At 41.6% G+C, this 64,314-nt stretch overlaps 2 protein-coding genes across 2 annotated transcripts; one reads left to right on the forward strand and one right to left on the reverse strand.

Annotated features, from left to right (window-relative positions):
* Positions 1–15,115: 15,115 nt before the first annotated feature.
* On the reverse strand, positions 15,116–36,427 carry NUFIP1 (nuclear FMR1 interacting protein 1). The gene is made up of 10 exons (XM_021528467.2): positions 35,992–36,427; positions 34,956–35,044; positions 33,742–33,846; positions 33,057–33,119; positions 32,651–32,727; positions 26,194–26,286; positions 22,340–22,602; positions 20,730–20,858; positions 19,595–19,827; positions 15,116–17,162 (listed from the first exon to the last, which is right to left on the reverse strand). The coding sequence occupies exons 1-10, from the start codon at positions 36,386–36,388 to the stop codon at positions 16,824–16,826; spliced, it is 1,788 nt and encodes a 595-aa protein (XP_021384142.2). The 5' UTR covers positions 36,389–36,427; the 3' UTR covers positions 15,116–16,823.
* A 133-nt stretch (positions 36,428–36,560) lies between these two features.
* GPALPP1 (GPALPP motifs containing 1) lies at positions 36,561–56,534 on the forward strand. Its single transcript, XM_021528466.3, has 8 exons — positions 36,561–36,704; positions 42,094–42,238; positions 43,246–43,347; positions 47,197–47,305; positions 49,776–49,910; positions 50,137–50,301; positions 50,708–50,806; positions 52,943–56,534. Exons 1-8 carry the CDS (start codon positions 36,620–36,622, stop codon positions 53,159–53,161), a joined length of 1,059 nt encoding a protein of 352 aa, XP_021384141.2. The 5' UTR covers positions 36,561–36,619; the 3' UTR covers positions 53,162–56,534.
* Positions 56,535–64,314: the final 7,780 nt, after the last annotated feature.

Raw genomic sequence — 64,314 nt, forward strand, 5'->3', positions numbered from 1 at the left:
CTCCTCTAAGCTGCTGGAAGGCAGAGCCCAGCAGCAGAGCCCTCCATGACAGCACCAGCACCCTGTGCATTCCACAGGTTCCAAGCACAGGGACAGGGACCCCTCATTGCCACAGTTACAATTGCACAGGTTAAATATTATCAGCCTCCCACATATGTTCTGAAGAGGAAAAGATCACATAAAAGTGCCAACCACAAGCTGCATCTGTGTGATTCCACTTGTTGCTCGGATGCCTTTTATTTTTGGTGCCTGTCCTAGCAAGCAATCTCCCCCTATCCTATTTCTACCCCAACCCTTCAGGCACAAACTGCAAGGACAGTGTCAGGCCATGAGTACAAACAAGCCTGTACTTAAAACATGAGCTGTGAGTGAGGCCAGGTCCCTGGAGCAGGCTACACTTTCCTGAAAAACGTAAAGATATTTCAGTGGTCCCTGGGACAATGTACAGTCCTGCAGGGCTGAGTCCACAGGTTTGCACCTCAGAGAAGGGCTGGGTGGGGAGACACGTGCCCTCGCTGCCCCTGGGCACACCTCACCCCCTCCTCGGGCAAGCCTGGGCCTCAGCAGGGGACAGACAACACTGCTCAGTGCCAAATTCAGGTCAGATCTCGAGTCTTTGCTGTTTTGTCTGTTTTGATTCTAGTGAAAACACCCCCATTTTGTTATACTGGTAAAATCATGTCAGACAACATTCATCATTGTTACTTCCACAGGATGAAAGCATGGGTACTTTTTGTTATTTAAGATTTTTCCCTGTATTACAATTTCTATAGTTTATCCATTTCTCTTCAGCAGTAAAGTAAAACACAGGCAGACATAGCAAGACATACCAGGAGCAAACTTACTCAGGAGCATTTCTGCAGGCAAAGCACCCAAGTGCCCTCTTTTTTTTAAGTAAATGTATCTTAGAGACATTTTAATGTGTGGGGGAAAAAATAATCTCTTAACATCTTAGGTTCCACAAGTTCTGTCCATTTCTCTCTTGAAGCCATAATCCTTTCCAGTGGCAACTAGTTGGGATGTTACAAATAAAGGATTATACCTTCAGGTGAGGCAGAGCTTCTTATGAGCTTACTGCTTAGCTATTATAGATCCTGTTCTGATGCAGAAATTACAGGCACATAAGGACGTGTGCATTATTTAAGATGGAGCAGCAAGACTGCAGATGGATGGGTCTTCTAGCTGAGGAAATTCTAATTATTGTTCCTCCCATGTAGCCATCCAGCACTGAGGTGGGGGAAATGATGCATGGGGCATCATTAGATGGTCTCACAGACACATTTCTAAAACACACTATTCAGCAGGGAAGCAGAAGTTGTTATCACAATATGTTTCTCATAGTCAAGTGACCAATGCTGGACTTAGGTTGATGTTTTCACAGGTTGCAGTTGTTAACCTCACAGTCAGGTTATTCCGTTTGGATATTTATGGCATGTTGCAAGATTTCAGGAAGAAAGTGCACTTACATTTTTAATGCTCATCCTGCTGACACACTACCTTTCCCTGTGGGAGAAGCAGTGCTTGAGGAAGGGAGACTAAGAAAGAAGATAAGCAATTCCTCTCACTTGGATAACTCATTGATTTAATGTGCACAAAGTTTAAAAAAATTGAAGTCATTGCTGTAATGTGTTTATTATTTCAGTGAGTAGCAAAATGTCATTCTAAAAATAGTATCAATTTATCATGGGAAGCCACATCATTTTTATCAGGATAATTGATAAATCAGACCTCTATCTAATGCTTCCCATCATAGAAAATTACAGCCTTGGAGAAGAACATTTATTGCAGAGAAAGAGAGCACACTGAGGAGCTGACAGCCCAGGCCGGAGACAGAGATCACTTTTCATGGACAAAACCATGTTTTACCAGTGCTAAACTGATTTGGACTGCATGAAAATCAAAGTAACAACATCTACAGAGCTCAGTCTGCCCTACAACCCGAAGAGTTACAAGAAAATTGCCCTTCCACCACGTTTATCATTGTAACATGTAATATATAAAACCCACAAATTTAGAGGAAGTCTCCAATGATCTGTTGTTTTCCAGCCTCTCTCCCCTGGATAAGAAGGACCTGTGACTCTGACACCCAATGAAGCCATTCCTGGCTCTTCTTTTCCTGCATCACCTGGGCAGAAAGCCCACTGCGGCTGGTCTGCAACCGCTTCTGACAGCTCAGTCATGGCTCCTGTTTTCCATTTCCTCTCTCCAAAAGGGAGGACAGGCAGCTGTTCAGGGAGCCTTGAAAAAAATCTTGTGCAAGAATTTAAAAGCAGAAGGAGACAGTATGAGAGTGTGTGTGTATCCAGGTGTTGGCCCATCTCCAGCTGGCTGAAGGCAAGGCGCTGGCTTTCTTCTTTGTTTCCAAGATGCAATAACCATAAAAACCCCAAAACCTAAATAATGCATTAATGGCTTGATTAATTTAAGTTTTGTTCATGTATCCCAGTATGTGTGCAGCCCTGGAAATGTTTCACTGTGTAACTCTAAATAAAGGGGATCTGTAACTGTGGAAAAGTACAGAAGCCCTGGTGTGAGTTCACAACAGCAAATAAAATAACACTCTGCTCTTCTACACCTACAGCTTGTAAAAAAAAAAAAATTACATAAAAAGACATTTCATTTTCATTTCAGGAAGAATTTATTGTTCTCTGAATTTTTTTCCTAAGTGCCTGAAAGCAAAATAAAATGCAAATAAGCATTTCTAGGAACACCTGGGAAAATGAGTATATGCTGCCTCAGATTCTCAAGCACACTCCTGTTTCTTCATGGCCCTGGATGCTACACAGTAGAAGAAAAGATGGGTTTGTATTGCTCCTGATGATCTTAGGATGGTCATTCTGAAGGCCAGGACAGCTTTTGAGAAACTTTTCTTTTAAAAAAGTCCCAAGGAAGGCAGTAAGGAATAGTTTTTGTTTTGCTCCATTGCTTAGCTGAATTCTGGTTAATATTTAAAAAGATCAATCCAGAATCACTCAAAATTAATGTTGCTGTTCAGCTCTTCGTCAGGCAGTTGAATCTTGAATCTTGTCTTTGACCTGCCACTTTGTAAATTCCCCATAAATTTACAAAACTAAACTAAATTTAATTCAGTTGAGGTCTTAGCTCTGCATCCAGCAGAACACATACAAGCATGCACACGGCATTTTTGGCGACACAAGAAGCTGCTACCACAACTGATAGGCACCACAGGCAAATATCTTTCAATGATGCTTTTATTTCCTCTGCTTGCAAATGATCATGTCTCATGGTGCATTACCCAAATCTTACTCTTATCCTGTCACCAAACTGCAAGAAGTCATCTGTCTTCTTTCAGAAGAAATTTGCAAAGAAAGACAGACAACCTAAATCCTGACTCTGATCCTCCTACAGAGAGTGGCTGTGTTAAAGAAGCATGGTGTGACATAGTTACCATCCAGCTGTATTTTGTGCTTTGCTGGCTTTATTGGTAGTTAAATGTCTGTGCAAAGCTCAAATATCCTCCCAAGCACTTTATTTGCTTTGCTGTAAGTTTTTTATTCTGCAGAAGACCAAATGTAGAGCAATGCTAGATAAGCCGCTCAGTCTTTCTCCAGACATCTTTCCAGCGCTTTCACTTTCAGAGGCCACAAGAGCAGCATGACGCCCTTGCCTTTTAATTAGTTTAAGCCAGAGGGAGCAGAGATCTGAGGTCTGGGGCTATACCAGGGAGAATGAGAGCTGAAGAGATGAGGCAGAGCTGCTGCCACCTGCCATAACCTCCCCTCACCATCAAGTCCCCCTCAGTGTAAAAAAGCAATGTGTTTACTTCCCATCAGTGTGTGAAATCAGAACCTTTGTGCAATTTTTATCAACGACTACTCGATCACCCCATTTTTGTGCTGGTCTGGTGATTGTAGTGCTGTCAGGGGACGGGTGAGAGGCTGGAAGGGAGAAACCTATTGCTTAAAAAGAGAGTGCCACAGCTAGAAGAACTGCATTTTTGCAGAGCTTTTTTATTCACAGACTGAAATTGCTTCACATTAAACAAGCTAGGCTAATAGATGTGGCAAATTAAATGCAAAGTCAAGCCTGCCTTGACCCGCCACTGCAGCTGTGAGTCTGATTTTTGCAGCCACCAGCTTGCTGGGCAGCATGAACACAGTTTGCTGGATGCTCTCATGGCTGGTGGTGCAATGTAAGCACAGCACTTGGAATACAATCCACCAGTGTCTCCACGCCAGATCCCAAAACCTACTTCCTAGGCCTGCTGCCAGTGTTGTGCTATGAGTCACGAAGAGAAACAAACACAAGGAATGTCAAATTAAATAGGACGCAATGCTTTCGCAGGATTTAAAAGCGGAGCAGTTGTGCTGTGGAGTACAAACCTCCCTGGACTCCTCTTGGACTGCTTCTCATCTTGGTAATAAGAAACATCCCTTTAATTAGTTCCACCTAATGAAATTCATAAGTCAGGGAGTGGGAGTTTTGCTCCTGGGTAGAAACCGAAAACTTCTCTTCACTTGATCTGCCCATTTTCTGTAGCAGTCATTAGCAAATTTTATCAAACCTCTGCATTAAACAGTAACAACTATTGTTCACTCAGAACACAAGTCCATTTATGAGCTGCAATATGACACATCTTGGAAACCCCAGACTGAAAGGCACTTAAAAAAAAAAAAAAAAGATTAGGACTGGCAAGAAAAAATAGTTTCAAGTTGTCAAGAAGAAACAATAGAGAAACTTCTACCTGATCTTTTTGACTGCTGAGATCAGAGAAGTTCCTTTACCTTTCTGGGTTTGGGTAAAATGATTTACAGAATTTATATGTCTTTCCTTACAATTAAGGAGTACCCATTACCTCTCCAGCTGAACCTCTGGGTTCTTCATTCTCCTTGCATCAGGGACAAGTAAAATAATACAAGGAAGCCTCAAGCTGTGCATTTGCTCCTCTGGAAATATTGACCCACAAACATCTGTTTAAATTCATTTTGGTTATGTGTCTCTCAAGACAAAGCAATATCCATGGCAACAAACAATTTCACTGCAGGAGAGGGAGCACATCCAGAAGGAGCATGTAATCACTCTGTTTATTGATGACTAAAAGCCTAAAAACACAAAGTTTGGGATCTCAGGCACAACACCAGTACTCTGCATCAGACCAGGGCCTTAATCAGGACAGTTCTGCAAATGTCTGTGATAGAGGACAGAGAGGAAAACTGAAGCCTTGCCTGCTGTTTTATTTTCCTATCTTTTTTGTAAAGAGACATGTCTCACTGTGCAGTTGTTGTTGCAATTGCCTTTTGAGAACTTTTACAGAGGAGACAGAGGGAGATGATGCTCTCCTACATCTGGAGACAGCAAAAGCACAAATCACCACTAAGACAAACTGTCAGGATAGTCAGGATTTTAGTACAAACTGTTTTCAGCACCTATGGGGCCCCCTTGGTGTATCTGTACAGCTTCCCTCAAAGTGGCTGCTGACCAAAACATTCATCCTGTTACTCCACACTGGGCCCCATAATTACAGAGCTGATTTGCAGGGCTGGTTATAGCTGGTATTATGGGAAGGTACAATGTTGGACACAACTGCAGTGCTGATGGGGGAAGGAAGGAGGAAGGTGGCACGTGGCAGCTCTTGCATGAATGCTTGCTGCACTGGAAAGTGTCAGCAGAGGAAAAGGAGGAGGAAGCCACAGCCCTCCTAGGGCCTTCCTAAGAATCCTTCCCACTTATAAAGCTGTCTTTGATTTGGGCTGCATGGAGTAATTTTCTAGTCTAACACTCAGGCACAAGAGTTTGAACTGCTTCTGCTCTCAGGGTCTCCTAGAGAAAGGTGCTGGTGCAGAGTGCACCTTGCTATGGCCCTGCAGGAGCTGATGGACTGCTTTGCAGGTTCAGTGCATTCTAAGCCAGGAGTGTCTTTCATTGCCCTGAATCCCTTCCCCTCCAAACCTGGCTGCCTGGTAGCATTTGCTCTGTTCTCCAGTCTCCACTACCTTGAGACAAAAAACTCCCACCAGCATTGATCAAGGCCTTCAAGACAATTTCCTGAGTTTTTGGGATCCTGCTACCTGCAAACTAGACCCAGCACTCAGTTGTAGCCTTAAACATCTGTGGAGGGCAACATGAGCTTTCCTGACAGACACTGCTTGAAGACACCCAGAAAGAGACCCAAGGATACATTTTTCAAGCAATGTCTCAGTGCCATAACCCATGCAAACACTACACAGCCACTTGCAAATGATGTGATTGATTACAAATTACATCAACACCATCCCATCAGACCTTCTTGACTACAATGGTGCTGACAGAGCAATCACCAGCTTAATTTCTGAGAACCCATAAATGCAAGAGCTCTAAGGTCATAACACTCACAAGCAAAAGAAGGAACCCTTGTTTAGAGAGCCAAAGCAGCTCTGTTAGGAGTTCAAGGTCAAGGTCCTCAAAGGAACACACACTGTCCCCTGAAGGTGTATGCGAGTTGAGCATACCTCCTACATACAAAACACAAAGTGTGACACTTGCTTTGTTAGGGAGAAAGGACCAGGCTAATGGCTTCTTTCAGGGAGTTGGTTTCTTACACTGAGGTTTTCTGTCCCAAAGAGAAACAGGTCCTACTTTCTGGAAGCCAAACCTCATCCACTGAGGGCAGCAAATTATTTGAAGATCAATACTGAATTTAGTGTCTCTAGCTGAGATCAGGAGGAAATTTTAGGGATTAGCTTCACCTGAGTGAAAAAATTGCAGAGGCACTGCCTCCTCCATCCATCCACTTGCAAGTACCTACAGCTGACCCTCCCATATCTACCTCCCCCTCCACCTCCATCCCTGGGACAAACTCTGTTACTGCAGGGGTTTCCATTTCAGCTGCAGTAGAGGGTGGCTTCTCTCTCTGCAGCAGCAGTGATGTATTACCCACCCAGGTACTGAGCAGGCTCCATGCATCAGATTATCTGCCAAGGTCTGCTTCCATGACCCTTTGTCCCTGTTCGCCTGCTGAATTTATGCCCCTCCTCTGATGTACTGCTACATGTAGCTGAAGCAATAATGAAGGGTGTGCAGCTAAAACCATGGAGAAAGAGAAAACTGTCTCACTTTACCAGGATTAGGTGGGATGCAACCTTACTCTCTTTTTTGGAAAGCAGCTAATATCAGTTGAGCAAAATGGCTTCAGGTACAGCACTTTTTAATGCTAATTTGAAAAAGCTATAAGAAAACATCCACACTGTCTTGGGAGGATGCTGGTCTGAATTTAGAAAGACCTCCAAGTGAAATGAACTCAACTACATGGGCCAGAGTGAAACTCTCTCCTTCAGTGACTTTCAGTGGAAAGATACACTGCCAAGCTACGGTTTTATAATAGTTAACCCTTTTGATGCTTACTGCTGGAGTTTAGGGATTCAGATGCATATTTAGATAATGCTGCTGTCAACAGCATCTTCTTGAGTCCAGAAGCTGATGGCTGGTTGTACAACTGTCTCTTGTGTCTTTTCTTCCAAGATGTAGTGGGTATTTATAAGTGATTGCTCTCTCATTCACTTGCCCTTAATAGGGCAACACATTCCCAAAGCCATCTATCAGAGCTGGTCTTGCCCTGGAGGCTGTGCCATCTTCTTGTTTTCCCTCCCCTCCTCTTCCACATCATACCCTATAATGCTTCTCTTAGTCGTGGCCAAGATGCTGCTGCAGGTGACAGAATTTCAGACTACTCAGCAATCCCAGTTCCCAGAGGAGCATGAGATGCAGGCTGGAGAAGCCTTTTCTGTCATTACTCCCTGGAGCTGTTAATAGCTAAGAGTGTTTTTGCTGGATCTCAGCTCCTCTCCAGTTACATCCCCACCACCTGTGACCCTAAGCAGAAATCCCAGGCTTATAAAATTAAACAGGCCTTTCCCATGAGTCATGCTGGGACTCCATGCTTGGATGGGATCAGGGAAAAGAGCAGAGACATATCTGCTCTGGGAGCAGTGCAGAAAAAGCAGTGTACAAATACAGGCTCCAAGACTCCCTAGTCCCAGTTTTTCTCATAGCTGTGAGTCAAACTGGACACAGATATAGCACAGTAACCTATTGAACCAGATCTTGTTAGCTAACTACAGAGAAGTCTAGCAGACCATTAAAATTAAACTAAATATAGGCACACATCAAAAACAGTGACTCTAAAGCTCTGTGCCTAATTCATCAGGGAGCAGAAAATCCCAGCACATGGGATGTTCTTCAGACGCTGCAACTGCAGCTCTAGTGAGACAGGAAGCTTTAAGCACATCTCCCCAGAACCACAGGGAGGATGCTGTGTCTCTGCTTTGTTGCCAAGAAGACCCAGCTTCCTTCATGCCTGGTTATTTTCCACGCTCAGACATGTGCAAGTTCACACAGCATCCTAGGGATGTGTTACCCTTTCCAAACTCTGAAGACTCATTCCTGCTTTCATTGCTGCTCCTGTTTGGTAGCCCAAAGGACAGAACAATTCATTTCCCTCAAGACCAGGAGTGTTGGTGGCAGTCAGTGATGAGCAGGACGAGCAGCTTTTTGGACAGCTTTTGAACAGCTGATGTCACCAGGGCAACCTCTTGTGAAGCCACTGATGTCACTCCTGCTTTTGTCTCTCACTGAGGCAGTAAGGACACTCGACTAACAGTGTAAAGAAGGCATCTTTTAACTGAGAGCGTCTTGTGCAGCAGTCTAAGCACAGGGCTCGGCAGCAAGAACTGTCCCCACCAACAGCCTTTGGCTTTTATCAGGCTCTCATGGGGGCAGAGGGAAGGAAGGAGACCAAGGAGAGACTGTACCAGAAATAAAACAGGACCTTCACAGTGGTCCCACAAGGTTAAATTTGTTTGTGTGAAGACTTTGGAATCACACATAATCTCCTGGTTCAAATCCCCAACATTATGTGAGACGTGGTGCTTTGACGAGGGCTGAATTACTCCAGGAAACTTCAAAGCCATCAAAGAACTTGTGCTCATTGGTGATGTTTGTGTGCAGTGCTTTGAGTGAGTTTTCTCTGCTTTCCCCAGTCACTGTGCAACAGTCAATTAAAAGTGTTGCTCTCTTTGTAGCCTTCACTGCAGCACCAGGTTTATTGTCCTATTTATTACCATTGACTGCCTTGGGCTGAATTATTTATAGCACTGGAGAAGATGAATTAAGTGGTAAATTCAAAGTGGGTCAGAGGGATGTTGACTTGGCCTTGAGACACAGATGGGTCAGTGGGCTGATGGCTTGCTTTGCTTAATGGGATGGAGCATAATCACCTGCACTTCCACCAAAACCTTGAGCTGCTTGCATGCAGCCAGTGCTCTTGTCCCCTTGAACCAGAGTGGCAGGAGGTAGGTACTAGTAGCCTGCATTTTCCTCCACAGGTGACTTACCCTCACTTTTTTTATCTGTGCATTCTGTGGTACTTCAATTAAGAACACCATTGCAGCACCCTCATCAAGAATCTCCAATATAGAGCTGTATTTTTAGAACTTGATGTGGCACTATTGATGTGATGCAGGGTAAGCCAAAACACCCCAAAAATTCACAAAGTGGCCCACTAGCCTAAGGATTTTAGTTTTTAGTGTAGCAACAAAACAACTACTCAAGTACATGGCTTTTTAAAGGAAATCCTGCATGTATTTCCATTTCTAAATCCCAACAGAATCTTGTAATCCTCCACCCAGAACAGTCTGTGCTCTATGTTGCCTCTAACTTTAATGATGACAATGAATCAGTCATTTCCCAAAGAGGAGACTCACTTTTCACATTACTGCTGCTTTTATGCCACACCTGACTGCATAGCAGAGGCGCCAGCAAGATGCTTATGCCAGGGTTCCCCCAGTATTTTCCATGATGGAAAGTGAGGAGCACTCCTGCAGGCAAAGAGTATGGGGGTTCCTGCCTGGCATGATCCTGGAACCACCAACATGAGGATATGAATCTCATAAATATTGGAAATCTACTTTATTTTACCAATATATATGTTCAACTACAATACCCAAATACTGTTTATGTCCACTTTAAAAAATAAATACATGCAGGAAGCTAAATGTTGCTCCCTCCACACACCTTTGTTCTTGGAGAGCACCAGACTTTGATTCTGGTCACCTTGGGGTTTTCTCAGGTGTCACAGAAGCTCAGACACCAGCTCTGAAAGGGTCATCTGAAACTGAGATGGAAATTGTGCTCCTGGCCATGAAACCAGATGACAATAAAAGAAGATTCTTTTTCCCATATTGTTATTTTCTCTCCATGGTGCAAGGGCAGACAAATTTCATTCTCTCTTGTGAGAAAATATCTATCAACAGTATCACCTAAAAACACAAAAGACCAGACAGGCACCAAAATTCAGAATGAATTTTAGAAGGGTGGGGAGAACAGCTCTACTTTTGGAAATCTGCAATAACATTTGGCCACTATATGATGCAATCAGCTTCCCTCCAGTGTTGCCTGGTACAATACTGACATCTTGCCCTTGAAAGTCAAAATCTCTTTGCTAAGGGCCCAAAAGAAAATAAAGAGGGTTTAAATTTAAGCACAGCAGAATTAAGAGTTTTACAAACCATGAACTTGCTGAGAAATGTGGTTTTAAGTAATCCCACTGCTATTTTCCTATTCAGGTTGGGTTTACTTAGTAGCTCCAGCAAATGAGAGAGAGCATGGACTAAACTTTCTATCCCCAGCAGAGGAGGAGCAGGAGAAGGAGGAGGAGGAGGAGGAGGAGGAAGAGGAGGAGGAGGAGGTGAGGAAGCAGACAGCTTTGATTAACAAGAAAATTAATAAAAGTACTTGCTCAGAAGATGGGCATCACAAAGACATGAAGCCTCCATGGGTCCCTGACCAAGAATACTCCAACCAGCACCTTGCCTCTCTTCAGCATCCTCTGGCTTTGTTTTTTTAAAGTCCATTTTGCAGAGGTCTAGCCTCCCAGCCGAGAGATGCAGCCCCTCAGCAAAGCATCCTGGTTCTCTCTCCACCAGGAGACACATTCTGGCCAAGTGGAGCCACAGAGAGGCAGGAGATGGGATCAGCCAGTCCTGCATGCTCCAAGAGGGCCACTAAAGCAGGCCTCTCTTGGGAGCCTGGGAGTGGGGAGTTACCTTCTCCCACACTGAGGAAGATCTGCTCTGGTTTCATAATTTCTATTTATTTAACAGAAACAGAATGCTTTTGTCCCAAGTGAAATCACAGTTTTCACCAACCTAAAACCAGTGTTTCACAAATGTTATACTCTGGACAAAAATAAGAAAGAAATGTCTTCTGAAATTATCATAAACAGGTGTACTTTGGCATGTTTCAGTAATTTCTGGAACTGAAAAAATATCCTTTTTGCCCAGATCCATCCATGAGTCAATCCAGTGGGAAATCTAGTTATTTCACCCCACCTGTTTGCCAAGGAAATAGAGTTCAAAAGGCACCTAGCTCTGAACAGATATCCACTAGTCAAGAGAGTGTGGATCAGTATAGACAAACATTGGTGCAATTTTCTTTCATCTTCCCCAATGCCAATGGTATACTTACATCATTCAAGCACATCAGCCTATGTTTAGAAAGCAAGATGGTGAGACTGAAGAGGGAAGTAGGTTTAACAACTCACTTGCTGTGACAAATAGAAAACAAACTTGTTGTTTCCCTCCAATTACAAATTGCACTGCTTCCAATTTCTTGTTTCTCTTTCCCCAACAAGTACCCATACCAGTGTTTTCATTAAGACTTTTAGTCAACCTGAAATAAAATTAAATCTACCCTGGATTTCCCCTCACCCAAAACAACTGCTCCTATGACAACTTAGGGGTTTCAATATGTCAGATACTCCTCAGCACACAAAGTTTTATTTTACTGAGTTGGTATTGCTTTCATACAAGAGCCCATGCTCATGCATAGTCTATACAGCTTCCTTTATGTATACAAAAAAGATGGAAAAATTATGCCCTGCCAAGAAAGCTGCCTTGCCAAACAGGAGCCACCCCCTGAAGGGTATATTTAGAAATCAGAGGACAATTTAGGAAGAGAGTCACACAACATAAGCCAGAAGAGTAATGAAAGTAGGGAGAGTGGGAGTTTCTTTCAGGTATTGAGCACTCCCAGACTACGCCAGTGAATACCCAGACCAACACGACTCTTTTTCACCTCACCAAGTAACAGCAAAACCCAACACTTACACAGCATTTTTCATTCATCCATCTCAAATTGCACTGCAGGGAGAGTTAAAGTGTTGGATTTAGCATCCCTCTCTGCAAATTGATGCACAGAGCTGCAGTTCAAGGTTGCACAAGGGCAAACACTAGGGACAAATGTAGGCAATGGAGTCGTGTCAGCTGTCGTGGGTGCTGAGCTTGGACCTTCTCTTCAATACTTGATGCAGTCCATCAGCCTTGTGCAGGCAGGGCAGCCCATAGAATCTGTCTGCTCTGTCATTTCATTAGGGACAGTGCCTTCACAGCAAGTGTTTTGCACCAACAAGCAAATCTGAGCAGCACATCCACTTCAGCCTGCACAGTCCCAGCACAGCTGAGGCTGGTGAGCACCTCTGGAGATCATCCCTCCCAACTCTCACCCACAGCAGCCTGCTCAAGGCTGCATCCTGTCAGGTTCTGAATATATCCCCAAGGATGGACATGCCACAACATCTCTGAGCAATCTGTGACGGTGTTTGACCCCTCTCACAGTAAAAACATTTCTTCAGATATTTAAAATAAATTTCCTGTATTTCCTTCCATTAGGGGTGCTTTTGTCAAGTCTTGTCTTGGGCACTTACAGAGGAAATCCTGACTACACCTTTGCTACCCCCATCAGGTGTCTATCCACATGGATAAAAGCCCCCTGAACTTTCTCCAGACACTCTCAGCTTCTCCCCATAACGAAGATGCTCCAATCCCTTCATCATCTTTGTGGCCCTGCACTAGATTTGCACTATGTCCATGTCTCTACCACACTGGGCAGCCAAGCACAGGACCCAGCACTCCAGATGGATCTCACCAGTGCTGAACAGAGAGAAAGGATCACTTCTTTCAACCTGCTGGTGACTGATCACAGCCCTTTCAGCCTGGCACTTCAGCAAGTGTTCAATCTACCTCATCATCCACCTACCCAGTCTGTACCTCACCAATAAGTATTCCATAGGACACAGCATCTAAAACCTTGTCAATCTACAATGAGCAATATCCCTCTCCTCAGCCAATCTAGCAAGTAATCTCTCTGTAAAAGACTAGCCAATCCATAAAGCATTCCTCCTTCATAAAACTGCTGGCTAAACCCAAACACCTTCTTGTATGATAGATACTAGGAAGAAATTCTTGACTGTGTGGGTGGTGTGCATTAGAATAGTTTGCACAGAAGAGCTGTGAATGCTCCATCCCTGGAAATGATCAAGTCCGGCTTAGATGGTGCTTTGAGCAACATGGTCTAGTGGAAGGCCTCTCTGCCATGGCAGAGGGTTGGAACCAGATGATTGTTAAGGCCCCCTCCAACCCTCTACCACTCTATTGTTCTGTAACTTCTTTATTACGTCTGGAAATAGTTTCTAGGCTTATTTGTTCCACCTTCTCTGGGGTAAAGGTGAAGCTGATGAGCCTGTGTAGGGCCTGAGATCCTCCTGAACTCATACTTGTTTTCTTTCTAGTCCTCATGAACTTTCTCCAATTGTTTTTTGCTTTTACAGATAGTCAGAACAATGCAGTATGCTGGATAGACAGCTTGGGGAATGTAGCATTCCAGTGCAGACTTCTGCCTTTGACAGAACAACCAGCACAAAGAGCCTGTATTTATTCCTCAGCATTTTTCAAACATCTAAGATCTGCTAGGACTGCATGACTGTCATTCTGAATAACGACTGCACCACATGACTTGGATTAGCAGTCACAGGAACAAGGGGAAACCCGAGGGACACCAAGTTGTTACACAGAGGACCAGAGTGTTGGCAGCAGGGACAGCACCTCCCTTTGGTGCAGGGCTAATCAAATCACCCCCTCTCCCGTGCTTTCAGTGCAAGGATTGCAACATCAACACGTAAAATCAGTTGCAAAAGCCCTCACTGACCAAGGAATCACACAGATTAGAAAAGCACACATCACTTGTTTTCCTTACCCTCACCGAACCAGCTGTGCTGTATCACAAAGGATTTTGTTCACAGGCAAGCCTAAATTGCCTAAGCTGCACCTCCACAAATGAGTAGTCTTGATTTTTTTTTCCCTCTCTCCACTCTTCTAGCTCAGTAGGTGAGATGGGTTTAAAACAAACAAAAACCAGCAAAGCCCAAGGGAACTGAATTTAAACTAGACGCCTACAACTACATTTTCAGTAGCTAAGTTATAAAAGAAGAAAGATAAAAAATAAAATTTCCTAAGTGTGAAGGTTGTCACTGGAATATTTTTATCTAAAGTGAGTCACAAAGACTGAGCAGTAGGACTTTTTTTCTTAATAACACTGTAAAAAAACCAAAAACTTTCAGTAACTACCACCCCAAATCAAGACAATGAGAAAGCTAAAAGCTACACAAAACACTGGCTCCAGCAGCATGCCAGAAACAACAAGCTCTTCTTACAGACAAAGAGAGGTATTCTATTCAAGTGAACAAAACCCACCTCTGCTAACCCAGAGCAGATAAAACTGCAGGGACCAGAAAAGCCTGCAGGCATTTGAGAGTACCAGAGAAGGTCATTATGGCACCTTTCCTGTACAAAGGCTGAATCCAAAGTACTAAGAAAGCACATCCTTCATGGGCAGGAAGGGGTATGTGAAGTCTGAATGTGATCTGGAAGAACACAAAAAGAAAAGTGGGGGAAAAGAAAGGGACAGAGACCTCCTACCATTGACCAAGACTGCAATTCAGTGTTTGACATCACTGCAGTATCTGTCTCCACATGGCTGCTACATGAGTTGGCAGAAATGGCTTGTTACGAGAAAAATAGCAGTTCTTAATGTATGCAACAAGTCCCAGGTTAAAACTTCTGGTTTATGCCATGTACAGATCTCTTTATAAAGAAACCTATTTCTTTCCATCTATATGAAACAGACTTTTAAAAAGATTTTTCTTCTGACAGTTTTTGGTTTTGTGTGAAAGTTTAATAGTCTTAAGTCATAAAGACAACAGTATAAAGAATTCTTGGTAAAGGTTCTATCTTTTTAAACACAAAGTCTAGGGGTACAGTCAAAGAAAGCTCTGCCGTCACCTTGATAGGACACAGGGTTGTTTAAAGTGCAATTTAATAGCAAATTTAAGACATCCATTTCTTTTCCCGCAGCTGTCACTTATGCTTTCAACAGCACTGGTACCACTCCACTCCGAGACCAGGTTCTGCTCAAGTGCCAGATCTCCGTGGCTGAGTGTTCTTCGTTGGTATTTTCATTGCAGTAAAGCTGTAAGAGCCAGAGGCAAGTCAGTGAGATTGAGATGGCTCGTGAGATCATCATGGGAAGAATGAATCATCTGCCTTGGAAATATAAATGTTTATGATCACTGCTTCTATTCTGCACATATATCCTTGAGACACACAACTTTTACAAGGGTGTTGGTATTTATATAATTCCATAAATTTAGACAGTGCATTACAAACACAATATGCAGTTGTAGTTATAAATAGCAGAGCAGCAGGATAGAATTTTCAACTACTTCTTGTTTCCTATACTCCACAAATGAGATGTGTGGCACAAGTTAAGGAACTACAGAAAAGAAAATATAGCTATTAGGCAATAAAAAAGCCCCATGTGAGTATCCTTCTTTCAGGTGGTGGAATGGAAGGCTAGACTTCTAGCAAAGAAAAAGAAAATAAAGCCAGTCCCTGAGAGTTAACTGCAACATTTAACCATGACTAAAAGACAAAGTGCAGATTCTAAAGTGGAGGTTTCGAGAATAGATTATTTTTGTGGAGTGTTTTCAGTGTCAATGGGACAAACTAATACCTGCCCTTGATAAGAAGCATTCTGACAAACAAACGCACAATATAATCAAAAGACTAAATTTAGTTTCTAAACCTTGGCTGATGCTTCTTTTTTAGTGCTCACAACACTACGGATGTATGCACAAACCTATGAAGAAAATCAATTGCTGGGTGCTGTAGGAGCATCGTAACAACATACCAAGGCATTCTTCCAGAAGGCCAACTAATAAATTCCCAATGTATATGCAAAAGGTAACCAGTAACTCTTGGTAAAGCTTTCTAAACTTTGATAATTATATTGAGGGTTTGCTTCAGGAGTTAACTTGTCAGGCAATAACTGTAACAGAAGTTAAAGCTCAGTATTGGACACCTGAGCTCAACCAGCAACCCAGCACTGATGCAAGTTGTTGTTTGGGTTTTTTTTAATAAATAAATAAAACCTGCACCCTCATTTAAATTCCTCTGCTCAATTAGCAACTTAATTCAGGGACAAGCAGTACTTTTTCAGCTAGGTCAATTATATCTTCCATATTTTACACTAGCTATTTTAGATTTATATTAGATGTATCTTATGACAGCTGAAGTGAAACAATGTGTGCACTGAATTACTATTTTCAAACTACACTGAAATACTTCTGGACACTCAATATACTCTACACACACCAGTCCATAACTTCACATGAAGAAAATCCATCCTACTTGGCTCTGGGGCTGGACTCACACACATTTCATAAGAAGACACTTGGAACTCTGAAGCTCTAGAGCAGGGATCTGCATCTGCTCTAGGGAAGGTCATACTTTGTGCCACTGATGCCTTTGTGCCATGTGGAAATGGAATTACTTGACATGTTTTCCAAAGAAATGGCCACCTAGGGCAGAACAGATCAGTAAAGTGGTTTTAACAGTTCTCAGTATGTACTTTAATGACTTTGTTACACTGATGACTTTCAAAAAGCATCAGTTGGGTAGAAAATGTGAGCCTTTACTGTCCATAACAGACATCCTCTATGGTGCTCCTTCACACTGAATTGATGGGGTTTCCCACGTGTCCTCATCTGCCAGCTGAGCCATCTGTGAAGTCTGATCCACAGGTTCTTTCTCACCCTGGGCTATTAATAATGCATCTTCTTGTCCTCCTTCTAACTGAAGGTCAGAGCTACAAGAACAATTAGATTCATCAGGTTTTTCCATAGAAGGCTCTGCTTTAGCTGTAGAAGACTGTTCTGTTTCTGCTTCAGCCTGTGGTTCTGTTTTAAAATGAAGTCCAAACATGTTATTTCTGATGAGGTATCGAACACACTGCAAAATCACATTCCTTTCATGTCGGATGTCCTGGGCCAGTAACTGGAAATTAAAAAAAAGAGAAGATGATGCACATTTCCCTCCATTGCTCTGTAGCTGATACAAGCACAGCAACATATATTGATCTACTCAGTAATTTCCAACATCTTTCAAGTTAAACAGGTGGCTCTCTCACACAGGTCCTGGACACAAGGGGCTGGAGACTGCCATACCAGAGGCAATGATGTTCTCATATCATGGACTGTAATACTGGGCCATGCATTCCAGTACATCAGGGTAGTAGGTCTATTATCATTTTTTACACTTTCTGAGTTATACTGTATCTACAATTTAATAACCCATGCATTTTTAATTTAAACCCCAAATGAGTAAAAGATAAATAGAAGGAAAGGGCATCTTTCATCAGGTACCAGACCATGGATTTAAACAGCAGTAACTGGTCTGGGCTATAATACATACACCAACCTAATTCTAGTAGCTTAATCAATGTGCTAGAGGCCTTCCTTATTGACTTTAACTTAATTGAGGTTCACTTTGGTAGTAGGAAAAAGAAACCTATCAGCCAGAGGAGCTGCATGAACCTTTTTCATTGCAAGTGTCAGCAGAACTGGTAGCATGAGCAAACACAATCTGACCCAAGAGGCTAAACCTGTAACTACCTGATCATTTACAGGAGAGCTGTATTACACACTGCAGGAGATCTGGCTACGTTTTGCTTGTAATGTCACCAGGAAGTTTTTTTGTTGTTATAAGTTTCAACAGTAGTTTAACCAGCCACTTTTAAGTCTGAATATTTCTACTTAGATCAGTTGCTAAGATATGTTACAAGCAGCTGACACCTAAAATGAGCCTTAAGGAACTTTCTATGTGGACTAGAAGATGTACTTCAGGGCAGACAAGGGACAGCATAGTAATGTTCTCTTTGTTTGACTGGGAGAAGCTGGTGAATTCCCAAATGGCCAAATTAAGGCCCAGCTGGGCTGCAGAGATCACCCTATCAAAAACTGTATCTTTGTATTTCATCTTTTAATGCAGGGATGGGTATCAGTGGAGTGACAGCACACAAGCTTTTGATTTTGTCAGCACAGAGAATGACTAAATACACATTAATGTTTACATGTCTATGATAAGCGTGTTTTAGTAGCGCCCAAGCTCATTGCTTAATGACTGCCAGGAGATACCTGCAGCTATTCTCCTAACTCCTTTTGTTTTTTTTTTAAAGCATCATTTCATTGATACAACAACCTTTTTTAGCATTCTAATGCACTTTCTGGATTTATTCTGTAAAATTTCAATCTTGCTCTCTCTCAAGGTTTTTGTACACTAACGGTTTCTGATGACAGTGGAAGCCTACCTGCAAACCTCAGGCCCTCCTCTGTGATGCACAGCCACAGTACACATTCTTTAAAAACAACTCTGAGCAATTTGAAAAGGCAAAAAAACCTCACTAAAATGCAATTTTAAAAATGGACTACACTGGCAAGCTTCAACTTAGGTTTCCTATGTACTGCCAGCTTCTCTCAGCATGTGGGACTTGATCTGACTTTCTTCCAGAGTCATCACTGCTTTGATCACCAAAAACTTTGAAGAGCAAGTGATAAAGGCAACTGCATGCTTAGGGAGCTACACAAAGGACAAATATTTCCTTTTCAGTCACTAGAACTTTAATTCTTGGCAACAATGGTGCTATGTGTTAAAAAGACTACTGAGGGATTTCTCCCATCATCAGCAGCTCGGGACATACCTTATCAGGTATCTCTTGCTGAAACATCCTGTGCTATTTCAGAGCTCTGATGTCAGTGGCACCCTGCTTTCTCCTGTGTTTTGCCACTGCAAGTTTTCCCTTGATGGAGGAGCTTTATGTCATTTATAGACTCACAAGAGTAGTACTGCTTTTGAGTAATAAATACAATAAAAGCTCCAAGGTTTTGTTAGAGCTTTCTAAAGAAAGACACCAAGCTTTGCTCTTCAAAGTGCTGTCCCTTCCTCAGATTGATCTAAATATGCCTAGAGAAGAAACTCCTTCTGCAAGCAGGCTGCGGCTAAACACCACTCTGTATTTTAAGTCACCAACACACTTCTCAACAAGATCTCTTTGCATGTGCAAAAAGATCTGTGTGCTCCTCCAGCAGAGGAAGGTGTGAAGAGCAAAGCTGGGAACAAAAGGATCAGATCATGGCTGCTGCAATTATTCATTATCAAAACCTATAAATACTGCCACAGGGAAGGTAAGAGACAGGAACAAAGGGCTTGTTCCTTGTGCAGCTCATTTCAGACAAAAGTCAGTTGTTACCTGAATGCATGCCAGGGTATTTCTATTTGTCTATTAAAGCATCTTCAGCTTCTCTAAGTTAAACGCCCACTTTTAAGCCAGGCCCTGTGCTAACAGACTGCTCTAACTTCCTACAGGGAAGAAGAGAAACATTCACAAATAGTTCTACTCTTGCACAGGAGGCATTATTTTAGCCTCTTACCATTTCCAGCAGAGTTGGACGGCGCTTGGGAAGGCGAGGTAATGTTTTCCTGCCCCGCTTATCAGGCCTTCTGGGGGGACGTGCATTTGAATTCGAGCTCCTTAACGTTGTGCCTGAGCATTCTGGGCGATTTTGATTTGGTTTCCGACTCTGAGGAGCAGGAGTAGTTTGAGGTGTATTCCTGAGCACAGCCTGGTTTTTCTCAGCTTTTGTTGCAGTCTTGACAGGGATTTCTTAAAGAAAAAGAACACACTTTCATCTCAAACTTAAAAGCCTCTTCAACATGCTCATATCCCTATGCACTGGCAGTTCATTAGTACTATTCTTGCTCACACAACCTGACATGAAGATGTTCAGTGTTTACTTGGAGGAAGGGAGGGTTTTGTTTAGCTTGGGTTTTCTTTTTGAATACAAAGAATAATCTATAAACATTCACAGAAAGGAAAACAAGGTATTTTTGTGCTGTAGAAAACAATTCTACAGCACAAAAACAAAAATAAAAGTAATTGAGAATTTCAAACCTCTGCCTTCTTATTGCTTAAGAAGTACATTGCTTCACATTATAGTTTGCTGCAAATTTGGCTGCTCAGAAAATCATGATAAAGTTAGGGCAGAGGATACGCAGGCTCAATTCACTGTCTGCTAGATGCTCTCTAACTTTGGGTAGGCCACCCACGGCAAGTAAGACATAGTAAATATTCAGAAAAACAAGCAGCAGCAGCAATTCCTCACCACACACTGATGCATACACTTGAGAGAAGCACAAAATCCAAGTAACAGAGACTTCAAGTCCTACTGCAACACCCAGCAGCCATCTATGGAAAAATCCCTTAAGGATGTCGAAATTAGTTCATGGATTGACAATAACAGCTTTTTCCTGGTACTATTCAAACATGATTTGAAGTAAGACTGAAAACAGGTTCCTTATTTTCCCCCAACTAGGAGAGAAAAGGCTTGGGAAATCTGATGACACACAACTTAATCAAAGACATTTTATGCCTCCTTTCTCAACCCAGGACATGCTGCTGAGAAAAGGACAGCAAAAACAGCCACAGTCCTGCTAGTAGTCCCTGTCACTGCAGTGTGACACAGGGAAGAAGGGGAGAGGAGAAGGGCAGAAGTTGTTTCTACACACCTTCGGGCTCGCTGTCGGATGCGCTGCCATAGTTGACCGACAGTGCACTAAGGGCAGAGGTCACCTGCCTGGGGACAACCATCGTTCCCAGTCTGCCATCTTCCTCAGCTGCCTCATCCTTGTCAGATTCTGCAGGCAAAGAAAAGGCAAGAGGGATTTTTCCCATCAATCCTGCCAACAAGCCAGCCTTGCCACCATATCCCCAGCTCAGCACCACACACACCTGATGTTGGGCACCATTGCTCAATGCTGGACTGATGGAAAACCCCCCCACTTGTCTACCCTCTACAGATAAGTGGTGACAAACTGGTGCCTCCACTGTTTATAGTCCTGCCAGCAAAGCCACTGAAACAAAAAGTTTCCTGAACACAAGCTTGAGCTTTCTGCTTCCTTCTTTGCATACAATATATATACAAATATAATTAAAAGTTTTGTTATCAAGTGTAGGTAAAGAGAAAGAGGATTTCATAATATGTTTTGAAGTCTTGCTGGATTTAGTTCTGAGATGGAGGAGAAGAATTTAGAAGCCAATCAGGGGGAATTAAAAAAAAAAAAGAGAATTAAAAAGATGCATCTATACAGCAAAATCATTGATTTGGGCGGTATTTTTTTATTCTACTTAGTTATATTGTGTTTGTCATTATTTGTTCTGGCTATATTTCTCAATTGTATAAAAAGTTGCAACTAGCTTTAATATTGTGTAATAAGAGAGTACCACATTCCTTTTCTACCTACTATAACAGAGGTCACTAGCTGTACTTTGGCATAATTAGACCTTTTATCATTAAGTAAAACAGATGCTACAGGGAAATATAGATATATTTAAGCATACTTAAGTTTCCCAACACTCAAAGATAATTGGAATAAATAAATTGCATAGGTATGTTGAGTTCTTCTCACTAATTGAAGATTATGTTTTCAAGAGGAAAAATGCAGCATGAGACTATCTTTCCAGGGAATCTATTCTACCCTTGTTACTAAAAATAACCAGAGTGTAAACCAGCTTACATGTCATATTCTAGGAGTACTGCATCACTGCTGACTATATTATAAATAGTTAGATCTGAAGGATTTATATTGCTGCCAGCATGAGGAAACAAGACATGCTCATGAAAAAAAAAAAACAAAAACAAAACCAAAAAAAAAACCCAAACCAAACCCCAAAAAAACAAGCAGGAATACTTCAGAGAACACACACATATGGAAAATATCAAGGGTAATAATACAGCAAAGAACAGAATTAAAATACCAACATTTTAAGTAATTTCACTTAACTCGTACAAGGAAATCCATTTGTTTTCACTTTCTAAATACTGTTTGTTTCAAAACCACAAATGGATATTTAACAGACTTTTAAAATAATTTCGCTGTTGAAATACTTCAGTCTTTGGTATCATAAATATTTTCTTATCTCACATTTTAATTTAGCAACCTAAGTTGGTTCTGCAATGGCCTTTAGACTATTGTACAATATTTACATCAGAACATGTAACGCTGCACACAAATTTCATGTCATACTTCCAAAATGATGACTAGCAAGCACGAAGTCTCAGCATCTAAACTTAAAACAACTGTTTAAAATACAACTTCTTCAAGTTCCTTCATCTTACCGACATCTCCATTTGCCAGGAGACCAAGAGGGTCCATGTCTTTCTCATATGCTTGGTCTGCCAAAGCATTTTGCTTTTCCTGTTCCTTTTCACATGTGCTGTTTTCTGGTCCATTGGCTTCATTTTGAGGTCTAGGTCCATGATAATCACCACCATTTTTCTTAAATTTCTTCCAGAATGGGCGCCATTGTCTTCTCCTGTGTCTTCGTTGATGCCCAAGAGCCTCTCCATTTTCTGGAGGTTTCCACATCCCCTTCATTTTGCTGGAGAATAGAAACAGAAAGCTCATACAGATGATAAGCCATGACAATAAAAACAACTGATGTAACCAAAAAGCTCAGGCCCTTGTTTAAGGTTCAGCAACACAGAATGATGCCAGAACTTACACCAGTTCAGATACACACAAGGTGACAGACCATAAAATCAGTCACACCTCATCTCAGGCAGGGCAATGGGTCAAAGCAAGAACTGAATGAACAGTTTGAAGCTCATGACTTTTAGTTTTTAGTTTTCAACAAGGCCAAGGGTACAAGGGTAAGAAAGTTCCTCAATAACCTGCAGTGTGAGGATGTGGCATTTTAATTTCAGATAAAGTCAACAAATACTCTCTTAACTTAAGCATTAAAGTCATTCAAACCAGTGGCAACATGAAGTTAAAAGGAAAGCATCTACTAGAAACATTCTTTCACTGCTGAAGTCTTTTTTTCTTAGTTAAGAGTTCTGAGAAGTATCTTGCTGCACCAAATCCATTCAGCCATCTGACACCATCAGCTGCAATGACTACCTACTCCCGCCTCCAACCAACATGCCATTCATCTTTTCCATTCCAAGGAAAAGAAATAAAAGAAATGTCCATTAAAATAATGCATTTTTCAAAACTTGAAACAAAACAAGTCCTGAAGTACAGGAAGAGCACAGCATGCTGGTTCCACTTATCTTTCACAGCTCTGTTATCTTCCAGGTTATCCTATAAACACATGTTGATAGGAATATACCTGGAAAGCTTAACAAACTCTGGTTGAATTCTATAGATACAAGAATAAATGTGACCCAGAGAGAAAAGCAAATATGGAAGGGACAGTTGAAGCTTCCTGGAAATATTTATTTCCAAGGAACAGAAACTTAATTCAGCAAAACAGGACTGTAACTAATCATCAGTACATTACAACAGCAAAAACTATACAAGATCTCCTGTTCTGAATGAGCCCCATGGTTGGTTCTGATCAGTCCTCCCTGTCTCAGCCTCACAGAATGGCTGAGATCCTATCATCTCTCATGTGGGATGCTATGTTTATGTCTCGCATTGCTAAAATCTCACAGCAAGGAGCTAATATTTCATGACAAAGGACTTCTATTTGTTTGTCTTAATTCTGAGGTCTAAACAAGTCATTTAGTACCCCATCCTTCTTGAGTTACAAGAAACAGCATATAATTAATTACACTTTATTCACCTCTTCCACCTATGCAATCTTTCTAGGCCTCCATCACACAGTCATTTCAAGCCACCCACTACTTTGTTTGTTCAGAAATTTTTCCATTACCAGCATTCCTCTCTTCCATGTTTTTCTGGCTTCATCAAGTCCTTTAGAAGAGAACAGGGCCTGTCATAGCACTCAGGATGACTTTATATCACAACAAAACATTTTTAATTTCATTCTCAATTTCATTTTTCGACAGTGTCTAACACTGATTGCTCATCCCTGACGGCATCACCCACGACAGTGTTCCTGTGGCACAAGTGGCAAACCACTGCCTTCCTGTGCATCAGTCCCTCACCCACAAAAGAAGGCTAATATTATCTCCTATGATTCAACTCCAAGAAGAAAGAAAACTGCATTTCTCAATTTGTACAACCATGCTCTAAATTCAACATGTTGTACAACCTAGAAGATATTGAGCAAATACAGGCTTAATTAAAGCTGTTGTCCTTGACCAAGAGTTAAAAACTACTTTCTAAATTCTTTGAGACCTCAAACATCCAGAAAGCAACCCCAAGGTCAAAAACAGGTGCCAACAGACATCAGCCTGGTATCTGCCTTCTGCCATTCCCTTGGAAGACATCCTGCTCTTCACTCTCCATTCAGAGGGCATGGAGAGCTGTGCATTATTATTCAAGTGTTGTGAGACAGACAGGCTTCCAAAGCGCTCCTTCTGCATCTCTCATCAGGGATGCTGAGACAGAGGAGTTGCAAAGCACTTTCAACAACCACAAATGGAAAGCACAATGGAAGTGTTAAGCATCTAATCCTTTCTAAATCTTACTTAGCTATTTGTTTTAATAGTACAGCTTGCAGGGAACAGGCTGTATTCTATTTTTTCCTCACACATCAGTAAATTTGCCAGATAAGTACCAATTCCAGAATCTTTACTGCTGATATACAAAGCAGAAACAACAGATTATGGACAGTTCACCCAGTCTAGAGTGCTAAGGGGAGGGAGGGAAGAAGAAGAGGTTTCTAGAATGAACTAGAATAAAAAGTTGCTATGCAGAAGTAAAGAACCTGCAATTTTGAGGGCTTTTTTTTCCAAACAGTTTTCCAGATATAAACCTACTAATAAATGTAACAGCATGGAATTGCTGATGGAAATTTAAGGCTTACTTGATGCATCTGCCTCACAGTCACAAAAGTTAGCAAATAAAACCTGTAGTTTGTTACTGTGACAAAGAAATGTCATAATATATATACACATATATATACAATATATATGTTTGCAACTTTAGTTTCAATGCCTAGGTTTGGTTCCTTGGGTGCAAAGCACTCCTGCAACTTTATATCCTTTAAAGGGAGTTTTACTTCAGTCTTCTATAAACCTTTCCTTTCAGTCATGAAAGGCAACTGGTTGAGTGGGGGCAGGCAAGCGCTGGATGTTCTAAAGAACATGCTGCAACAAGGTAATTTGCACTGTCCACATTTAATAAATTACACTAACTTATTCTGCACTCACTCAACCATTTTACTATGGTGCAAGTTTTGTTTTGTTTGCTCTCATCCCCTACACAAAAGCTAGGCAAACCCCAGCTGCACTTCCATGCATCAGAAAACGGCATTTAGCAAAAGCCCCTTAGGACCAAGCCTGTTCCTGCCTTCCAGCTCAGTCATACTAGTTTAAACAAATGATATTTTAAGAGTGTAGCTCATTATAACATCTTTTTTAAAAAAAACAATCTTCCCACAGATCCTAAAGCAGAGCTAATGAAGTTAGCTGGTTCCACCTAACTATGAAAGTGAGAGAGAAGAACGAAACCATGCTGGAAAATAATTTATAAGGCAATGAACAGATAGAAATCCAAGATGAGTAAACACTAGCTCAGTACAATAGTAGCAGATAGATTAAACTTTATTTTCATATAGTTTTCGTTATAACTTATGTAGTGCTGCTTCTTTTTTCTACCCTCCATCATTTTTATCTTTTTCCCCTCTTAACTTGACTACTGATTTAAAAACAGAAAGGAGAAAAGGTAAGAATAAAACCTCTGTTGGCCATTTTCAGTTAATAAAGTATTAAATCATTTGGAATCATTATGTTGCATGACTTTTGTCCCCATTACTACTTCAGAGACCAATGTTATGCTGATCTAATGAATGGCCACCAGAAAAGTGGTTTTCTCAAACAAGCCAGGATACCAGATTTTTAATGTAGTTATTGTTTCATTTAACTAAAGTGGACTTTGGAGCACCATGAAGTAAACAAAAGAATATTACATCAGCAGTTTGCCAAATGGCCAATCCTCTCTTAAAGGGCAGCCAGATTCTGAATATAGTGGAAGCAGCAACTTCTGGGAGACCACAGTAAGAGAGCATACTTTTGAACTCAGTGGGAGGAAAGCAACAGGCTTGGTTCAAAACACTTACCCAAACTGCTGGGTAGTCAGCACTTCTCCCCTTTCCTCCTTCTGTGTCTGCATTTCCTTCTTCCTTTCAATGTTTGCCAAAGTAGGAAAATTTCTAGAAGAAAAAAATAGTTTCAACTGGCACTTAAAGGATTCACTGTAGTTTCTCAATTCCCCCTTTACCAAATCAGCTTCCTCTATAAACATTACAGATTTTAAGAAAGTTTCAAGGAAGTTCAACTGACTGCTTCTTTCTTAAAAAGGCATTAGTGAGGAAAAGAAACATGAGTACATTTAGACTTACATATCCAGATGCAATGAATAAAACAAAAACAAAATTCAAAAACTAAAAATCTATCACATTAGCATTCTTAGATTTACCATACCACCAAACAACATGGTACAGACACAGTTTGTTTATAGTCATGGACACTCCTTTTTCCCTAGCACGTAACAGCATGATTTAGTCCTCCTATATTATTTTATGGAGCTTCAATTGGATTATTTGAATGACATGTTTTTAGCAAACTAACTGATCAGTTCTTGTAAACTTAAAAAAATTAAAGGTTATATGAAGAGCTTCTGGGTGCACAAGATTCCTTAATGTAACAGAGAAAAGCACAGAAATTCCTTCTTGAGTCATATTTAGCATTGTGCTTGCACACTGACCAAGTTCACCAGAATTACTGCCCCTTTTTAATTCCAGGTTCAAGAAAAATTGCCAAATCATGCAGATGAAAAGAAATCTACTGTTACAATCATCTCCCAAACCATCGCATCTCTTCAATTCCCCACCTCCCTTAACATACTTCCATCCAGACAAATGCCTCGCTGGTTCTAACACGCAGAGCCTGGGCAGCACGCTTTTTACCATCAAAGCCCAGAAATGGCTACACTCCTTGCTCTGTAAACATCAGTTAACTCAATGTCAATGCTTTGAGATAAAGGTAGTAAATGAGAAACCCATGCACATGCTCCCCCATCTTCTGGATAGAAACATGAAGAATAAATACTTTATGCCTATTAAAATGGAGTAAAGAGAAACATAGAACAGCTTCTCACTAAAAATAGCTATCAAAAAAGACATGTATCTTTCTTTAAATATTTAATCTTATCACATGCATTTTCCCCATATTACAGAATGAATGCTAAGTGTCACATTGATTCAAGACAGCTTCAACCACATACCAAGGGAAAAAGAGAAACATTTTCTACAAGACAAATCTAAACATACTACAGAACTTGTCTCCTTTAAGAGGATTTGAACATGAGCTGTCAACATCTATTTTCTTTGGATTTCTCCCAGAAATCTGCCATACAGCTCAAGTGAGCACAGGGATGTGATGTTTTACCTCTGCTCCTCCCTGTTAGTTAGATTTATTCATCCATGTTACAACACTCTCAGCACCTAGCAAATGTGCAATGAACTCTTTAATCTCAAAAGCTTTGCACTGACAAAGACCCCTATGCCCTGCAGTTTTAGGAGAAGGTGCTTTCCTTCAAACACAAAGGCTCCCAGGAGGACAGCAAGCCATAAAACAAGTAGTTATGCTGAAAACATCCCCAGGCTTATTGTAGAGATTGCAGGGGGGGAGGGTGTTTTGAATATACAGGAAGACCCTAAATACTAGAGCAAAGGACTCTTCAAATGCTCCAGCACTTATGCTGATTAAGGACATATTCAGACATGCTCTCTCAACATGATTTGAGACATGAATGCCTCCCACTTTCATTCCTGTGCGTTACCACTCCCTCCATGAGCCACCGTAATGGACTGCACCAAGGCTCTCAGTTCCATTTAACTTCCAAGACTGACAGATTTCTCCTAAACCACCCTTCCAGCTGACACAGGCAGTAACTGACAGCTGGCAAGAGCTCAAGTCACAAGTCCCAGTATGCCTGCAGAAGCACATCTGAAGGCATCTGTAGTAGCTGTGTTTATTTTCTCCAGCTCTTCTCAAATGTTAAATGGCATTTTACTCACTGCCTTTACCTCATGTCTTTCCTGACTGAGCCACTCCACATAAAAGGTGATACGCTTAAATCCCAAGAGCTGACTTGGGTTTGCACCCTTCTAAGATGGCAAGCCTTCCACCTCTCCTAAGAAAATGATGTTCCTAAAATGTTACCTACAAACACTACTGAAGCAGAAGTACCCCAGCACTTACGCCTTCCAAACAACTTGTCATAGCTTGAATAGAAACAGCTTCATCAGTCCCCACAGGGCTTTATAAACCTAAGCAACATACTGCAAAAGGGAGAGTTAAACTAGGATGTGATAGTCTGGCACAGCAGACTTCATGAAGCCAGTACAGCCTGAGAAGGCAGCCCTCTTTCATAGCAGTTGCAGCTCCCAACAGTACAAACTTCTACAGTCCAAAGTTTTTCAAAATAAATCGATACTATCAGACAATTGCTTTTCAGGCTAAAATGAGTATATTAAATATATCCCAACAAAATGAGACATGAAGGGAAAGGATACCCTAAAGCTTCTAGAGACAGGGAACAGTGACACTGAGCATAATCAATAACACATGTGTCTTAGTGAATAGATTTTTTTTTTTAATAAATGAGCACACTAGCCACAGCCATGCATTTTTTTACAGGCTAGCATACTTCATCTTGCTCTCATAAACATTGAAGTAAAGTAGCTCTTAGTGAGTGAAGAAACAGAGCTTTGCAAACTTCTAACAGAAAAGAGACCTGTTTCTATAGCAGTTTATACAATGAATTCCTGAGTCAAGAGTTATACAAGTTCATCATTTTAATAGGAACAGCACTATGAGCAAAATGCCTCAAAAATTTCTTGAGCTGGTCTTAATTGCATATACACAGCCAACAGCAAAGGAGACATGATAGCCCAAAGGGAACAAAAATGACCCAACAGAGCTGATAAAATCTTGGCTTAACTTTCCTACATCTGATTTAACCATATGTTAGCTGAGGTAGTTTCATTGCTAATCTATCCCAAAAGATCAGAGTAAACTTTATTGTATCTATGTTTACCTTGACCTGCTGGCACATCCCTTCTACTTTGCTTTGTCTTCTCTCCTTTACCAAGTCACAAGAATTATTTTCCATCTGCTATTCTTCACTACTATTAACACAACACCAGGGAGGATTCCCATCTACTCTAGGATTATCATTATGCAACTAGAAAACCACAAATTAATTAAAAGTGGTGTGCTTAACAGTACTGGACTTCAAGCACCTAGCACATGCTCAGCCTGTGAGATGTATTGCAAGGAAATAAAACGGACAATTCCTATCTGAACAAACCAATGCCAAGAAAATAAAGAAAGCGGGCCAGAAAGGGGATAATTTACAACACACAACCTCAAGAAAACCCCCCAATGTTATATTAGAAGCTAAGCAAAAATAAATTTAATGATTCCCTTTAAGGCTAAAGCAGCCTTGCCACATTCTTACTAATAAGCATTGCTCAAGAAATGTTGGTGAGAAACAGATGGGCTGGCAGGACCCAGATCTCACTTGTGGAGTAGGGAAGACAGCAATACCTCATTCTGACACATTAAGAAAATGCATTGCAGATAATTCTCTTTAAGCTCATGTTAAAGAAAAAATATGCTGAAGACAGCACATTTCTCAACACTTGGAAGGGACAGGACAAATCAAAACAAGAAAAGCTGATGTCAGACTTCACAACCATCTGTCTGCAAAACATAGGGAAACCCTGAGATCCCATGGAACTTCAACTTAATTAGATTTCTTGGCTCAGCAGGTTCAACAGGAAAACAGCATTCCAATCCAGCATGCTTCATCCAGACATACTCTTTACCAGCTCTCCTCCTCCTCTTTCCTCTGTGAGAGTAAGGCTACATTTTAAACACAAGCTCTTTCTTGAAGATTTTAAGCAGGATACACAACTGAGCAACACAGCAGCTAATTAAAAAGAAAAATCTCAACTCTGCAAGTAATTATTTATAATGGCTGAAAGAACAATCAAGACAGGATGCAGCATGGAAACACATATTAAATCACTGCAACCTAATTAGGAACAAACTATTAATGACCTAAAAAGATTCATTCTTAGCTCTGATTGGAACTTCTAGAAAGAAAAAGGTTTTTTCCTGTCACCATAAACCAAAACTGCTTAATAACTAAGACTCCCTCTGGTGTCCCTTTTTTCTGTACAATGCAGTGTTTACTGTGAATCAACAGCAGATCTTCAGTACTAAACTGACGCTTTGCTGGTGACCCAATTAATGCTGCACAAAAGTTCCAGCTGGCTTTCTCTCTCTGCCTGCCTCCCACCCCCTTTTTTTTAATTAAAAAAAGAAGGATGCTCATAGAGCTTCTTCACTGTACAAAGAGTAACAAAAGCCACCCAGGTAGTCATTCTACACCCATCCATCACAGCTAAATACGATGCCCACAGAAGGCCTGAAGTACCAAGATAAGGCACTACTCCATCTAGTGGCCTTGGCTCAGACACTCCTAATCCCATTCCCTCTTTTCTGGTTGGTGGCTGTGACCAGGAGACTTCATGTCCTTTGATTTTACGGTGCCGCAGAGAGCAAAGTCTTTCAGCAATGCTGTATCACAGCCTAATCATATTCACCTATAGAACCAACACGAGATCCTTCAGCACCTCAGCATCACCCTTACAATTAATTGCAGATAAAGGCTGATGTGATTTGCAGCACCCACTCCACACAAAAATTATCTATAATTTTAAGTTCCATTCCCACTTCCCTAATGTTCCAGTAGAGCACATACTGACATATACACCTTAAACACCATTTCAACACTTAAAACCTCAGCATCAGTTGCTAGACAGGAACTCTCCTCAGTACTTCCCAAAGCAGAGAAGTGTATAAATAGTTGAAAATGAGTAGCAAAGACTCTCTCAGAGACTGGCTATGAATATGGATCGTCTTCCTTGAGGTCACCATTAGAAAATCAGGTCATAAAAAAAAAAAAAAACACATCACAACAGGAATATATAAATAAAAACCAAGCATCTTTTGAATAAAAGGAAACCATGGAAGGAAAACTAATCTAGCACCAAAACTTGCCTAATCTAACACCAAACTTATATTTGCACAGATCACAACCAATTTTTGTCCAGTTAATGAAGGCATTTCAAAACTGTTTCTGTATCAAAAAAAGTTTTGTTTTTTTTAAAGAACATATGGATTATTTAGATTTGTAAAAAATGAAAAGCAGGTGCAACAGTTGACTGCTATGATGTGCTGACACAGTGGTAAGATTTCCTTTTGCCTTTTGGAGATTTGATGAAATTTGAGAAAAAGCTGAAACCATGACCAAAGAAAAATTGAAACCTCCAAGAATGAAATTATATGGGGAGAAATTTTGCTTCTCCACACAGGAAAAAATGGGTGGGAGGCAGTTAAAAAATTCTGCAATAAATTCCATTCATTTTTCTTTTTCAACAAAACAGTGTAAAAACGTATTAAGGGAAGTGAAGTTCAAATCAAGAACACATTAGCAATGCCTTCTGACGTGGATGCAAGGTGGATACATCAGTAGGATTCCATCAGACCACTGGGGTTTATTTTCACTAAAAAAAATCCACGTGACTAGTACACTGCCCTAGCTCATCACCACTGATCTCAAAACTAAATTTATATCATTTCCCATTCCGCACATAGGACTCTTGCTCGTGGAAACAGAACACACGCCCTGATCACTTCCAGAACTATATTCTAAATTATCAATATATGTAAGGAAAGCCTGCAGCATCTTTCTCCTGCAGGGAAAATGTGGATTTTAATCCATTGAACTCTGAAGGAAAAAGAAACAAATCTGAGAGATAAATACTTGAATCCCAGTCAAGACAAAAGTTACACTCTGTTACATCACAGGATAAGAAATAGCAAGAAATACTGCTTATAGGAGAATTTTACCTTGCATCCTGCATACAATGCAAGATAGACTGCCTGAGAATGTATCATTCATGGTTTCTGCTCTCTTTCACTAGAAAAGCATCAAGCAACACAGAAAGCCCTTAAAAAATTAGGAAAACTCCCTGGTGTGGTCTACTGGGACAACTTAAGCTGGGGAAATCTGCACACAGTATTACAGTTATAATCAGTACAACAGTTCCAGATTTTTAAACTATTAAAAACCACAGTTCCAGATTTTTAAACTATTAAAAACCACCACACAAACACTCCTGAGCTAAAATGTGATCTGTGATGAGGCTAAAAGGAATGAGACATTCACCTAACCTGGGATACCACATCAAACATCTTGGAAAGCTGCTTCCTTCTCAGCTGATACCTTGCCTTCTATTATAATCTTCTAAATTATTATAATCTCTGAAGCTCACACTCTTCTGGCTCAAGCATTCTGATACAGATCACTGCTGCAGGAGTTTTGCAGGGTCAATGGAACAGCAGAAACAGCAAGTTATGTGCTGCTCCTGACCTTCAGTTGTCATCTCATGCTCCCACAGGGAAAATACAGTAAAATCCACAGGCCACAAGTCTTACCTTTTTCTTTCTTCTCTCCATCTAGCAATCTCTTCTGGACTATCTAATTTTATTCTTTTAGCACCAGGTGCATGTGCCTAAGGAAAAAGTATTTCAGAGGTATTTAAAAGGGGAAGGAAAAACCACAAGTTAAAAAAGAAAACATCATTATGTCAGGTATAGTGGTATCAACACTGCTTTCATCTCCAAAACTGGTGAGACTCTACACAGAGATGATAAAGTGAATCCATTAAGAAAACCCCACAGTATTTAACACATTTTCATTCACAAAATTGCCTTGAAACAAATTTTCCTCAGAGGTGATACATTTTCTTTCCAGATGAGAAAAGAAACCACTGAAGAATAAGAAAAGGGGCTATGGTAAAGATGGCACAGTCTCATATTTCGGGGCCAGAGGGTTACCTACATTCTTCCAGTGTATCTGAACGATCTTCTCATGGGCACTGAAATTGCAACCTTCTTCTGAGCACTGCAAGATAAGAGGGTGAACATAAAACATACAACAGTTTACATAAGTTATAAACAGGCTTTTGAGCACACTTCAAATAAATTCAGTGCCAGTTGCCTGTACAGTTTTTGCACAGGCTGTGTAAGTTACCCTGTTTGCTAACAAAAGTGATTGTAAAAACAGCAAGCAGGAATAAAGTACTTTTAAATTTTATCTGGTTTTAGAATAACCAGTGTAGGCAACATATATGACAACTGAAAAGAAAGCAAAGTTTATCTAAAATAAAGATTTGCAAGACTCCTCAATTTTGATACTTGCAAATTTTCATACTTTTCAATACAGGAAATTTTCAAAATGTTTCTGCACAAAACCTGTACATGCTATAGTGGTGTCAATTAATTAATTCCTATGACTTAGTAATACTTTGCAAGAAAAACAGTTTAAAATGCTCCAGTAATAAAACCAAAAACACAACTTAAGCCTGCCCTATGTATAGCATTCAGAAAAAAATCCCCCACTAACACTTGACTAGCTCTGGAATCTCTTTTCTGTGTCTTCTGTTCAAAGAGTAACTACAGCTAACTGCTTGTCAGGCCGAAATTTAAAAATCCAAGTGTGAATAAAAGAAGCCAAACTTCTTAACCTGTTTATGCTGTGAAATGTGTTCATCATACTTCTCCTGGTTTTTATAGCCACGGTCACAGGTATCACAGTAATGAGAGAAAACTGGCTCTTTTTTTTTTCTGGTCTGAAAAAAAAAAAAAAAGAAATAATCTCAGGATTGCAGTTACAAGATATTCCTGTATTTAGTTATGAAACACTATTTGTATTTTTGTTAATAAAGCAGTTACATGTTTCAAAAGTTTCAAAGACAAGCTAACATAATATGTAAGTTAAGTTTCAATTACTTATCTTCTAAACAGTGCCCTGCACACAGCTCTTCCCACTACCACCTTTCAATCAATTACTGCTTCTGCAAACACACGAGTCTGCTGGCACAGACTTCACAAGGGCTGTGAGATTTAGGCTGAAGCCCTGTGTCTCTCCCCTACCAAGCCAGACCATGACCATTCTACCATGACAGGTACAAGTTCAGAGGGCAGCACAGACCCTGCCTTCTCTCACTACACACATCAGTGTCATCTGGGCTGATCTTGACCATCTAACAGAGCACTAGTGTAATTTAGGCAGTTGGGCATCACCACACTAAATGACATAAACTTGTGTAGGAATTGGTTTACACATATCTTTCAAGAGTTACAGACTGTTACTATTTGCTCTCTTCTAAGGGCAAGCAAGTCCAACAGGATTATGGGATCTCTATAGTGCCTTGGGACAAGTCCCGTAAGACTGACACCATCACAGAATGGTTTTGAGTGGGAAGGGACCTTCCAAGATCATCTGGTTACAATCCCCCCACCAGGGACAATCTCTGACTAGACCAGGCTATTCAAAGCCCCATTCAATATGGCCTTCAGCACTTCCAGGGACAGGCCAGTCACAGCTTCTCTGGGCAATGTGTGCCAGTATCTCATCCTCTTTGTAATAAAAAAAGTCTTCCTTATGTCAAATCTAAATCTACTCTGCTTTAGTTTAAAACCATTACTCCTTGTTCTATCACTGCAGGCTGTACTATGAAGTCTGTCCCTTTCTCCTAAGTTCCCTCCTAAGTTCCCTCAAAGTACTGAAATGATGATGCAGGGTTCTGCTTGAAGCCTTCTCTTCTCCAGGCTGAACAACCCCAGCTCTCAGCTTTCACAGGAGAGGTGCTCCACCCCCTAATCACTTTCGTGGCCTTTTCCCGGATCCATGCCAACACATACATGGCCCTCTTGCACTAGGGACCCCAATCCATACCTTTGGCTTGTTATTTTCTTCCGGACAATGTTTACTAAATGTAGGCACTTGCTTGCCCTGGCGTTTCTGGGAGAAATTACCATTCCCGCCTTAAGAACAGAGAAAAAAAAAAAAAAAAAAAAAGAATGAGCCATTCACAGTTAAAACCCTCCCCACTCCTACCTCGCTGGGCAACAGAGAAGGATCTAGGGAAGAGGTAAGAGAGGGCTGCATGGCCAATATGCTTGGAGGAGAGTCCTGCAGCCCCAAGGGCTCAGGATGGCCCCAAGGGCTCAGGACTGCCCCAGGGGCTCAGGACAGCCCCAAGGGTTCAGGACTGCCCCAGGGGCTCAGGACTGCCCCAAGGGCTCAGGACTGCCCCAAGGGCTCAGGACTGCCCCAAGGGCTCAGGACGGCCCCAAGGGCTCAGGATGGCCCCAAGGGCTCAGGACTGCCCCAGGGGCTCAGGACTGCCCCAGGGGCTCGGGACTGCCCCAGGGGCTCGGGACTGCCCCAAGGGTTCAGGACTGCCCCAGGGGCTCAGGACTGCCCCAAGGGCTCAGGACTGCCCCAAGGGTTCAGGACTGCCCCAAGGGTTCAGGACTGCCCCAGGGGCTCAGGACTGCCCCAGGGGCTCAGGACGGCCCCAGGGGCTCAGGACGGCCCCAAGGGCTCAGGACGGCCCCAAGGGCTCAGGACGGCCCCAAGGGCTCAGGACGGCCCCAGGGGCTCAGGACGGCCCCAGGGGTTCAGGACTGCCCCAAGGGCTCAGGACTGCCCCAAGGGCTCAGGACGGCCCCAAGGGCTCAGGACTGCCCCAGGGGCTCAGGACTGCCCCAAGGGCTCAGGACTGCCCCAAGGGCTCAGGACTGCCCCAAGGGCTCAGGACTGCCCCAGGGACTCAGGACGGCCCCAGGGGCTCAGGACTGCCCCAAGGGCTCAGGACGGCCCCAGGGGCTCAGGACGGCCCCAGGGGCTCAGGACAGCCCCGGAGCCCCTGCCTGCATGGGATGGGAAGGAGCGCACGGACCGAGAGGGTTTCTGCCCTGCCCCTCACCGTGGTGCGGGCCCTGCGGGCGCGCTCCGTAGGCCGGCGGGAACCAGGCGGCGGGCGCGGTGTAGCCGGGAGGGGGAAGGAAGCTCTCGGGCTGCGGGTAGCTCTGAGCCGCCGCGTAGCCCTCGGCGGGCTGGGAGTAGCTGTCGGCGGGAGGGATGCTCTGGGCGGGATCCGAGTAGCTGTCGGCGGGCTGCGAGTAGGACTCGGCGGGCTGGGAGTAGCTCTTGGGCTGCGAGTAGGTGTCGGCGGACGCGTAGGCGCCGTCGGGCGGCGGGTAGGGCACGGGGGCAGCCCAGAAGCTCGTGTCCCAGGAGGGCGGCGGGCAGAAGAAGGGCGGGGGGATGCCCGGCGGAGGCAGCCCCGGCGGGGGCGGCGGGTACCAGGCGAAGGGGTTCATGTCGGGCCCGGAGAGGCCGGCCGGGTGTGCAGACCCCGCTCCGCGACGCTCCCGCACCACCACGTGGGGCCGGCCGGCGGCGGCCGCGGAACGCGTCACGTCCGGGCTGAGGAAGGCGAACCCGCCCTCGCTCCCTCCTTCCCGGCGGCCGTGGCGTCAGCCGGGAGCGCCGCGGGGGCGGGGCAGGGGAGCGGAGCGGAGCGGGCCGGGCTGCCCGCGGACGGCCCCGCCATGGCCCGCCAGCTGATCGGCCCCGCGCTGCCGCCCGGCTTCCCGCGCCGCGCCGAGGCCGAGCCGGGCGAGGACTTCAGCCAGGGTGAGAGCACGGGGCCGGGCGAGCGCGGCTCTGCGGGCTTGTGCCGCAGCACGGCCGCTCCGTGCGGCTGAGCGGGGCCTGTGGCCGCTGTGCCATGGCGTGAGATGCTCTGTGAGTGGGATGGAGCGGCTCTGCAGCCGTGTTCCACAGCGCGGGATGCTCCGTGGGTGGGATGGCGGAGCTCCGCAGCCCAGTGTGTCACAGCGCGGGGTTGTGCCCAGTGCGGCACCGGGATGGAGCTGAATTCCCCGGGAGAGTCACTACAGTCACTTTTTCAGGAAAAAGAAAAAAAAAACAACAAGTGCCATGTGCGACGGAATGCTACAGACTAAACGCTCTAAAACTCGTTTCAGAAAACACTGCTTTCAGTCACTTAGTTTTATCCTGCTCAAGTCTTGCGTGCGCTTTGAAGCCTGTGCTCTCCAGCAGCTCCAAGTGTGAAATTAGCGGGTAGAAAGGGAGGAGGCTGGGCCTGTGCAGCGTGCTTTCCTTTGCCAAGCCGAGGCGCTTCATCGGCTGTGGTTTTCCAGGCAGTGTAGCTCAGGATGGGGAGCAGGCAGGTCAGTGGAGCTGTGGTGCCTTGCCTGCCAAGGTCTCTCTTGGCGAGAGCTGTCACATCAGAAGTGGGATCCCACCGAGACCAGCTGACTGCCAGGCTGGCTCTTCTGCAGTGGAGCTCAGTTTCCCCACTAAAATTCTTGCATGTTCTCTGTCAGTAGTATCTCTGGAAGCAGCATTTTGAGCGTTTGCACTCCTTGCCTTTAATCCAGGTTCAAGGCACTAGTTTGTATATTCCGTTTCTAGCAGAATGTCACTGACTGTTCAGTTACTCCAGAGAAAGCAGCTCTGGTGGGAAAGGTTTGTTGTGCTTGCCTGCTCTCTAAATTTTTAATCCAGAAGAGGGAGCAAAAGCAAGCGGGACAAAGCTGCTGCATTAGCTGACACCATGGCAACATCAAGCTCTGTGTCTGGGTCTCGGCTTTGCAGGAGCCCTGACTGCACGAGCTGGTGCTGCCTTTCCTGGCTGTATCTGTGTTAATGGCTTATTCACTTTCCATCAACATACTGATGCATGCTGCAATTATCTGTATCGTGTATGAAAAAAACAAGTTAAACTTATCCTTAGGCCATTGGTTTGTGACATTGGGTTTTTCAGAAGTGTATAGTCTAGGTTACTCAACTGTCCCAGTGTAAATCAGTTCCATGGTATTACAGTTGCACTGGCAACTGATCCAAGATCTGTTTGGAAATTTCTGTGTGAAGTGGGTGAAGGAATTTATTTGCCTTTGAAAACAAACAAAAACTCCAAACACTGGCAGATTGTTTTTATAATTTTCACAAACTTTTTCTGACTTTGACTTACAGCAGCTTAGTGTCCCTGCTCACCCCATGAGGCAAACTGCTGCAGTGCAGAGGAAGAAAGGAGAGCAAGTATTTTGGCATAACACACTTTGCTGTACAGAACTACAGCTCCATCTGGAGCCCTGCACCTGGAGTGACAAAAACCACACAGTGTGGCTGCCACCAGCGCCTTCTGTGCTGCAACACTTGCTGGGTCTTGAGTCAAATGGGCCTAGAATTTGTTCTGTAACAATTTCCCTTGTGTTTTCTAACTATTCTAAGAAATGCTTCACCTTTTAAAGCTGAACAGCTTTTCCAATATTTTTCATGTCAAATATCAGTAGTTGCACTGATATTTGAGCTGCTTATTGCTTTTCTTGAAGAGCACTTGCTTTTTTAGTCTACTTTCATAGTTTCTGTCTCCCAACAGCAAGAAAGTAGGACTTTGAGCAGGCAGTGGCAGAGAAGACTCTCAGGCACAAGAGAAGGCAGTCAGACAGACACAAGAAATAGGATAGTGACTGTTTATGATTATGATTAGACTTATTGCTAATACATTCCTTCTGGAAAAAATCCACCTGCGAGCTGTCTGCAGCCTTGGGAGACTAGTTGGCCCAGTTTCCAGCAGTATTTTGCAGGCTGATGTGCACCACAGTCAATAGCAAATATCTCAGCCCCTTTGAGCCCCACTCCCACCGCCCCTCTGGATACAAACATCCAGACACTTTGTCTCACAATACCCACTGGTGTTCTTACCAGGAGATAAACCACGTTGCCTATGGTGTCAGAGAAGTGATGCTAATAATACTTCTGTGACCCTCAGTTGGGAAGGGGATGGAAGCAAATGGTAGCTGGACAGACCCAAAATCCCTAGTAAATCCTTTATGTTCTTCAGCTTGTCCAGCCCATGGGATGTGCTCATTTCCTGATTCTTCACTTCATGATGCTGCTTTGAAGCTGGACTAACTGTGCTCCTGCTGGGAGAATTCTACTTCCTTTGGCCCATTTGTCCCTGCCTCTGGGCTGTCCTTGTGCCAGCAGGAAAGAAGTGCTAGGGAATGGCTAAAAATAACCAGAGAAGGGCTTTTTGTCTGTTTCAGCATTGAGGCCACATACAGATGTACTGATATGTCTTGATCTACCACTGTGCTGGAGCTGAAAGGCCTTGCCTGTCCTTGAGAGCTTCCCAGTACATGTGTGATGGCGTGGTAGTTTGCTTAAAATCCCCAAACACAGCAGAAATAACCATAACAAAACAAAAAGTAGCTTTTAATTTGGTTTCTGAGTTGACTTAAGTTTCAGGCAGATATTCTCCAGAGCCACTTCATTAGTAGGATGATCACTTCTAGTAGCGGTGAAACATTCACTTCAGTCTCACTTGGTCCTGTTTCTCTCCTCGCTATCCCCAGCATTTTCTTCTCATACATTTTTATCCCATTGTTCTGAGCTCTGGTTACTTTGTCATTTTTCTGTTGCTCTGCCGTTGCTACATCCATTTATCCTCCTCACCTCATTAGGTTTAGTTTCCTGACTCTGAGCTCTCCTCTGTTCCTCCTTTCATCTGTATTTTTCCACTTTTCTGTGGCTTTTGGGGAATTTCACAGACTTCTGATTAGATCTTGGACTCCCTCCTTACCCTTTTCTTTCTTTGCTCCCAGAATTTACACTTTACAATTTCCATTCCTACCTTTCTGCTCTTTCTTGTGGCTCCCCAAACCATCCTAATCCACGCTGTATATTTGCCTGTGCTGATTGTTAGCCTCAGTCAGTACCATGATCATATTAATTTTTAATCCCAAGTCTCCCCTACATTTCTTTTCACTGTGTCCAATGACTTTTTCTTCCTTAGGCTTTAAATGCCATTTTCCCTTCATTAGTCAGTCTCAGTCTCTGTTTAGTTTCTGTTTGTCCTGGTTAGGATGCAGTTCCACTAACAAACAGTTCTTTCAGGGGAGTGCTGTGGTTTGCAGTGTTAATTTTATGCCTTTTAAGTTCCCTGATCCAGCTTATTGCATAGCCCATGCAAGCAGTTTTGCCAACATAATGGAGAGGAATTGGAATAAAAGTATCTGTGTTAGCCCTGGTGTTGAACTACATACCAGTGGGACCAGTCTCCTTCCTTAAGTAGTTTTGGTTTTACTAGTTCTGTGCAGCTCACAAAACTTCCCCTAATTTCTCCCTCCCTCTCTAGTATCAGACTCATCAAATTATCTCTGAGTTTGTTCCTTCCACTCCTTTTCTTTTGCATTTAGAGCAAATGAAGTCTGCTTGCATGATGTCAGGGTGCCAGGTGGCTGAAGAAAGCAGTTGTGCAGGTTTTGTCTGGGTTTTAAGTGCTTTTATTCAAGTGGTGCTTTTTGTACCGGAAGAGGAGACTTCTTGATAGCAGTTTTTATCCCTATTTATCATTCATCTGTTTGTTTCCTTTCATCTTGAACTTATTTTACCTTTATAGGCTAGGGCGTTGTGTTTGGGTTTTTTCGGTGTGAGAGAAGTGGTTTGTTGGTTGTTTTTTTTCCTTCCTAGTGCTGAAATGGATTTGTATGTCCCGGTTAAAGTCTTTTCCATTAAAACAGGAAACAAAGAAGTGGCAGATCTATCTGGATGCTTTGTAACTAGTGGACTGTTTTGTGTTAAAGATGATTAAAAGCTTTGTGATGCTCAATTGAAGGATTTGAGTTCTGCCTAGCCTTTGTCAGCTAACAATGGAACCATTAAATGCATCAGGTTGTGTTTTGTACTATCAAAAAGTTGTAGTTCTTCAAGTGGAGATCTAATTTCCTGGTACCATTTATCTTTTCATCTGACCCTTGACTATTCATAAAGGGAACAATGTCTTTTCCACACCAAAGCACCTCTCTGTCCTGCAAGTCTTGTACTCAGTGCTGGAGATATTAAGAGGAGGAGTGGTGTCTGTGTCTCAGGATGCTAAATCATCAGTAGAATCAAATCTCCATTACATGGGAACATGGGCTGTTCGTACTGTGTTAGTGTAAATGGGTGCCTTGCTCTGGATTGGGAAGGCCTCTTACCTTGGGACCACTGCTGGGTTTTGCTTGTTCCAGCTGACTCCTTGTTGGTCGAGCCTGTGAGGGTATCTGTCTTAGGGGTCCTGTTTGGAGGGCATTTGCTGTTAGGGTCAATGGCTAAGCTGCTTCTGGACCCACTGCACATGGTACTGTAGCCAAATAACTATAAAGATCAATGTCTGCTGGTGGGCACAGTGCCAGAAGCAGCTCAGGCCTGTTAGCAGTGTTAGTGTCTGAATTTTAATTTTGCTGAGGTATTACCCCAGAGTATGAAGGTTTTACTGGGGCATGAGGACTCCATCCACTGCCCTGGCCTTCTGACAGCAAAAATTCTTTGAATTCATTCTCTAAATGCCTAAATCATCCCTTTTTCAGCAGAGTATTTAAATCTGTCCGTGCTGTTCACATTTAGCTGTACTGGGAATAACCTTAATTATTAAACCATTCCCAAAGCAGGCTGGCAATTAATTTAATAGTTTATCGTCGCAAATGGTCCCATTTAATAATTTATGGTCTCCCACGCTGGGTATGTACAGATGATGTGTTTCTCCACTAGTAAGCTTCAAATTCTTTATTAAAGTACTTATTTTAAATATACTGGTTTATGCCACATCCATTGTACATTAATTGTTACACAAAACGGGGCTTTCTAATCCTGTTCCAGAGGATGCTCACGTAGTAAAGGATTAGTAATGTCCTAAGTCAGAACAGTTCAGGGTAGGTTGTTGACGGAAATAAGGTGCTGAAAGAAGTAACTACTAGAAATTTGTTTAGATATCTTCTCTAAATGCTAGAGAGAACAGTGATTAAATAAGCTTAATTCCAAGTAAATATGTATTTTGGAAATGACATGATAGACCCTACTCATTTGAAACATTTGGTAGGTATCCTTATTAAACCTGGTCCAGTAGAAGGTTCCCTGCCCATGGCAGGGGGATTGGAGCTAGATCATCTTTAAGGTCCCTTCCAATCCATACCGTTCTGTGAGTTTATGATCCCAAATAACTCTGGGTGTTCAGTTGCAGGACCAGCACTTCCTCCAGACTACAAAAGCAGCTGTAGCTCAGGAACTCCTGACAGTGATGACGATTCAGAATCTCTTCCTCTACCCAGAGACACAAATAGAGATTCTGAAGAGGAGACAGAAGGAGACCCAGCACCCAAGTGAGTATGTTTTTTTGTTATTTGTATATTTACAAATTGTATTGCAAATGTAATGTGTCTAACCTATGAATAAGGGACAATGTTGTATAAAAAAAGGTAAACTCTGTACCTGTGTAAAACTTTTGATTACATGTTCTGCATGTTCTTCATGGCCAAGAATGTTCAGCTGACCTGTTTGACACCCTAGGGTGGAATTAAATTATTTGGGGCAGTCAGATCTCTGCATTTATATGTATTATTTTAGTTCTGCAAATTTGCATGTTTATGCTAAGGACAGACACCACTTATCATGTACATAAGTATCTGGTACTTGAGTTTTTGGTTTTGGTATACTAACTCTCTTTGAGAGGCCTTAAGACCTGTTTATGGACATGAATTTATGCATTCAATTAAGTCAACTCTAATGAGAAAAACCTGAATTGTTTAGCAAGTAACAGCAGTCTGCAGATACTCTCATTTGTTGGGTTGATTACTCACAATTGCTGTGTTAAGAATTTGTGTGTGTTTGCTCTAAGCCTCTTATAAGAGACTTGATGGCCATTATGCCATCTTAATGAGTGCTAGAGTAATTTTCATTCAATTTTTTCTTGTTTTCTTAGTCAACAGTTTTTCAGCTAATTAGAATTGAACGGGAAAAATACTACTCAAAATGCAGAGAGTGTATAAAAATGGAGAAAGAAGTACTGAATTTTAAATTACTTTGTGACTAGAAAATGGTATTTCAACATAATACTAAACTTCTTTCTACAGCAGAAGCATTCTTAATGTTGTTTTTTATTTTTTTTTCTTTTTTAAATGTCAGAACATTTTGAAGTGAATCTTATACTCCCAATTTTTTAATTGCCTCAAATCATTTTGGATCCTTTTGCACTGTTTCCGTGGTAACGGCAGGATATTTAGTACAGAAGACCCTATGAAATAATTTTATGTCGGTTTTTTTCCTTTTTAAAATGTAGATAATTGCTATGCTTGTCAAGGTAATTATTAAGTGAAATCTGTATTTGCAGAAAGCCAAAAAGAATTCATGAAGACGATGATGATGATGATGATGGCTTTTTTGGGCCAGCTCTTCCTCCTGGATTTAAAAAACAGGATGATTCTCCAGAGAGGTAATTAAAATGGAATATATTCAGATTCTTTTCCTTAAAACACAATTATTTTAGATTAAATATTTTGTGTCACTATTACAGAACATTTCAGTTGTGCACTTGAAATTGAGATGATTAGAGGTAATGCTTCGTCCACATTGTGAGAACAAGAAAAGCATTCCCTTGAAACAGACGACCAGCCCTCTTAGACCAGGTTGGAAGGAGAGTAAAAGAACTAATGTAAATTTTCTGAGATGTATTTTGAATGTCAAATTTCCTTCATTTCTTTTGATAGCTTTTGATAGATCAGTGGAGAAAAAACAAATTACAGGTACAAGGACCCTGTAGTTCTGTAGTTCCTTCAGGTCTGTGAAGGCCTGGGGCAGTTACCTCATGTGTGGTGCAATACCATGTCCTTTGCTAATGCATCAAGGATTATTGTTTACGTGTTTCCAGGTACAAAACTACTCTGAGCACTGCAGGTTTCTAGAAAAGAGGCTGTCAGGTCTACACAAATAAACATTATTTATGGTCTCCATCACGAAGCTTTCCATTTGATTGCTTACAATTATAAAATACTTCCCCCCCTCAAAATATTATATGGATTTTCTATACAGAACTCAACCGTGTCTCACAGCCTTTTAGTCTTTACATCAGTCTGGGCACTTCTTGTATAATTTGAAATTATAGACCATAGTAGAATTGGTGCTTTCTAGGGGATACTTCCTGATAAGAAGTACAAAAGTCTCTTGATCACTTTTATCTTTCTCAGAGCAATAAGAATTGGTAGATAAATAATATTTGCCTGTCAGGTATGAGTTTTCAGTTCCAGAAAAGTGACTCAATTTACTGTTGAGCTGTGTGTGTAATACACCATCTCAAAATAAATTTCGAAGTTAATTTTTTTATTTTTAGTTTGCATACATTTCTATGATGCTTGGCAGCATAAAATTTATGTAACTAAGCAAGAATTTATGTAACTAAGGTTATTTGGAAGTATCTTTCTCATGTACATTTGGTTACACTTTGCTGTAATCAAAAAACTCTTCTAGTTGTGGGTATCATACTCAGTGGGATCATTTGGTGCTTAGATGCTCCCACAAACAATTTGTTTTCCTTTTTCTTGTGTTCTATATGCACTAAGTATTATTTTAATTATAAAATTTAGCAGGTCATTAAAATAATGTGTTATCTATTAAAAAAAAATATTTGTAACTTCTAATATCAGCAGAAGCAGCCTTCTTACTTTCTGGATTTTTGACATGAATACTCGTGATAAAATGGAAGAGGAAGGGGCCATTCACTCGAGTTGCACTTGATGATTCTTGTGGTTCCCTTCCAACCCAGAATATTCTGTGACATTGAGGCAAGAGTGTGCTCTGTGTCTGTGATAGATTAAAGCAGTCGAAGGCACTTGGCACTCACTGTATTGTTTTTTCCTACCTCACCACACAATTGCTCCTAGCACACTCTGAGAAAGCAGATTGAGGAGAGCTGCTTTGCACCCAGCCCGATTCCCTGACTAGGTGGGAACAGTGAGATGTGTGGGAAGAGCCTTGTCTATCTTCCACCCCCGCACACCTGGGAGTCTGGGAGGCGTGGGAGCTATGCAGGGCGCAGACACAATGCTGCTGTCTGCCTGCTGCTTTGCCCTTAGCCTTGAGCAGATTGCCAGCTGCCAACTGAGCCATGAATAATTGAAAGAAATGCAGGTCGTTTGTTTCAGTGTATGGACAGGCTGTTTATCAGTTCTGTGTGACATATTCATTCTTTTAGGAAAGCTTTTATTCTCTTACATCTTTTCCAGACTTGTCAAAGCAACATGTTCATGATTAGGGGCAGCTCATGTGGCAATCTACAGCTTGTTGAAAATGTTTTGAATCATTCCAGCATAACATATATATATATGTGAAAATATTTCCTTCAACTTTGAAGATTATATTACTGTTTATCAATTTTAGATAGAAGTGCACCACTCATAAATATTTCTGAAGTGTTCACACATCAAGGTTAAGAGCAAAGGTGATCTTAAAAATATTTATGTTATACATCAGAAGAATGCTGAAACACCCATCTCAAAATGTGCATTAGCAAGGACTTCCAAGTCCAACAACAGGAGAACAACCTTTGCCATATATGAAATGCAATAATTCTTAAATGAATACTTAGTCCATCAGTTTGGGGGGTATTTTTGACATGTACAGGTACATAAGTTGCCTACAGTAATAAAATACGTTTTCCAGTTATTTATTAGTAGTTAATATATTATTAGAGTAAATATATTATCAGAGTTAAAATATTAGTAGTGTTTAGATTCAATTCACCTGTTCAGAGACCCTTTGGACATCCAGGAAACTGTCAAGGATCACATCACCTGCGTACTGCCAAGAAAAGACTGAAGAGATATTCATGTGAGAGAAAACAAAAAGCAAAAGAAATGGAAAGCATGGGAAGGATGAATATGAGAACTACTTTTCTGTTCCCTAAAGAGCCTTTGAGCTGTGACAGAATCAAGACAGAGCATTTGAGATCGGTTCTTTTTCACAGGCTGCAGAGATACATGAGAAATGTTCATATATCTATTTTCAGTTGAGAGCTTTTTTATAGTTTATTTATCTGTCTCTCTGTGCAGAATAAAGGTATTTGTATACTAAAATATAAGGTTTTTTTGGCTGTGTCTGTATAAGTTTAAACTCTTTAAATTACATTAGGAATTTAAAACATGGTCTTAACAAGAAAGTAGGAAGGAAGGAAGGAACATACAATTCTAGCAGCTAGGTGGAGGTGGAACTTCAAAATTAACCCAGACTTCTTGCCTGTGTTTAAAACCTCACCAGTGCCCTTGTCCTGGCCTGAACTCATATTTATTGCTCGTATCTGTGTATCCATGGTTGGTTCTTCAGCAAGACTTTGTGTCTTTTATTTCCCCTCTTTAAACCCTGGCAAAATATCACTACAGCTGGGCTGTACTAATTAGATTAAGTGAGATTACTGAGTAAAGGTCATAATTACTAAATTCAATTCAGGTGTTGTTACATTTAATAACCTAAAGCTCACAACTGAAGGTCATAATAAACAGTATGCTCTTAAAGTGTGAGAATACTGTCACCTGGATATATCTTCAGGTGACAGTTGTTTAAGTTTTTAATTAGTTTTTATTAGCATTAAAGAATATTGTGGTGGATTATTAAGAGGAACTCCATTCAAAAGACTTTCAATACAGCAAGCACAGTTTCTTTGATCTCAGTTTGTAGTATTCTTTTCACCACTGAAAAGAGATTTCACCTTTCTGTGTTTGTGGAGACAGCTGATTAACATTTCTTGCAGAGCTGCTGCTTACAAACCAATCCATGAAGTGACCTGGACTCACAAAACTTTTCTTCTCTCTTTCCCACTTCAAGGTAACATAAAATCAGAGCAGTTCACTGTTTCTGCTTATTAAAGGACAGTGAAACTGAAGTGCAAGACAAGAAGAACGAAATTGAGTTTGTTGATTGTGAAGGAGTGTATATTTGTCTTATCACCTTTCATTGCTCTTGAATCTGGTGAAGGAAGCTAGGGAAGAAAAAAGTGGATTTCCATGACTACATGCTGCAACTTTCCTGGGTTTTTTGTGTCAAAACTGTCGGCACAGGTCCTCCTAGAAAATGGAGACACTCTTACTCAGTTATTTCTATAGTATGTGTGCACAGGGGCACACTTGGCGTGGGGAGGAAGGAAAGTCATACTTCTCATCAATTTTTTATTTTTATTTTTATTTTTATTTTTATTTTTATTTTTATTTTTATTTATTTTTATTTTTATTTTATTGATCTGTTATATTTTTCCCCCTCAACTGAAAAAACAATTTTTTTTTCCTCTGCTGTCAAGGCCCATTATAGGTCCTGCACTACCACCTGGCTTTAGGAAAACTTCAGAGGACACCAGGAGTAGCAGAAGTTTCATAGGACCATCTGTTTCATCAGAATCCCATCCCCAGGTTTGTGCAAAGGGAAGCCTTTTGTTTTAGCACAAGCTATCTGAAATGGTTAAACAAGTTGCATCCTGAAAGAGACTGCCAGACACATCTCAGGATGACAGTTTAATTTTGGACCAGAAAGCATCTGGCATATTTTTGCTGGAGTCAAATACTGGAGCATAAATAAGCCTTACAAAACCAAAAAGACTGGCCTGGTTTGTTGTGCTTTTGTTGTTAAATAGACGGTGCACTCACTGAACACAAGCAATCTTGGCATCCTAAACTGCAGGCAGATGTTTATTAGTGGCTACAACCTTTAAATAAGTTTATCCAAAAGAATACAATCAAGAATGGCATTACAATTCACTAAATTGTTCTTAGCAATTGCAGGATGATACCTGTAACTGGGAGTGAGGTGCAGGACAGTAACACTGACCTACCTTTTTGTTTCACGTTTTTTGACTTCTCTGGTAATGTTAGGTAAAAACTAGGTAGAAGTTCTGTGGTCTGCCCTCCCTGGTTGCAAAATAATGCATGTGCTACTAAAGAACATTCAGGAACAAGGTATGTGATAAAATACGGCTATGGGGAAGGTTAAACTCCCTAAACATGGGCCATTCTGAGGGATCCAAATTGCCTGTGGGAGGGCCTGGCAGGTAGGGAGCAGCACATTTAGAGAAGGTTGTGCCCTTCTTGAGCAGCACTTCTTAAGTCAGCCAGAAAATGGTGCTGGATACCAGCTCTTAGGCACATGAATCTCTCTCATGCTATGATAAACTGAATATTAATTCCTTGGGAGAATTAATGGTTATTCTGCTTATTTTAAAAATACTTACCTTTTTACATTTATCTCCCAGACATTATGGGAGATGCTAGACACGCTAGGAAGGAAGGATTCAAAGGCTGCTCTGAATCTTCACTTTTTTGCTTAGTGGTTGCAAAGCATATAATTCTCCAGCCTCCTACAGTGATTGGTGTTGTAATTCATCGTGCAGAAACATTATCTGGCATTTCTGAGGTACTCATTGTCTTATAACTCCAAATAATGATTAAGCAATTTATCATAGTGACAAATCTCTTGAGGCAGAAATGTCTGCTGTCTGCTTTTATATTTTGCAAACAAAAAAGTCTCTCTTCTCATAAATACATCTTCTAGCATCAGCTTTTTTGCAGGTATTAGAGAATTTGCCTTCTTTCTCTTCCTAATAGTTATCTTTTTATTACCTCTTCCTAATAATACTCTTTTTCTTATTTTTTAATATGAGTAATTTCTTGTTGACTTTTTAAAAATTTTATTTAATTATTTTGTATTCAAGTACATTTTTAGAGGCATGCTGACTCTTCACTTTGCTTTAGTGAATCTAATGATTCAACACCTTGGTAATTCTCAAGTAATGCTTTGTGCTTCCTGGCTACACAGCCTTGTCATCCTACTCCCATTGCTTTATCACACACAGTCAGACTGTAGCAAAATCTTTGCACTTTTGTAGGTATTGGACACCTTAGCTTTGTTCCCAGGGCACTGTGGCATCACCATTTTCTGTCTAGTTTTGCTTCCATACGCATCTGTACTGTTTGAACTTGGAGGGAGGCACCAGTGAGCTTTCTGTACAACCCCTGGCAAGTAGGAAGATTTTTACTGACATCTAGTCCCTAGCAATTTTATTTTTTTAGCCCTTCTCCAAAAAATTGCTTAGAATGTGATGTCAAAATCATGGAATTTTTAGGTTGGAAAAGACTTCCAGGATCATTGAGTCCAACCTTTGACCCATCACCACCTTCTCAACTAGACCATGGCACTAAGGGCCACATCCAGTCATTTTCTGAACACTTCCAGGAATGGTGATTCCACCACTTCCTTGGCAGCCTGTTCCAATTCTTGATAACCCTTGCAGTGAAGAAATTCTTCCTGAAGGGATCCATGAGGGATCGAAGAAGTGAATGACAGAGCCAAGGGACTAGTTGGACATGCTATACTCACAGGGGCATAGTACCATGCATGCCACCAGTACCCTTACCTTGCACTTTATTCTTTCTGACATCCTTATGGAATCTGAGCTTGAGATAGTTCTTGCAGTGTGAAATTGTGATCCTTATTAGGGAAATGCATCCAAATATTGCTGGTGATGGTAAAGCCCAAAATATGAATGTTGTATGCTTGTGCGTTCCAAATTCACCCACAGCCACAGAGGCTGCGTGGCTGTGTGCAGAGCAATGTAAAGTAGCAGGGCTTTGTGTGCTGCCACTGCCTTTACCAGCAGTCTTGCCTCAGACGAGAGATGCTGCTTCTGGCAAAATGTAGACAAAGTATCCGTGTTCAAGTGCTGGAACTGCTCTAATCTGGAGTTTTAATCCAGGTTTTTGTTGCCTGGGACGTGCGTTGCATTAGGTTTATGTGCTCTTCTAGACAAAGTCATTCTAATTCTATAAAGCTAAAGTGTTCCTTGATGCTCTGAGCATGTGTTTGAATGAAATGTTTTATTTTTGGAAGCTGACAGATAGTAGTGAGGATGAAGACAATTTAATAGGCCCAATGCCTGCAAAAGGACCAGTGGAGTCTGATGTGGCTGAAGAGTTTGAACGCAGAGCTCAGAGAATGAAAGAAAAGCTTACTTCAACAGACAGTGTAAGTTGGATTTCTTAATTTCTAGTATTTTGTTGCTGGAGTGTATTTGTCTTTCTTTTTGCCTATTTCTCTGTAAACCTAGTTGCAGTTCTACTTGGGATGCTATGTGTATGCAGGTCTTAAAGAAAAAAAGTCTATGATTTCTGCTGGAAGCCAAGAGATTCAGACAGTAATTTTTGATTATGCTTTTTTCACTCTTCCCTCCACCCCTACTTTTTTTCCAAAGGATGAACCCAAACAAGTTACCAGGGAATCATGGATGACAGAGCTTCCACCTGAGTTGAAAAGCTTTGGATTTGGCCCAAGAACATTCAAGAGACGAGCTGATGACAAATCAGGTGATAGATCTATTTGGACAGATACTCCAGCTGACAGAGAGAGAAAAGCTAAGGTGAGCATTTATTTATTCATTCATATACACTTGCAGGCAGTAGGTGTTACTGGTGTTCTGCGAAAACAAAGTAAAGATACTGTGGGTTACTCGGTGAAATTTTCTTTCCCAGATTTTTCTTTGTTATTAAAATTTACTAATTCAAGCTTAAAGATAAAGGCAATGAAGTAACATTAAATATAATTGACGTACATTTATTTCTGCTCCTTTTTTGCAGTAGTCAGATACTCTGTATCAGCTCATTGACTTTCCAATTAGCATGTCCAGTTTGTTCTTCCATCAAGCTGAGCAGAAAGTGTCTGATGGCCTTTACCCTCCAGATTTAATTAAAGTAGATATAGATTTGCTTGCTTTTTTCTTCAGACATTCTGACTACTATAGCATGTGATTTCCTTCTACTCATCAGGAAAGAGAAGAGGCAAAAAAGTCAAGCAGTAAAGATAATGAAGAAATGGTATTATCTGGGAGGGACAAGAGGCTTATTGAGCAGGTGACTTCATACAATGTAAGTGTAATCACAAAATACTTCCTCTATTTCCTTTAGTTCCTCACCCTTCTTCTGGTTCTCATTTCTAGTGCTGCTGGTTTCCATGGTGATGCCACTACAATTTTCCCTTTTAGTGCCCAAACCTACTGCTGTTTTAAGATATTAGAATAGTAGGCATTAACGTCAACAAGAGCAGGATTGAGCCCTCTCTGAAGTGACAGAATTTGGGTTTGTGTATATTGCCCCCGTTTTAGATGGTGCTTTCCTTCAGTCATCCTCATGCCAGGACATGGTTGCTGGGGCCTTAGTTCAAATATTAGCTTGCTTCACCCAATTACTGACATCCCAAGAATAAAACAGCAATGCAGGTTTAACTTTTAGGCCAACATATACACTAACCTAAAAAAGGGTTGATGGGCTAAGCAGGTCACCGCATTAATTATCCTTTGTCATTAATTACATTAACTGCTCATTACAGGAACTTCACCACATGTAGTTTTTCTCAATCTCTATAGGAGCAAATAATGTTGACAGACAGATGTTGATTACTAGAAATCTGAACTCCATGTCAAATTTCCTCTCACTTTTCTGTCAGTCATCCCTGTTCCTCAAAGTGTGTGGACCACTGCCTGCCTTACAGCTCTTACTTCCAGTTCTTCCCTGATGTATGGCCTGAACTCCTACGGAAGTCTCTTGAGAGGACAATTGACTTGAAAGTCACAGCTTTGGCTTATTTTACATGTTTATCTGATAATTAATTTAACTTCTGATAATTTATTTGTAGTTCATTAAATCATACGTTTCTCCTGACTTGGAGACTTGCAAATCCAGAGCTATTAAAATTCTGTCTTAACATTCTTTTTAGTGTCTGTTTCTACTATCACTATGAATATAGTAGAATAATTTTTCATGTAAAACTATTTGTTTTGCTCTCTGCCATTGGTAGAATAAAACATACATAGCACTTTGCTGTTTCAAAGATGTATGGAGTTGTCTTAAAGTTTAAGAACACTGTTTCTTGGGTTGCTTTGTCTGTTTTTTCTTCTTTGTTAAATCAGCTCTTCTCTGATTTTCAGGTAGGTATTTTCAGGTACGTATTTTCAGGTTGTAGGTCTTTTTCTTTTAAAGTTTATCTCTCTATTCTTTCCTATTTCTTTCTCCACTGACATTTACTAAGAATACTTCACTAGAACTGATTTCATTCTTAAAGTAGTTTCTTCTTTCAATACTGATACAACATACGTTCTCTGGTGCAATTCTGTCAAGGCTGACACCATTACATCGTGAATAAGTATTGCCTGTTTTCCTTAAGAATCTTTTCTTAACTCATGCATAAACTATTATTTGCATGTGTGATGTACTAAGTGTTTGCACAGGAAGTGAAGGAAAATCATGAGGAAACAGAGCTGCTCAACTTTTGCACTTTTTGATCAGAGAATTGGTTTAGATACACAAATGAACTGTACCTGAGTAAATGAGGGGCCTCATAGTCTTGGGAGAGCTAATCCTGCTCTTGTGTGAAATAAGCAGAAGTTTTATGTTGTGTTTGAGCTGGATCATGCTCTCTAAGAAATGCAGCTAAAGCCCTTGAGCTGGCAAAACACATGCTCCAGCTCCAACCTGTGGCTTTGTCCTGTGGGCTTTCAACAGATGATTAAAAGTTAGGAGCACACATTTAAAAACCCACTGTAGTACATGGAAGATTAAAAGGGTGTCTAACTTGTTCCTGCCCCTAGCAGTGACTAAATCCAGGTGCTCAGGGGATGTGTATAGGAAACTGGGCCTGTACTTTGAGGTATTTCTTTTGACATGGTGTCTTCGTTCTGCCAATAATGTCAGAGCAACTTCTATATTTCTTTATCATTATGTTTATAATTTATCTCCATTGTCTGTGGAGATTCAACAACATCATGGCTATCTACAACATTATGGCCGTCTACATCAGTGAATTATTAGTATTATAGCCTAGCCAAGATTGCTCACACTTTATACTCCATGTATGCTATATTTATCATTCTATATCCAGTTGCTAAGCTGTCTTCTTTTCCTGGAATTTTTAGCCTTCCTGACTCCAGTCTTTCCATTTGGATTTTCTGTATGTTGTTGTTGATATTCTTTAATACTTTACTTTCTCTTCCTCCCCATTTTTTCCAGGAGTCAAAGAGGTCAGAGTCTCTCATGGACATACACCAGAAAAAATTGAAGAGCATAGCATCTGAAGAAAAGAGCAAACCTCAGGAAAGAAGGCCATTTGACCGAGAGCAGGATCTCAAAGTCAATCGCTTTGATGAAGCACAAAAGAAAGCTCTTATAAAAAAATCCAGAGATCTGAATAGTAAATTTGAGCACAGTAAAGGCAACATGTTTTTATAAGATGAAAGCATTGAGCTTTTTTGAAGTGAAGTCAATTAAAATTTGAATACTTAATTTTTGTAAGTATTTTTCTGTAAATATTTGTATGCAAAATAAATATCCTGATGTTTAACTATTTTTCCTTGTCTGTAAATACTCTTATAAATACTCTCTTAGGGAGGATCATCTGTACTAAAACTAAACTAAAGGGAGAGTCCTGGTATACAAAAAATAAACATTTGCTACTTTGAAACTTTGATACATATATTTTTTTGTTGTTCACTTAAAAATAATTAATTAAAATAGGTGAGTTTTTAAGGAGCTCTAGATTTAATCTTGTAATTGAGTTGGCAGTTTTCCTTTTTCTCCTGTCATGCTTAAGATACTCTTTCTGAGCCTGACCTGAAGGCCATGGAAAAATCCTCTTTACAGGATTTTATAAAAATCCCATTTTTGTGTGTGGCACATTGCTTGACTGGAGCTTCTGCTGGGGAGTATAAACTCAAATAGTAGCTTCTACATTTGCCCAGTGCTTTTATCTCTGTGATATGTCTATACATAAATACAGGTTTATGTGTATGCAGTATAGTTTTTGTACTGTAGCAGGAAGTGCTAGGAGTAGCAGTAGTAAAACCTCAAGATTTTCAGAGTTAGTTGTAACATGGTAGTAATATGAGAAGAGAAAAATTGAGTTTCAATTTGTAGTGATTGTCATCAGAAATCCATCTTTTTTTAAGCACATACAATGTGAGACTCAAAATAAGGCTTATTTCGTCCATTAATTTGCAGACCAGAACAGCTCTTCTGTAAGGAAGGAAATAAATCTGACATTTTAAAAAGTCTACATTCATGTTTAGAATTCTTTACCTCTTCTGTGGGTTAGCAGCAGAAAGGATTGTTAAACCTTGCAGTGGGCCGCTCAAGGAGGTGGTGGAGTCTGCGTCCCTGAAGGTGTGCAAGAAACAGCTGGATATAGCACTCGATGCTTGGTCTACACAGTGTCATCAGTCAAAGGCCGGAGTCAATGATTTAGAAGCCTTTTCCAACCTAAATGATTCTGTGATTCTGTGTTAATTATTTACAATTAGACCTGTGCTTTTGCCCAGTCTTGGAGAGTTTAAAATGTTGCAAATGACTGCTTATGTGGAATGCATTTAGATACCACTTTTTTTCTAATGGGCAATTTATTTTGCCAGTTGAAAAACCTGCTACCTTCAGGAGAAAGAGAGACTGATTTTGTATTGTGTTTGCTTTTTATCAGTTTTCAGTTTCTGGGCCTTCTGTTTTGAGGTGAGAGGAAGGATTAAATAAGGGCTATGTATTTTTCTTCCCCTAATACAGACTTCTCTTGCCTCATGCTTTTTTTCAACTCAGCAAGCAAGGCCTCATTAAGATTCTACTTTCTGAGCAAATGTAGATTTCTTTATTGGAGAAGCAGTATTAGAAATGTCTGGGATTTTTTTAGGCAACTAAAGTGATGACAGGGTGAACATGGTATGACTAGCTAACTCTTCACAGCTGAAAAAAAATTACTTGATGAGTGCATCGTGCAGTCCTTGCTCATTCAAAGTCTGGAGCAAGGATGAGGGCTTCTTGTATAAAAACGTTGTCTGTTTTGACTTTTGTTCTTTGGCCCCTTCTCCTCCAAACTGAGGTGGGAGGAGCAGTCACAGATGGCCAGATCCAGTCGGCTCCCTGCTGTTTGCTGTCTGCCCTGCCTGGCTCCATCATGGTCTCCTGCACTGTCCAAGGCCATGTTTGAGAGGAGGCGCTCCTGACAGGAGTGCAGCAGCCCCTTTGCCATTGTGCACTACTCTTCCATCTGTGGGACCCATGGTTCTAGTTCATGTAGCCTTGGTGGGAGTTGGGAGCTTGTTTTTGACTTATTTTTCCCCCACTCTGCGGCAGCTTCATAAAGACTTGATGATATCAGTGTTATGAACTTGAGGTGGAGGAAAGTGGAGTTGTTGAGAGTTCAAGTTAAGCTTTTCATTACTTTGTGTAAATTGCATGAACCTTTGAACTGAATTCATACACAACCTCATCTCTTACTCATGCCAAGCCATCCCCTCAAATAGTCATTAGAACAAGCATTAACTCAGTAAATTACAAGCTCTGTAAGCTTTCATGGGAAAAGATGAGACATCTTCTACAATTTGGACAAGTTGTAAAGCTTTTCTGCTGAAATGTTAGGAGGTGTTTTTTTTCAGAATCTTATTTGAAAAACCAGAATCTATTTCACTGAGAATCTTCACCATAATTACTATGCAGTGTTTCTGGTAAGCAGCTCTCAACGTGGATTTAATTTATGCTGTTGCTATTCTGCAGTGCCAGCCCATGTCACACCATACTGACTCCAGGCATATCAGGAAATCCTGTTTTGTAAAAAAAAAAAAATGTCAGAGAAGTTTTCCTGGATGTAAAAGTCTACCAGCCTAGATTTTAGTGTGATTGCCTTTGATTTGGGCTGGCTTAGGCGTCCTTTATTTATACTGGTGTTGAACATTTCTGCTCAAAAGTGAGGTCTCCCTCTTCTGAAATGTTAAATAGGTGTGTAATTCATAGTATAGTCAATAAAAAGAAGGCTTTGTGGTAGGCATATGATAAATTGGGAGTTTAAAAGGAATTTTAAGGAACGTTATATGTTAGTAACAAAACAGAAAGGGAAAGGAACCAAAAAACAATCTTTGAGTTTGCTGTTACCAAGTAACAACTAAGAGCTGTATAGACATTTCAAGAAAACTTCCTGATTGCTCTGTATGTCTCTTCAGGACAAATATGTTGAGCTACCATGCTGTCTGAGATGGAAAATTTTGTTAGAATGTGATACAGTAATACCTGGGTAAAATCTCTGTCTATGCTCTTCCAATGTAAACAACTATTTGTGGAGTTATTTTCTGATTTTGCTATTGCAGAATTGATTTTTGGTGGATGTCCTGTGCATGTTGGCTTTCCTGGGATAAAATGCATTTCCCAAATAATCAATGGCAATAGAAATGTGTTTTATTTAGGGCTTTGATGGCATCATATTGATAGCACCAAAATGGCATTATAGAAATTTTTTTTTTTTGAAAGAAACACTGAGATGAAACATTAATATATTTCTGTCTAGTAGAAAAGGGGGTTTTTCACATAAAAGAAGATTTTAAAAGTTCCAGAAGATTCCAAGAGTCCTGGGTTAATGGAGCTTGGGGACTTGTTTTGTTTCTGAAATGTAAATTTGTTATGATTTCTGTCTAGCCAATTACAAGTCACATGTTGATTTAAGAGTCATATAGCATTAAAAATCAGAATCTGAAAACTTTTTGTGCATGTGCACACCCACCTTGTGTGCATTGCATATAGTTTCTAATTGCATAATTGCCTAATTCTCAAATAAAAGACATGCATATGTTTTCCTGTCCTTATGAATTGCATGCAATGGTTTATATGCTGGGGGGAAAAAAACTTAACAAATTCTGCAGTGTCTTTCAGACACTCTTCAAATGTTTCTCATGTGCTCACAAAGATGGATGAGCAACACAATTGCAGCTCCCTATTGTTGTGCCAGCTCTGAAATGCATTTTTCTGATGCTTCCAGCTTTGGCAGATGTATGGGAAGTAGTGACCCACAATAGTATCTCACACAAATGTGGCATTTCTGTTCTTTTCAAACATGGCATGAAGGCTGAGGCATTACCTGTGCAGAGCTGATTTTTTCATAACAGCCGCTTCTGGTTCCTCCCAAAGTGGCTGTCACTGCAACAGCCACTGGTTCAGTTAATCTGTTTTCTTACATTGGTCCTTAAACCACTAATAAGTCCCATTGCTCTTTGAAATCACACCCATTTTGAATCAGCATGGAAATTAAGCCTTGGTTTTAAAAAGCAAGGTCTTTCTTTCAGAGTGGGAATTTAAGGTGTCTAGGAGACAGCAGCACAAACTGTTACTTCAGCAGGAGCAGATGCAGCTGTGACTTCTTCCAAATAATTATTCCAAACATAAATATTCAAAAACAATTCTTATTATCATATTTAGAGGAAGGGGAGGGGGGGAAAAAAAGGCTGACCCAGGCTCTCAGCCACTTAACATTGCAACCACTTGCTTCACTTCATAGGGCTGTAGCCACTTGTCCTTGCACATGTGACACCTGGCCAGGAGTTTGACAACTTGGGGCAAATTACACCTTCTCTCTGTCCTTACCTGACTCTCAGAGAGCTTTGCTGGTACCTGGACAAGCAAGCCCCCAGCTCGCAGCCCTGCTGCAGCTGTACCACTCATCCCTCCTCTGCTGCTCGCCAACCAGACCAGCATCACATTGGCTGTGCTCACACACACCCACTCAGACCAGAAAGAACACTCTGGTTTAAACCAGATAAAAATAGGTTTTCATGAGAATGCAGAACAGATTGGAGTGATCAAGTGCAGGCAGGGCTCAAGCAAGTACACTGACCTGCCCTTTTTACACTCTTTTCCCACAGTTACTTATTTCCAATCCACCTCAGTTCCTTCCTTTCCCCACTTTTAATCCATCCCAAACATACTAAGTCTTGTACATTCCCACGGCCCTTGGAAAACATTCCAAAACAAGTTGTAGACAATCCCAAAAGTGTTTTTTCCCACCACATCCCTCAATAAGCCTTACACCCATCATCTTATTGTAAATACCTCTAGGTGTTTCTCCATGACCCACAAGAGGGTCATGTGTCTCCTCTGCAGGGCTTCACACTTCATTAGCACTGAGGCCATGGAAGCTTAATGATCCTTTCTACTGCTTGGAGTTCCCTTTTTTCTCTTCAGTTGCTTTGTACCTCTCCTGTCAGGGCAGTGAAGGGTTGGCCTGACCTAGAGGGACATCTGAGCTATGTGAAAGCAAGCAAGCCAAACTCCTACTGCTGCTTCCCTATGCAGCACCACTCCCCGTCTGATGCCCCACAGCACCAGGTTCAATCAAATCAAATCAAAGTGGTTGGTTCCCATCAAGGGAGGAAAGGCACAATGGAAAAACAGCAACTTCAGGAAAAGGAGACCAGCTGGCTGCCAGTGTGTACAGAGCCTGTAGCCAGGGGGAAGCTGACTAGAAGCAATGAAGGTGTTCCTGTTGTTTCCAAGGTAACTTCCATCTTCTGCCACCCAGGTGAGGCTCAGCCTTTATCATAATGTGAGCAGAATGCAAATAATGGGCCTGATGTGGAAAACAAAGCACACACAAAATGCCATATGTTACCCCAGCTGCTCTGCTAGTCATTTCTTACCTTCCACCTCTCCACATGAGCCTACTGAGGCAAAGTGGCAGGAACAAGGAATTCAGCCACTGCAGCTGGACCTTCCTGACTCTCTGTCAGTTGGAACTCAGCTAATTCAAAATTATCACAGGTGGCTTTCCAACTGGAGTTAACAACTCAGGAGCCCAGGAACCTCATCAATGCACAGCTCTTTGGAGCCCACACCACATGGATCTGACCTTCCCTGTATGCTTATCTGAGAGGATCCTTGAGTTCTCCAGCTTCCATCAGTACCAGCTAGGCTTGACTCTTGCCTCAAACCTATCCTGGGATCTTCTAGGGAAATAAAGGAGTGAAGGCTGCTCAGATTTTGTCTCTGTGGCAACCATGAGAGAGCTGGGCAGCTGTCACGGAACCAAGTGGCACTTGTATGGAGTCACATGGGTCAGGTGCTATTGACCTCTGCACCACTTGTGACAAAAGTCACTGGGTTTTAATTGCCTCTTCAAAACCAGCATGAGAGAGGAAAAGAGGAGTGAGAGCATGTGCCCACAGTCATGTACTGAGTGCAATACTTTAATCCTTTGATGTATGCATTATTGTTCACAAAGGGAGTTCCCAGGAGCAGAGAAACTTAAGGCCATCACTAAACTCTGTGCAGTTCTTCCTGTCATTATCATGCTGTGTGCTGGCAGGCAGCCCACACCAAAAATGCCAGCCTTCCACAGAGCCCTCCCAGGACACACTCACAGACTGTGGCCCTGCTGCTGCCCCTGGTTCAACATCTTCTCTCCAACATCTTTTCAGAGACCTCAGCAGGAAGAGGGACACAAGCACCAGGCTGAGCTGTTAGGGCAGAATCTAGCACAAGACCAGCACCACAGTGCTGAGGGTTATGGGAGGATAGTCTTTAGGAGGTTTCTGCTCAGTATTGATACTCTAGCAGGACAAGTCTCCTTTCCCCAGAAGGGGATCTGCAATGATACTAAATTCAAACATTATCTGAAAAACTTGGCAGCAGGAGGCCCTCCTTTCCATGTATTTGCAGCTTTCCTGCAAGCTGGCATTATCTACTCCAGGTGTCAGCTCTGATTCACCCACAAGACTCTGTGTCACAAAAGATCACACAAATATGACTTTTTAAAAGTATTTCAAAGCACAAAACCCCAGCACTCCCAATATTGAAGAGTTCCTAGCACAGTGTGCTAAAAAGCTCTGTTTTGGAATATGGACTTAAATTTGGGACTCTTGCTAGCATAAGCAGTACTTTTTTGGTAGTTTTGTTTTTGGTTTTTTTTAACCAAATATACCCCCACCTACAAGCCTTCAACCCTCTCAGGTCACAAATGCTGACAAGAAATGTGTTGGTGCCTAAGAAGCTGCTCCCCAAGACCTGCTCTGGCAATGCTGTACCCCAGGCAAGGAGGCTGGCTGAGGTCTGCTTACACATGTAGGGGCTTCAGCAATGGCAGGATGAGTGGATCTGTGAGCAAGGAACCTGTCCATCCCAGAGGATCAGACTTCTCCATTTGTGAGGCTGAGCTGACCAGTAGGAATCTCATGGCCTGCTTTCTTGAAGGATGTGGAGAGATCCACTTTGCCTTGTCAGCTTCTGAGATGATGTATCACAACCATCAGCTGAGGCAACCAGTGAAATTTCTGTCCCATACCTGTTTGTCAAATCCTGCTCATCAGGGTCCTGGAAAATGGAGTGTGGAAGGAGCTGCCTGGCTGCCCCCCAGTTGGTGGTGATTTTCTCTAGCACTCAGAGATAGGCACAGGCCAACAAATTGTTACCTCCTGGAACATGGACAAGTAAGCCTATAACGTCTCATCTGGGCTTACGCACACAGAAAAAGCAGAAATCTTGACCAACATGCAAATAACAATAGCAAGTGAAATGATACAGGCAGCTGAAGTATCATCCTATTTTGACTGCTGTACCCTCTCAATTAGCAATTGAATAGTCTTGGTTACAGAGTCATATTAAAAACTCTTCACCAGGAGGAATTCTTGGTTCACCAGCTAATACGAGACAGTGAAAATCTGCCAAATGCTTGGAAATTTGAAATGCACTGGGCACAACTTTGCAAAGGCAAAAGAAATCTTCTTTCTCAGCCTGTCAAAAGATACCGTCTTCAACTCTTCAAAAGAGTCAGCGGGGATGAAGTGCTTCCAACAGGCTATATTTCTTACAGTGTAGTTGTTCCATTTCTGATCTTCCAGCCCTGATTCTCAAAGAAAATTCTACAACATCTTTGTGAGGTAAATCTGGGAACTGTATCACATTACTTTCCCGAATACTAATGTTTTAGAACACATTACCATCCTTCTCTCTGCACCTTTTCCAATTATCAATCTCCCAGTGCTCTACATCATGCTACTATTCTACAAATTACCTGCATCTCTTTTCCCCCTAGGATATAACCACCAATATACTCTTTATATTCCACGGGTGCTTTCAGATGTCTAACTCAGACACAGGTCTAATTAAACCCAGGACAACTGTTCCCAAGATGCAGTTAGGTTTGAAATTCACCTCATCTTTTCTGAGGAGTGTACACGCCCCAAAACTCATCTGCTTTCTTCAGATGTATAAGCTGGCACCCGAAAAGCTATTACACCTACATAAAAATCTTTATCTTGAAACATTTGGCTCTTACAATACTGGCATGCCAAAAGGCTTCATAGACTGCAAATAGGAGGGGCAGCAAGGGAGTGACTGGATATGGTTTCTAAAAAATAGAGCACTATGACATGCTTCACAGAAGATCTTAAATTCTGTTTCACAGGACAGAGTGGGGTTTGAGCACTAATTTAAAAGAGATGCTCACTTTTGAGTAGCAACAATGACACACAGCTACAAATACCTGCAAGCTCAAACTCCCCTTCACTCTTTCAGCCCCTGCCTGAAAGAAACACCTCTGCACTCCTTCAGGAGGCCCCTCTCCATAAGGGAAGCATCATCTGAGCTGCCCTTTCACTGAGCTTCAGTTTCCCATCTGTAGAAAAAGGAAGGAGGACAGGCTCAGGCTTAGGCACTCCAGCCTGCCATCTCCCCCACTGCTTATCTGTCACTGCTTGTGTTTGCTCCAAACCATGGCCAGTCTCTCTCCACACAGCTACCTGCACTGCCCTCACCCAGGATTTTGTACATTCACTGTCAACTTACTGCATGAGAGGGACAGTGTATCCTCCCAATAGCTCCCAGGGCAGCTGTGTAATTACTGTTGTACATTTCCACAGTGGGAGAAGATTTGAATCTCTTCTCCTTGAAGCCAGGCATCCTGAGACCTTCAGAGATGACTTGGAGAAGAAGCACTGCTCGTGGAAGGCAGCAAGCAGGGCAGAGGATGAGGGAATCCCCACAGTGTGGGCCAAGCCAATGCTGCAGCAATGCCCCCATGGGAAATGCTGACAGTGTGGGACTGAGCTGGGCAGAAGAGTGAGTAGTTCTGGGACCAGCAGAAACCCAGCCTGCAGGATAACCTTTGGAAGGAGAATCAGCACAATACATATTTATTCCATTTAGAGAAAAGAGTAGGTAAACTTTTACTGTGGCCAAGGTTTTAATAAAGCATGAGACCAGCTGAGGCATTTCTCATACCTGTAGTATTTTAAGCATTCTCCTCCCTCAGGTTGCTCTGTTAGCTGTTAAGGGCTGGGTTTACACTGCTCTTGTTCTCTCTCACTGCATCTCTAACAGCATCTCTTTCCTCAACTGGACCTCTAATTTCTATAGATTTATGGCAGTATAGTACCTTTAGGCTTTGGGTGAAAGTGATGGATAGTTTAAAAAGTTAGGGAGAGAGCCACTGTCAAGCAGGCACCTACAGAGACAACGTGACCCCAAGGGCTTCCTTCCCATAGAAAAACAAGCTAATGCTATGTAGTCATGACATTCAAGCCTCTATTATAATACAGAAGCATAGAAATACAGAAATATTAGGGTGTGAGCAGCCTAAACTTTATCCTTTTTAATGTTTGGCTACTTGACTTTGCAATTACAATGACTCTTTCAAGGAATCATTTTTATATTCAATGCAGTACTTTTTGCAGTGGCATATTAACTTTTATGGACTCTGTTTAAGTAGGGGAAGATGCCTTGTAATTTTCTGCTGATTTTCACCTTTTTTGCATCTTTCCCTCACACACTCTCACTCACTGAGAGTATAGTCACAAACCCGTGCACAGATATGCAGAGGACCAGCAATGCAAAAGCCATCCACATCCTTGTCCCCATGCCACGGATGACGGGAGGCTGATGAGTCTGATCCTGGAGCCTTGCACAGACAGGCTCATTGAACTTGACAGCACCACTTGCGTGCAGGGAGATGACTCACTTGAGCAGAGGCCGTGGGATCTGCCCCTACTTGTTGAGCCACTTTCTTCATAGCAAATACTGGCTGTTCAAACAACACTCTCATTTCTATTTTGGGTCACAGTTTACAAGCACAGACTAACAACAGTGGAAAAATGGAAATCTGCTACCAGCCAGCGCTCTCCCGGCACTCTCAAAAGCAGCTTTCAGAAACTACATTATTGGAGAGGATTGGAATGGACAATTGCTCTAAATAACTTAAAAATATGTTATTATCTGCCAGAGACTTCTCATCTCCTAAGGGGAAGGTGAATATCTGGCACTTGCTCTAGCAGGTTAGAGGAGTAATTACTAGTGCGGAGACATCAACTCATCTTTGATAAGTTGTCAAGGATTTCTGAGACTAGTGAAATATCACAATGTTTTCAAAATATCAGCAAATTTTCTAGTGAAGAGCTGTACAGTCATGGGTGCTTGACTGAAGCATCTCTTAATGGCTGTCAGAAGTAATTTGCACTGTTGCTCAGCAGAGGCAACGGATGGTTTAATATCCAGGCCTTTTGTTCTGCACAGGCATGTCAGCTAAGTAGATATTGTACCCAAAGGAAATTGCTACCCATTCTTTGTACATTTGCTTCTCTTTGTGTGCAATCGCCTGCTACTCCACAGGCCGGTTCAAAGTCCCTCATCAAAACCATAATTGTGGTTCAATCAACAGTGTTTTACAAGAGGGAAAATGAGTTCACCACAAGTGCTCAAAACAGACGTCATGCCAAACTTACAACTCACCAAGGTGCATGGACACTTTGCATGACCTGCCTTGATTTGCAAAAGCTGAGTTTTATTGAGCAGTCATCTCAATGATTTCGTGTTGTTCTTCTTTCTAATATAGCAGTGGGCTCCCTTCTGCAAAGGATTCTGTATGCCTTGAATGTGCACGATGAGCTGGCAGGCACAAGTTACTTCTGATGTCTTGGTTTTCTTCAGCAGAAGCATGGTTGATACGTCAGTGAGATCAGAACAAAAGGTCAAGGAAAGCAAAACAAAGAAATTTAATCATGAATCTGCTACTCATCTCTCCACATGCTGAGAAAATCGTTACGTATTTCTCTTTTTCAGTTTCAGCACTCTACATCTTGAAAAGTGTTATACATCTATTAACATAGTATTAATACCTAAGACTAATAATGAGGGAAAAGCCTACCTCAGCCAAAACAAGGACTCAAAGTCAATCAAAAGAGATTCCAGTGGAAGAGAAATCAGACTTCTTTATTCTTAGTATTGTTAGAAAGATACTTTTTCTTTCACCCGAGAAATTCTCCATGTGAACAAAGAAAGTTCAGGTATTTTAACAAAGAGGTTAACATTCAGCTTTGTTAGAAAAAGATTCAGTGACTCATCCTCATATATCAAATGAAGAGTTGACCTGATCATGTGGGGTCTGCAGAAATGACAAGTACATGTGAAACAGGGAGTGAGTTTCAGGAGGGAGGAGGACATATCCCACAAGCTGCAAGTGCTGATTTGAGGGCTGCTGCTGCCAAATGCTCAGTCTCTGGGAGAAAGTGTTCTCAGTGGTAAGTCTGCACTTTTCAACAAAAAGCAGGCTATCAAGAAATGGTCTCTGATAATAAGTAATCCTAGAATTA

This window comes from Lonchura striata, chromosome 2 (assembly GCF_046129695.1).
Source record: "Lonchura striata isolate bLonStr1 chromosome 2, bLonStr1.mat, whole genome shotgun sequence".
Classification (NCBI taxonomy): domain Eukaryota; kingdom Metazoa; phylum Chordata; class Aves; order Passeriformes; family Estrildidae; genus Lonchura; species Lonchura striata.

Coding starts and splice junctions, on each gene's coding strand:
- GPALPP1 (XM_021528466.3), top strand. CDS start 36,620: ATGGCCCGCCAGCTGATCGGCCCCGCGCTGCCGCCCGGCTTCCCGCGC. Junction 42,239..43,245: donor GAAGGAGACCCAGCACCCAA/GTGAGTATGTTT, acceptor CTGTATTTGCAG/AAAGCCAAAAAGAATTCATG. Junction 49,911..50,136: donor AGCTTACTTCAACAGACAGT/GTAAGTTGGATT, acceptor TTTTTTCCAAAG/GATGAACCCAAACAAGTTAC.
- NUFIP1 (XM_021528467.2), bottom strand. CDS start 36,388: ATGAACCCCTTCGCCTGGTACCCGCCGCCCCCGCCGGGGCTGCCTCCG. Junction 32,728..33,056: donor TTCAGATACACTGGAAGAAT/GTAGGTAACCCT, acceptor CTTTTTCCTTAG/GCACATGCACCTGGTGCTAA. Junction 19,828..20,729: donor ATCCGACAGCGAGCCCGAAG/GTGTGTAGAAAC, acceptor TTTTTCTTTAAG/AAATCCCTGTCAAGACTGCA.